We start from the raw sequence: 72089 nt of genomic DNA, 5'->3' as shown, positions 1-72089 counted from the left end.
TCCAAACGTGGTGCAGCAGCACTACAGCAAAGCCACTAATAGGCATCCAGCCGAGCCATCATTGCATCCGTCTATAGGAATGGCACAGATAAATGACTCGGCTTATTAAGAAACTCACACCGCAGATAAAAATGGAGCAGCTACAGTTGAATATGGTGCAAAAGGCAAATCCTACGGAGCGTGAATTCAATTCTAATGGTCAAATTGTGCAGGCTGTAATCTACTAAAGGTGACTGTGCCTTTGACAAAGGTTTTTGTTTCACATTTCTCGTTTTAAAAGTCCAATTCCAGATTTCATTACTCAGAAGAGCGGCTGTCCAACCAGCCAGGGAATTTCAGAAGGAAGCCAGCGAGGAAACCTTCTCCGCTTCAGTGCCAAAGGTGCAAATAAACAAAAGCGCAGCGCGCCGTGAAATCAATCAGAAGAGCCAACAGGTGGTGGCAGCCCAATCCTGCATTTGCATTCAAAAGCACAATGAGGAACACAACCTCAGCCTTGCTACTAAAGACTCCATTAGCATCTGAGAGAAAGCAGTCATGGGACGAAAAGTGCAGCATTTCCCTGTGTGTTTTACCTCACGTGGCCCCAATAATTCAAGCTAAAACACTTTCATGCTGGGAGAATCATGCTAGGATTTAGGTGGTAACCTACTGTACTGTATGCGAACATGCATCATATTATCTGTGCTTTACTTCTGAAGAAATGAGTGTGAGGTTGATAAACCGGTTTAAAATGATCAAAACTGAGATAATTCGAGCAAATCCACATGGCAAAATGACATTTGGCTGACTACACTGTAAAAAATGCTGGGCGCCACACAATCGATTGGTCTTTAGATAACATGAAGGACTTGATTTTACTTAGTCATTACAAATGTAAGTGGATTGAACATTAAACAATCAAGTTGTCCCAAAAAAAAAAACTTATGTTGTTTCAGCTTATTTTATATTAGCTGAAACAAACAGCAAACAATTTTTTTTTAGTGTAGAGAATCTAAACATGCATCGGTTCGAATGTAAACGATACAATTTTAAACAATTTTAATGATCTGATTTTTTTTTTTTTTGGTAACACTTGGTTTAATTACCAATTCTCACTGTTAACAAGTGGATTATTACCTGTCTATTATTAAGATATTGACCATTTATTACTAAAGTATATATTCTGCATTATCTTATAATCTTATTATACACTCTCTTAATCCTTCACTGTAAAAACAATCCTGTTTGAAATAAAATACCATATTTTTAACTTTTATAATGTTTATAACACAACTCGAATTAGATCCACTTATTTGGTAAACAAAGCAAGTCTCTCGTATAATAGATCAACTAAAAGACAGAAAATATTACTTTACAAACTGCATTGTACATAAATCATATGAACATTTTAATACAATTATTATTATTGATATTAGTGAAATTAATTTAAAAACTGAATATATTCTGAAAATTCACACATTAAACAAGTAAATACATAGACTCAATGATGGGTTAAAAATCTGCGGATTTATGCATGCGCAGATTCTGTGTGGGCCTACTTATGAGAAATGTATTAAGGGCCAGACAACTTTAAATAAACATTCTACTGTAAAAAATACTGCATCGATTTGTGTTGGGACAACAAATTCAAGTGGATTGAACAAAACAATTCAGTTGTCGTAAGAAATCCCTCAAGGATCGTGTCATTTCAGCTTAATTTAAATAAGTAGTTTGAACAAACAGCAAACATCATTCACTGTATAAATAATTAAATAAAACAAAAAAAGCTAGGTTCCACATTTACTTCATGTTGTCCCAACACAAATCAATTAAGTAAACTAATTGTATTTTACAAATTTGGGTGGATTGAACATAAAAACAGTGTGGCATGGTGGCTCAGTGGTTAGCACTGTCGCCTCAGAGCAAGAAGGTCACTGGTTCGAGTCCCAGCTGGGCCAGTTGGCATTTCTGTGTGGAGTTTGCATGTTCTCCCCGTGTTTGGCACGAGTTTCCTCCGGGTGCTCCGGTTTCCCCCACAAGTTCAAACACATGTGGTATAGGTGAATTGGGTAAACAATATTGGCTATAGTTTGTGTGTGTGTGGGAGAATGCAAGAGTGTATGGATGTTTCCCAGTAATGGGTTGCAGCTGAAAGAGCATCCACTGCCTAAAACATATGCTGGAATAGTTGGTGGTTCATTCTGCTGTGACGACTCCTAATATATAAGGGACTAAGCTGAAGGAAAATTAATTAATGAACAAAACAAGTTGTGCTAAAAAAAACAAGAATTGTGTTGTTTCAACTCATTTAAAGTAAATAGGTTTTTTGAGTGTATTAAAAGCTACTACAAGATCGTTACTTCAACACTTTCACCCCCACAGAACACTTTTTTTATTTTAAGAAACATTTAAAATATCTTGGTGCAGTAAAGATGTCAGGCTAAATAATTAAAAATAAATAAATGCTGCCTTCTGTCTTCATTAGTTTCAAAAATACAGATTTTTCATAACTTGAAACGGCATCTTTGGATATCTTTCCTTTCTTTGGATATACAGTGAAGTAAAGCCAGTTTAGCTCTACAGCATGCTGAATGTTGGTTTATAAGAGATTTGTTTTTCAGATGTTTGTGCAAAATGAAGACTTAGGAGTGGCCTAGTCAAAGTCCTGACCTGAATCCAATTGAGATGCTGTGGCATAACCTTAAAAATGCAGGTTATGCTCAAAAACCCTCCAGTCTGGCTGCAATATAACAATTCTGCAGAGATGAGAGGGCCAAAATTCCTCCACAGTGCTGAAACAGAATCATTGCAATAGTATAACAGAAAATGTTTGCAGTTTTTCCAACTCACCAAACTGGTAATCATCCCATGCCTACTTGTTAGCATTCTTCAAAACAGCTTTCAAAATAACTTGAGTAAGTAAATGAAGACAGAATGCGTTGGCTAAAACACTGTTACATTACTAATATTTAAACACCTGACCCTTAAATGAATGTGATGAAACCAAAGAAGACTCTGGAAAAGTGATGCCGTGACCCATGCATCACAGGTTTATCTGCGATATACTGAAGATGATTTATTTTCTCCAGAACTCCATATGGCATCACATATGTGGAAAAATTCTCACATTAAGCCGCTAAAGCAGAAATAAGCAGAACAAGAAGCTCTGCGAGTCATTACTTTTCATGGCAGTCGCAGTTTCACCAAAAGTATGATGCTGCAAGAGATAGTCTCCTACGCGCCATTGCCACAAACATGAGGAAAAAAACTGCTAAAGTAATTCTACTGTTATCAAGACAAATATATTTCAGTGATATTATAAAATGTGGTGGCCAGTAATGTTATTTAAAGATGGAGCATTTTCACTTTCAATTGGTGTCAGCAGAAATCTCATAAATATAAAAGTAATATTAACTATATTTGAATATATTTATAATATTAATCATTTTTATATTTGAATACAATTTTTTTTTACATTTTAATATCAATTAGATTGAAATATATCAATTAGATTTTAATACTATTAATTATATTTTTATAATATACATACAATTTTATTGATTATATGTTAATATTTTAGTACTATTAATAGAGAGTGAGATATAAAGGGTGAGAGACAGAATGTGTGTGTGTGTGTGTGTGTGTGTGTGTGTGTGTGTGTGTGTGTGTGTGTGTGTGTGTGTGTGTGTGTGTGCATGTGTGTGCGTGTGTGTGCGTGCATGTGTGTGCGTGTGTGTGTGTGTGAGATAAAATACATACAAATTACAGAAATGTTGAAGATTTCTTTAATGTACTACATAAAATATGAATCGTCTTAAAATAATTGCATATTGAACAGCATGTAGAATATTTCCAGAAACGATATTTAGTTATTAACTTATCTAACTAATTAACTATGTATTTAATCAATTAAATAACATTACATGAAACTTTTTTAATGATCATTTCTGGAAAATTCTTCATGTTGTTTAACATTTTAAAGCTTTTAATGATATTTTAATACTTCTTATTATATATATATATATATATATATATATATATATATATATATATATATATATATATATATATATATATATATATATATATATATATATATATATATATATATATATATATATATATATATATATAAAAATAAAATTATAAAAATTTATATAAAACATATAAAAATGAACAAAAGGATGAATTAATGAAGTTTGTGTGTGATCAAAAAAATAAATACAAACAAATAAAAAAAAATAAAAATAAAAAAAAATAAAAAATAAAATAATAAAAAAAATGCCCATTTTGAAGTTTTTCCATCATCATCCTCCTTTTGACATCATATATGATAACCTAAACCATACTTAAATAACATGGAGGGAGACAAAAACAAAAGGACTAGAACAAAAGTATTGAAACCTAAAAAAAAATGAGAAATCAACAGATGAAAAATCATAGACGGACGGGATAGCTGATAGCCTGTCAACATTGCAGAAATACATACAGACATCAGGGATTTCCAGATGGATATTTAAACCGATTTACATTTACATTTTTACATTTACATTTAGTCATTTAGCAGACGCTTTATCCAAAGCGACTTACAAATGAGGACAAGGAAGCAATTTACACAACTATAAGAGCAGCAGTGAACAAGCGCTATAGACAAGTTTCAGGCGTGTAAAAGTCTAAGAAGCAAAACATTAGTAGAAATTATTTTATTTATTTTTTTTTTTTAATAGAGAGAGAGAGAGAGAGAAAGAGGGCTCAGTTAGTGGTATAGCCAGAGAGGCAATTGCAGATTAGGAGGAAAAGTGGAGACTAAACAGTTGCGTTTTTAGTCGTTTCTTGAAGACAGCAAGTGACTCGGCTGTTCTGATGTAGTTAGGGAGTTCATTCCACCAACTGGGCAGATTGAATGTGAGAGTTCGGGAAAGTGATTTCTTCCCTCTTTGGGATGGAACAACGAGGCGACGTTCATTCACAGAACGCAAGTTTCTGGAGGGCACATATATCTGCAGAAGTGAGAGCAGATACGAAGGAGCACAGCTAGAGGTCACTTTGTAAGCAAACATCAGAGCTTTGAATTTGATGCGGGCAGCAACTGGAAGCCAGTGCAAACGGGTGAGTAGCGGAGTGACATGTGCTCTTTTGGGTTCATCAAAGACCACTCGTGCTGCTGCGTTCTGAAGCAGCTGAAGAGGTTTGATAGAACTAGCTGGTAGCCCGGCTAGCAGAGAGTTGCAATAGTCCAGTTTGGAGAGGACAAGAGCTTGAACAATGAGTTGAGCTGTATGTTCAGATAGGAAGGGTCGGACCTTTCTGATGTTGTAGAGTGCGAATCTGCAAGATCGGGCAGTTCTAGAAATGTGGTCAGAGAAGTTCAGTTGGTCATCAATCGTAACTCCAAGGCTTTTTACCATTTTGGATGCAGTGATGGTTGCTCCATCCATCTGGATTGAAAAGTTATGGTGAAGGGTCGGGTTGGCAGAGACTTCAAGCATTTCCGTTTTCATGAGGTTAAGCTGGAGATGATGATCATGCATCCAGAGTGAAATGTCTGACAGGCAGGCTGAAATGCGAGCTGGAACCGAGGGATCATCAGGGTGGAAAGAGACGTATAGCTGGGTGTCATCAGCATAGCAGTGGTAGGAAAAACCATGTTTCTGGATGACTGTTCCTAAAGATGCCGTGTAGATAGAGAAGAGAAGTGGTCCAAGCACAGAGCCCTGAGGTACCCCAGTGTATAGATGCTGTAGGTTGGACACCTCTCCCCTCCACGACACCCTGAATGACCTGTCCGAGAGGTAGGAACTGAACCATTGAATAACAGTGCCTGTGACGCCCAGTGACTCAAGCGTAGATAGCAGGATCTGGTGGTTTACAGTGTCAAAAGCAGCTGATAAATCCAGCAAGATGAGGACAGATGATTTAGAGTCTGCTTTAGCCAGTCTGAGGTCCTCCACGACCGAGAGCAGGGCAGTCTCAGTTGAGTGGCCTTTCTTAAAGCCAGATTGCTTGTTGTCCATGAGGTTGTTTTGAGTAAGAAAGTCTAGGACTTGATTGAACACTACTTTCTCCAAAATCTTGGCCATGAATGGAAGCAGGGATACCGGTCGGTAGTTTTCAAGTAGCGTTTGATCCAGGTTGGGTTTCTTTAGCAGAGGGGTTACCCTAGCCTGCTTAAATGAAGTAGGGAATAGACCAGAGTCAAGAGATGTGTTAATTATGTGAGTCAGTGTTGGTATGACTGCAGGAGAAATGGCTTGCAGGAGATGAGAGGGAATGGGATCTAGCGGACAGGTGGTTGCATGGCTTGATAGCACGAGATTGGACACCTCAGACTCAGAGAGCTGGGAGAAAGAGGTGAGCGTGTGTGGTGTTGGTGGTGTATCTTGCGTGTTTGTTGTAGGTGCAGCAAATTGAGCACTGATTTTTGCAGTTTTGGTATAAAAGAATGTAGCAAAGTCATCAGTAGTGAGTGTGGAGGATGCGGGTGGAGGAGGAGGGTGAAGGAGGGATGAAAATGTTTTAAAAAGCAAGCGAGGATTGGTGGCACTGTTGACTTTCTGACGGAAGTATGTCTGCTTTGCAGAAGTAACCTCAGTCGAGAAAGAAGACAGAAGAGTTTGGTATGTTATGAGCTGTTCAGGATTTTTTGTTTTTCGCCAGCTTCTCTCAGCAGCCCGAAGTTTTGAGCGATGCTCACGGAGAACATCAGAGAGCCAGGGTGCAGGAGGACTGGCTCGGGTTGGTCTGGATGTCAGAGGGCATAGTCTGTCTAGACATGATGTTAGCGTGGAGCAGAGTGTATCAGTTGCACTGTTCGTATCAAGTGCAGAGAGTTTGCAAGATGGAGGAAGAGAGTTAGAAACAATGGTGGATAGTCTGTTGGGTGAGAGAGAGCGTAGGTTTCTGCGAAAGGCAACTAGAGTAGGAGTGTGTGGCGGCTCAGGAGTAATGTGGATGTTGAGAGAGAGAAGGAAATGATCCGATGTTTGTAGTGGAGTTACTAGTGTTTGGTCAGCGAGGCAATGTCGAGTGTAAATAAGGTCTAGTTGATTACCTGATTTGTGAGTAGCAGAAGTAGGTGCTCTTTTGAGGTCGAAAGATGCAAGCACAGTCTGGAAGTCAGCAGCTTGAGGTCTTTCTATGTGGATGTTGAAGTCACCTAGCACCAACAAGGGAGTGTCATAATCAGAAAAAGATGAGAGAAGAACATCCAGTTCATCCAAGAAGTGACCTAATGTACCCGGTGGGCGGTAGATGACAACCACATTTATGCGAAAGGGGTGGATAATGGTGACTGCATGGAATTCAAAAGAGCTGATTTTTGGCAGGGACGGTCTCTGAGTGAATTTCCATTCTTTGGAAATCAGTAGTCCAGTCCCACCCCCTCTCCCTGTCTGACGAGGGGTGTGGGAAAGAGAGAAATTAGTAGAAAGAGCTGCATGTGTAGCAGTGTCCTCCGGTCTCAGCCAGGTTTCAGTTAGAGCCATGAGACTAAAGTCAGAATGAGTGGCTATGGAGGTAATAAAATCTGCTTTGTTAACAGCAGATTGACAATTCCAGAGGCCCACAGAGAGAGAGAGTTGTGAAATAGAGGATACATGAATTGATCGAAGGTTGTGAGGGTTGCGCCTGCAGCGTACCTCCCGTGCTCTGCAAGTATTAGTAACAACAGGAATTAGTAAACACATAATAAAGTGCAAGGAAAACAATAATGAGTGCAGAGAAAAGGAAAAAAATAAAGTAAGAAGTACTCAAGTGCTTTGACGGTGTCTTTGCTCGGTGGAGTCGCACAGGTAGAGTCGATGGTCTTTACCCTCGTCGGTCTTCACACGAGGCGGCCTTCACACGAGGCTGCCGCGACCGCTGCCGCGGTGAGACTAGTCGCTTATATACACCCCCGAGCGCTTTGCTGATTGAGCTCAGGTGGACACGCCTCGAGAGTAAAAACACCCGAAACTGCGGCCGCGGGGGCGCGCAAAAAAACCTCCGGCTCGGCACGCAACCTCTTACAGTAAACAAAAGGAAACAGTGGCTAAAACTTGCTAGTACTAAACACAGATAGCTGAAAAACAATTTTAAATGTCCAACAACCAATACACAACCAGCTGAAACAAGTCTAACTGTTCTCTAACCAAACACTAAACACAGATAGCTGAAAACAATTTTAAATGTCCAACAACCAATACACAACCAGCTGAAACAAGTCTAAGCGTTCTCTAACCAAACACAGCAACTGAAAACAGGTCTAAATGTACTTACTCGGTGTTGCTCTCGATGCTACAGTGCTTCTCCTGCTAGCTAGACCAAATGTGTTCACATATATAGTCTTTACCTGGCGTTTGGACACGCCTCCAAAGTTACAAAACACCCGAAACTGCGGCCGCGGGGGCGCGCGAAAAAACCTCCGGCTCGGCACGCAAGCTCTTACAGTAAACAAAAGGAAACAGTGGCTAAAACTTGCTAGTACTAAACACAGATAGCTGAAAAACAATTTTAAATGTCCAACAACCAATACACAACCAGCTGAAACAAGTCTAACTGTTCTCTAACCAAACACTAAACACAGATAGCTGAAAACAATTTTAAATGTCCAACAACCAATACACAACCAGCTGAAACAAGTCTAAGCGTTCTCTAACCAAACACAGCAACTGAAAACAGGTCTAAATGTACTTACTCGGTGTTGCTCTCGATGCTACAGTGCTTCTCCTGCTAGCTAGACCAAATGTGTTCACATATATAGTCTTTACCTGGCGTTTGGACACGCCTCCAAAGTTACAAAACACCCGAAACTGCGGCCGCGGGGGCGCGCGAAAAAACCTCCGGCTCGGCACGCAAGCTCTTACAGTAAACAAAAGGAAACAGTGGCTAAAACTTGCTAGTACTAAACACAGATAGCTGAAAAACAATTTTAAATGTCCAACAACCAATACACAACCAGCTGAAACAAGTCTAACTGTTCTCTAACCAAACACTAAACACAGATAGCTGAAAACAATTTTAAATGTCCAACAACCAATACACAACCAGCTGAAACAAGTCTAAGCGTTCTCTAACCAAACACAGCAACTGAAAACAGGTCTAAATGTACTTACTCGGTGTTGCTCTCGATGCTACAGTGCTTCTCCTGCTAGCTAGACCAAATGTGTTCACATATATAGTCTTTACCTGGCGTTTGGACACGCCTCCAAAGTTACAAAACACCCGAAACTGCGGCCGCGGGGGCGCGCGAAAAAACCTCCGGCTCGGCACGCAAGCTCTTACAGTAAACAAAAGGAAACAGTGGCTAAAACTTGCTAGTACTAAACACAGATAGCTGAAAAACAATTTTAAATGTCCAACAACCAATACACAACCAGCTGAAACAAGTCTAACTGTTCTCTAACCAAACACTAAACACAGATAGCTGAAAACAATTGTAAATGTCCAACAACCAATACACAACCAGCTGAAACAAGTCTAAGCGTTCTCTAACCAAACACAGCAACTGAAAACAGGTCTAAATGTACTTACTCGGTGTTGCTCTCGATGCTACAGTGCTTCTTTAACTGTCTTCCAAGATTATCTCGCAAAAGATGTGAAAATGGAACCAAGCAACTTTAAACAAGAAGTCAATCAAAATCTGGATGGCCTTATCACAGACCTAAACGCAACGTTAGAAAAAGTCAAGCGGAGCAGAGAGTTGGAGGATTGGAGGAGAACGTTGCTGAGTTGAAAGAAATGCTCGATCAAACCATCTAAATTCAAGAAAAATTACAAGAGAAACTGTTAGAGCTAAACACGCTCCCGTAGAAATAATATTCAGATTTTTGGAATCACGGAAGGAAGCGAAGCAAAGGCATAGATTCGCTCTTGACATCGGTGGGGACACGCATCCCTAGAGTGAATAAATTGAACAGCACAAATTCTGCTGTGCGCTCTTAAAAACATGATTAAAGTACTTAATAATATAAAGTAAACAATCAATATTACAAATAACAATCCCGTCTCATGCTGCAAAAGTCCATTTACATGATTTTACTGCAGTCGAGCTTTGAGGAGGTATGAATGTAGAGAAATTTAGAGAGGTGTGGGACGCAAGTTAACTTCATCCCGATTACTGTTTTTCATAATCATGGAGGCCAAAATCAAAACTGAATTTTAATTAATTCCACTGCCTTGGTTATTAGTATTATGGTGAACTAGTAGCAAATAGGCATGGGCATTTCTGACCATTCTTCATTTCGATTAATCCACAGGTTTAACAAATGAGTACTCGATTAATCGGGGGTGGAGATTAAGCAAGAGGCTGGGGCGTGTGTGCGTCATAGCGACAATTAAATAGCATTCAATTTAAAATATATATATTTTATTTAAAGTCCTGTTAAAATGTTGTTGATAAAACTATGACAGGATTCAGAAAACAATTAAATCAATGCTGTTGGGTTATTAAAAATCACCATCAATATTGGTTAACACAGTAAATATTTAAAGTGTGAGCAGTGGCATATTTAGGCATGGGTAATATGGTCGATGTCCAGGCCGGCATCTTGCTGGTTGGTGGCACGGGGAGACAGTGGGGAAAAAAAACCGAGCCCCAGTAAAAGCTTTGAGATAAGATTTACTTTATGCAAGTGTATTAATTTAAAGTAGCAATCCCAGAATAAAGACATTACAGGCCATTCACATTTAGCGTATTTTGTATGCGCAAGTTTGTTATTCTTGTGCAATCGAAACAACGGTGGTGAAAGCAAACTGACACATGCATGCGCGCAGAAAACCATTGCCGCGTGCTTCACGCGCAGCTCTGTTCCCGGAGTGAATACCCAACACAATCTCACGGCAATTCGTAACTTTTTGATTTAGTGGCTAATTCATATGATCTAATTCGTACAATTTAGTAAGTTTTGCTCATCCCCCAATACCGGTTGTTTACATGCACGCTGATAAAATACACGCCGCTTATGTACTGTGAAACCAGAGTAACTTTTATGCAGATGTGTCAACAAAACTATAGTTATAATATGATGATGATCTTATTTTGACTACATGGCTATGAAGCAGAAAGGAGAGATGATGAATCAGGGAGGTGAGACCCTAATAACATTAATTCTCAGCCATGAGTCGGGTTTAAGACAACAGATAATTACATAAAAGATTTATTTTTGTATTCTATAGAATTGTCTTTAACATTCAAGCAAAAGATTTCTTAAGAGATCTTGGCATATCACTCCAGTTGTGTCTACATTTTTTCCAGTTACATTTAGGATTGATTTCTGTTATTTATTTAGAATAATAATTGTATAATAATAATAATAATAATAATAATAATAATAATTTATTTATTTCTAAGTACATTTCTAAAAGCAGATGGTTCGCCCAGGGTGCCATTTAAACTAGAAATGCCACTGAGGTGAGGCATGTAGGTTTTCTATATGATGCATTGTAAATAAAATTACTCATAAAACCTAGAGACACAACATGAAAATGTTATTACATAATTGTCTTCAAATAATTGCATATTAAGTTATTTAATGAATTGGATAAATAACATCACATTACTTTTTTTTAATTATCGTTTCTGGAAATATTCTCCAAGTTTTTATAAACTGTTTTGATGAATTAATGAATGAAGAAGGTAAGAAATAAAATGAAAATAAACAAGTAAATAACAGGATGAGAACGTGGTAAAATCTAAAAGCATGGTAAAAATCAGGGGGATTTCTTTTTCTGGATTTTTTGTGGGGGGGGGGGGGGGGGGGGGGGGGGGGCTCAAATCACACGTCAAAAGGACACGGGTGCTCCTGTCAAATTTCAACTACTTATCCATCCATTTCTTGGATCCAAATAGACTGAAAAGAAGCTTTTTTTAACTCCCCCAAACTCCCGTTGGCCTGCAGATACCCATACTAGTGGATGCTGCTCTCTCATTGACTGTAGGTAATCGCCAATGTTATTTTTCAATCAGAACACATTTCACACGGCATGATTTGAATCGCAGACAGCTCCAGATATTTAGCATGACAAATATCTCACGAGTGTCTTCATTTGACCCATCAGCGATTCTCTCAGATCCAGTCTTTGATAGTTCACACTGTGATTGTTATCCATGAAAAACAAGCACCGATTAGCCTGTAATCCCAGGCATTTGTCTAAAATTTCCCAAGACCTGTCAGCGAGTCAAAATCAGGGCTAAAAACATGCAGTCTGAAACTAACATCTAAAAAAAATATATGTATTTTAAATTAGTGGGACCTTTAACAATAAAGAAAACACTGGCATTATTTATTAGTGTCTGCTTGACATATGTTTGTTCACTAAAGTGAGATCAAGAAACCACATTATATTTATAGCATTACACCATATACAAAACCGTTAGGCATGGTCATGTTTCTGAACTCTTTTCATCAATGCTTTCTCTCTAATAATGAATGAGGTTTACTGGCTGAACTGCTTCACTGAAGAAGAAACACAACGAGCTGCTTTATTTGTACTTGCTAGGGATTGATAAGAATTCTTAAAGCTCATATCTCAAGGTCTTTGGGGAAAATACTTTGAGTGGTCTTTATTTTCTAATCACCACCAATTATCAGCAGCCTCTATCTCAATGATTAGCTGTGTAGAGGCTGTCGGCCTTAAAGCAAAGGGGGTAAAAAATCTCCAAGATTGCCATGAGAGAGAAAAAGGAGGAGAAAGTTGTCTGTGTTTGAAGTAAACTGAAACGGAGCCTCAGAGGTGCACACTACTGAACCGGTTTATCTCTAATGGACATGTCTGAATCACACTAGAAGAGCTCACACCATTCATAAGTTTTAATAAAAATGTCTTTTAAAATCCAATTCTGGCGCAGCTCATTTTTTAATTAAATCAAAGCTGCAGAAAAGGATGCTGACATCCAATTTTAATCTGAAAACGAAGAGAAATGGAACATGAAGACATCCAGGTAATTGCTGCACGTGTAGTTCAGGTAATTTCATTTTCATCATGAATCTGCTAACATGATTTTAATCATACAAAAGTACAGTGTAAGTGTTTTACGCAAGTGTAAGATTTACAGTGTAAGATTTACACTACCTGACAAAAAGTCTTGTTGATTCCAGTTGTAAGAGCAACAAATAATAACTTGTCTTTAGTTAATCAGTTGGAAAAGGGGCAGAAGGTAGATTTTTCTGATGAATCATCTGTTAAGCTGCAACCCAATCATCACAAATACAGCTGAAGACCTATTGGAACCTGCATGGACCCAAGATTCTCACAGAAATTAGTCAAGTTTGGTGAAGGAAAATCATGGTTTGGGGTTACATTCAGTATGGGGGCGGCGGGAGATCTGCAGAGTGGATGGCAACATCAACAGCCTGAGGTATGAAGACATTTGTGCTGCCCATTACATTACAAACCACAGGAGAGGGCAAATTCTTCAGCAGGATAGCGCTCCTCATACTTCAGCCTCCACATCAAAGTTCCTGAAAGCAAAGAAGGTCAAGGTGCTCCAGGATTGGCCAGCCCAGTCAAAAGACATGAACATTATTGAGCATGTCTGGGGTAAGATGGAGGAGGAGGCATTGAAGATGAATCCAAAGAATCTTGACTCTGGGAGTCCCGCAAGAACGCTTTCTTTGCCATTCCAGATGACTTTAAGTGATTTGAGTCATTGCAGAGATGTATGGATGCAGTCCTCCAAGCTCATGGGAGTCATACACAATATTCTGTCTTTCCACTGCACCATGACTTTATATTCTATACTGGACATTATTTCTGTTAAGTGACGAGACTTTTGTCTCAGCGAAGTCAGACCTTACTGTCCTAATTAAATAATGTGTAATCTAGAGGCCTTTGTCTTTCATTTTAGCCACTTCTGATACTAATTGATCAACTAGAAGTCAAGTTATTGTTTTCCTAAAACTTGGATAGGCGACAAAACGTAGTGTAGTGAATGTAGTCAAATTGTTATATGCATGGGTGATTCTAGAATTGCGGGTACACTTTTCCAAGATAAACTATAATTCAAATCAATAGTTGCTTTATTGGCACGACAAATGTATTGCCAAAGCATTTATAGAGTTTACATAAAGTAACATACATGTATAATAATATAAAAAATAAATTAAAAAAAAAAAAAAAAAAAAAAAAAAAAAAAACAGTACACACAATAGATAGTAGTTGTAGTAAAAAAAAAATTAAAAAAACATAGACTTCCATTGTATTAAAAAAAAGCTGCCATTGACTTTACTTTGGACATACTAACCACATACTAATCGATACTAGAAACATTCTAACATACTAATTATATTATAAACTTACTAACGACATACTAATCATACTTGCAAACATGCTAATTCATACTAAATGCATGCTAATGGCATGCTAGTTTAAACTAGAAACATACTAGTGACATTTCAATTCATACTAAAACAACGCTAACAACATAATTTATGCTAGAAACATGGTAATGTTAGCAACTGCCTAGCAACCACTCAAAAAACCTTACTAACCGCCTAGCAACACCCGTGCAAGCAACCACGCAGAACATCTTAGCAATGGTTTAGCAATGACTTAGAACACCCTAGCAACTGATAATTTATGTTAGCAACTGCCTAGCAACCACTCAAAAAAACCTTACCAACCGCCTAGCAAAACCTGTGCAAGCAACCACGCAGAACATCTTAGCAATGGTCTAGCAACACCTTAGCAATGACTTCGAACACCCTAGCAACACCATAGCAATCATATATATATATATATATATATATATATATATATATATATATATATATATATATATATATATATATATATATATATATATAGCATGAAATTAAATATAATAGAGCAACTATGGTGCTTGGCTGTGGGGTTCAGGACTAAACCATACTTGCATGCTATTTCAGACGAATATTTAAAGTAGCATGGTAAACAATATAGGGAAAGCATCACAGGTCGTACTTGTTCAAAAATGAACCAATGTGAATATAAAACCAACTGATGTTTTGTTGTTAAAATAAATAAAAATTGACATTATCGATGCTGTAAAAGGTCCTTATGAAACTGAAAATAGTCACATCCAGCTTTCGTCGGAAGATTTCAGTGGCTGAACAACACTTCTGTGCATATAACCCATTCGTAAAACAACAATCTAAATCAGCTTTGCGTGACAAATACTTTTAAAACAGAACATTACCTGTCTAAAATAAAAACGTCAGCCATGGTGTCGTCCTTCCTCCAGCGTGCAAAAGTAACTCCAATATTGATTCAGGATTTTAAAAAGTTGATTCAGCATTTGTTTTTACCGCTGTCACTCTCTTGTGTGCATGTGAATGCAGCGAGGGTGCACGTGCAAACAGTGGATCAGTGTGCCTGAACGGGGTGTGCAGATGTACAAATCTACATTTGATAGACTATTTGGGCTGCTAATCAGAATTATGGGTATTATCGGCCTGACAAATTTTAATTGGACGAACTTCTTTTAGTCTTATGTCCTTATCCAGAATATAAAAATACATATAAATACATTTAGATCATTTACTTTAATCATTGCTATTGGAATGTTTAGATACTTTCAACCAGCACAACAAAACATGTTTCTGAAAACAATCACCTACTGCACCTTTAATAAACTACCAACCAGTCCTTGCTGAACTGCACGTTCTGCAAGTTGTATGACTATGTTAAATTTGTATGCTGTGAGGGGTAAAATCTGCACAGACGCAAAACTCAGTGGGATATAGGATTTTGCTTGTCAAAACAGAGACAAAAATCTGTGAGGGACACAATAACAAAAATCCTACAGGAGGAAAAAAATCTTGTGGGAAAAAAAAAAAAATCCAATTTAAATTCACACTCATGAATGAAGCTTGATTCTTGAATTCTGAGCTCCTCACAGAAACTCACACTCGCCTCGCGTTTCGATGTGATGTTGCCGGGGTGATCATATCAGCGTTTCCACGGCTCTGTGTGTCGCTGTGGGAGTTTGAGGAGGCGTCGATGATCAAAAGAGCTCTTGACTGACAGAAGACTTCATCTGACGCCGTGTACACACATCCATAGCCTACAGTGACAGCACAGATTGATGCTGCCTGTATTGTACATGTTTTATAGTGATAATTAGTGTCTGAGCAGTGCAAAGCAAACAATCCGATTCCCCTGTGAAATAACACTGCGGTATTTACATTTTTTACATTTGCCTGAAGTTGCATCTGTTCATTTCCCAAATAAACAGCACTCAGCTGGAATAGATCGGTCTGATATTTGAGCCCAATATGAAATAAATGTGTAAACTAAATTAAAAAAACTATTTAGTCATCTAATATGAAATGCAAGGGACACTTCTCATTTCAGATTTACATTTTGCAGAGCTAAAATTGATTATTAAAAGCAAAATCATACATAAAATTTGATAAAACTATCCAGAACAGTAAAGCATTTACCTCTTTGTAACGGCGAAACACTTCCTTTTCACTTAAAAGGTGTTTAGGGACTAGAGACACCATATGACGAAGTGTTTCAGGTGTAATTTTGTCCCATTCTTCCTGCAAACAAGTCTTAAGGTGTGCAACAGTACAGGGTCTTCGTTGCTGCATGTTTTTAAAATGGGCCACAGATACTCTATTGGGGACCGGTTGGGACTGCAGTCAGTCCAGACAAGTATATCAAAAAGTAGGAGATAGCATTAATAACATTGCAACTAACAGTACAGTATTTTAATCACTTTGCACTTTGTTGTGTATTTGACAGGATGTCGAGAGACCTGCTTAAAGACAGTTCTGTAGTACTGGGCAGTACTACAGGGGAGGAAGATGCCAACATAGATAACCCCTTTATTCTCTCTGAAAGGACTTTAAATTTGTTTATTGAGAAGTTTAATTGAAATAAAAGAACTCAATGGAAATGTCTGTCAGTGTTTTTAATTAAGAAACAGTTGCGATGCATCCCCATATTTATTTAACATTTTGAAGTAAAGTTTACTCAGGATAACTAAAAAAAGATAACTAGGAATCTTGGATAAAAAAATAAATCTAAAAATAGTAATATATTTAAACGTACAACTTAAGTAAATTTTACAAACAAAAAGTCAATAGAATTTACATTTACATTTAGTCATTTAGCAGACGCTTTTATCCAAAGCGACTTACAAATGAGGACAAGGAAGCAATTTGCACAACTATAAGAGCAGCAGTGAACAAGTGCTATAGACAAGTTTCAGGTGTGTAAAGTCTAAGCGGAGCATTAGTAATGTTTTTTTTTTTTTTTTTTTTGTGAGAGAAAGTACAGTTAGTGGTATAGCCAGAGAGGCAGTTTAGATTAGGAAGGAAAGTGGAGACTAAACAGTTGAGTTTAGTCGTTTCTTGAAGACAGCAAGTGACTCTGCTGTTCTGATGTAGTTAGGGAGTTCATTCCACCAACTGGGCAGATTGAATGTGAGAGTTCAGGAAAGTGATTTCCTCCCTCTTAGGGATGGAACAACGAGGCGACGTTCATTCACAGAACGCAAGTTTCTGAAGGGTACATACATCTGCAGAAGTGAGAGCAGATACGAAGGAGCAAAGCCAGAGGTCGCTTTGTAAGCAAACATCAGAGCTTTGAATTTGATGCGAGCAGCAACTGGCAGCCAGTGCAAACGGGTGAGTAGCGGAGTGACATGTGCTCTTTTGGGTTCATCAAAGACCACTCGTGCTGCTGCGTAATTTACTTAGAATTCCCCAAGTAAACTTAACATTTCTAATTAAGTGTACTAATAATTTTGATTAATATTTTTACTTGGCAAAGCTTTGAAGATTTAATAACCTTTTGAGTAAAAAAACATTTCCAAGCTTTTTTTTCCAAGTAAACCCTACTTATTTTTTACAGTGTACCACTTATAATTTACCAGTTGTAATATACTTATAATAATAATAATAATAATAATAATAATAATAATAATAATAATAATAATAATAATAATAATAATAATAATAATAGTAACCTTAAACCATTTTGAATAATAGCACGAATTATATCAAGTTATTGTCTGTTTGTATGTGTATTTAGGGACATTTTGTCATTTTGACTGTCTCCGCTTCCTGAATCATACATTCAGCTTCAATTCAGCTTCTAAGTCTAATTTTGTTTTTTGGTGTGTTTAACAAGTTAAAGAAATGTTTGCATGAAACATCTACAGTGTGTAAAAGTGTTTACCCCTTACTGATTTTTTTATTTGGTTGCATGTTTGTCACACATTTTTACATTAGTTTGATCTGAAACATTAGTCAAAGATAACAAGTAATCACATCATGCAGTTATTAGATGAAGGTTTTTATTAAATAAATGTGTAAACTACATCAAAAAATGATTTAGTCAGCCAATATGAAATGCAAGGCACACTTCTCATTTTAGTTTTGCATTTTGCAGCACCAAAATTAATCAAAACCAAACTCATACATAAAATGTGGTAAAACTACCCTGAATGATACAGGCTGAACAAACAGCAAAGTGACTCACATGGCAAAGGCTTACATGAGTAAGAAATCCCACAGTTTTGTAAATCCATAAACAACACGTGGGAGTTTTACCCTAACACACAAGAACAAACACTAATATTGAATTGGTGTTAGTCATGAAGCCGAACAACAGGTTTATCAGCACCAAAATAGCACGTTCAATTGAACGCAGAGCTTTTTATGTCAATGCCAACAATAAAAAAATAATAACAGTATTGTTTTAGCATCCATTCAGATGAGAAGCACTGTGAACATGCCGTTTAGTCCTCTTAATCTTTTCATGAAATCGACTTATGGTGTTTTGAATTGTACAGGCCAAATAAACCGCAAAAACACTCAACATACTTTATATTTTCCACAAACAGATATGACTTTCCAATCTGACACCAAAAAACAAGCTCTAATATTGACTTTTTAAACAGCAGGTGTGTTTACATCACATTATTACACAGCTTTCTGTAATACTGGATTCTGATTGGTCAATAACAATATTGAATTAGCTGGATTAACCTGCAGTATTAGATATAGAGGTTATCATCTGAGAATAACAACCTCTATATCTAATACTGCAGGTTAATCCAGGTACTTTGAATTGACAATTTATGAATACATTCATATCCGTATTTATTTGCTTATCTTTTACGCCTCTGTTTGGTGCCATGTTGTGACAATAATACAGTGTAGGCTGCATTCAGTTTTTCTTTCTGAAAGTTTTACGTTTAATGAAATGGTGAATTAGTACAGCTCTAATCAATGTTTTGGGTCTAAATGTTTACTTCTGAGGTGAGTAGCAGTGTAATTAATGTAAAAGTAAAACTCTGTGGTTGTGTTGGAAAATTATTGGTTTGAGACTTCCGGTCTAAGCCATAAATAAACAGCTTGTTATGCTGCTTGATGTTGCAAATGTGTATTTTCCTTTTAATTATTTTTATTGTCAAACTATCATTCATTTTCCTTCGGCTTAGGGTGCTTTCACACCTGTCTTTAGTTTGGTTGAATTGCACTAGAGTTCGTTTTTCCTCGTGGTGCGGTTCGTTTGGGCAGGTGTGAATGCAGCAATCGTACTCTAGTGCGCACCAAAAGCAGACCAAAAAAAAGTGTACCGAGACCTGCTTGTAGAAGTGGTCTCGGTACGCTTTCAAACGAACCCTGGAGCGGTTCAATTGTGGTGAAAATATGATCCTAAATAAAACAGAGCCAACCGCAAAAGGTGTGTCTTTTGGACTAATCCAGCTGCCGTAGGTTGATGTGCTGTGCATTATGGGATGTGGAGGAAAAATATTTGTTGACCACGCTTTACCAACAGAGAGAGAGAGAGAAAGGGGGAAAAACATTACCTGATGGATTGTTGGTAATATTTCCGCAAGATGACCATATCACAGTTTAGGTAAATGAATTCACGCCTCCTCCTGAAGTGACGTGTGATGCATTAAAACATTGATTTCCAGCTGCAGCCACGCTTCTTGAAATGTATAGTTTGTCTAAAGTTATGTATACAAACTATATAGTGTAGTATGAGCAGGGATACAATCAGGCAGCGCAGTCATAGCTCTATGATAAAAAGCGACATTTTCTATCTGCTGGTTTGTTTACTTGAGAAGTTCCATTGGCATTTTCCCGCTCATTAATTTTGACCAATCGATAAGCAGTTTAGGAACTATGTTCAACAGCATCTGGCCAATGAGAGATGTGGATTTTGTCAGATGACTGCATTTTGGGTCTTTTTAACTGGTTCGGGCCAAAGCCAGCAGCGTGGTGTGAAAACGACCAAAGACGGCAGAAAATGCTACAATGTATCATTTATTGCTCTTGGTTCGGACCAAATGAAGCGAACTACAGATGTGAAAGCACCCTTAGTCCCTGGACTACTAATACTAGTCTACTAATACTCAAATGTATATATAATATATATATATATATATATATATATATATATATATATATATATATATATAATCCGCTGCTTAAAACATAGGTAACTTTATTTTGATGGTATATATATATATATATATATATATATATATATATATATATATATATATATATATATATATAATATATATATATATATATATATATATATATATATATATATATATATATATATATATATATATATATATATATATATATATATATGTTGATGTTAAAATTATTAGCAGTATTAATAAAAACACTATTTTATCCCATCACTACTGATAAATCTGGCCTGTTATACCATAGTATGTGTATTTACCATTGTTTGTAAGCATTTAAATGAGAAGGTTTTCTGCTTTACTGTGAACATGAGATGATTAAATCCTCTCAGTCTACCAAAATGGATGATTTAACCCACTTAGTTACTGTGAACACATTTCACATTAGATGATCCTGAGGGAACATTTCACTTGCACTGAAAGCTGCCTCCACAGAGCCTATGAATCACCGATCAAACATGTCAGATGTAAATAGGCTGGTCAGCAGCAAGTTTCGCTCAGTCTGGGAATCTCAGCCTGTGATTGGTGGAATGCAGTGAGGGGGCGGAGCCTGAGGAAACACCTGTTTACCTGCTTTAGGTGAGAGTTGAGTAGAGGAAACCGCAAAGAAAGCACCTGTCATTTTTAGGATTAACTCGGTTGCTGTTTAAAAAAATAAAAAATAAAAGGTAATTAATTTTTTTTTTCTCTTACAGAAATCTTTCTTTTTTTTTTAGTTTACTTAAGCTTTAAATCAACAAAAGAACTGGAGCTTGTTGCGATAGGAAGAAATGTACTGCAGTTTGGACTTTGCTCTTTCAAAGAGCTAATAGAAATGAAATCCTTGCCCGTTTTGACCTTCATTAATTAGTTTTTTCTGGCTTATTTAATTTCTTATGAGACTGAAATGATTATTACAGGCCGTCAGTATAAGCAAGTGCTCAGAGAAGGCTTATTAAATCAAAAGCTGTCTGATTTGATTGTGAAAGTGTGTATGTGTGCACGTATGTGTGTGTCAGCTGTATTCAGTTGTCACAGGACTCCTCAAAGTTTAATTACAGTGAGTTTTTACTGGCAGCAGCACTGCCGCACGATTTGCTCCTTAAATGATTCATAGAAACTCTGATAAGGACCCGTTTCAGTGCTTTGACATTCAAACAAGTAAATCCACTCCTGCTTTATGATGTTTTCTTTCTCTTTCACAACTCGTCTTCATGTTTCAGACTTGATATATAGAGGGTTTAAACCTATGTCAAGATTTCATCAGCTACCCTGTGTGGCTATACTGGCTATACCCAGATTCAAACGACCGTATTGATTTCATGGTTAATGTATTACTGAATATTCTCGGGTTGTTTACGTATGCAGTCTAAATTATGGAGGGGAGAAAAATGTGTGAAAGCTGCTAAATCCTACAGAGGACTTTATAGGCAGGTAAGGGTGTAATATTTTGACAATATGCATGTATGTAGATGTGTACAAGCAGTATTAATTATGATTAATATTATCATTTATGCTCGAGAGGAAATAATAAAAAATAGGTGTCAAGATTCTTATCCTGGATAAAACAAATCAATCAGAACTGGACAGAATGCTAACCTGATTTGACCAAGACAGACATGTTCCTGGATTAACATCTATGTTGATCCTGGAACAACATTTCAATCAGCCAATCAGAATGAAGGGATTCGTTTACTGTTTTTTAAGTCTAGGCTTACGGTAGGGTTTATGCACTTCTATATGATTGTTATCCAACAACTATTCCCCTCTGATTTTGGGAATAATTTAGAGTTATGGTTGGGTTTAGAGTTGAGGAACAGGTCTGAATTAGATTTTCTAACAAAAATGATGTTCCAGGATTAACATAGATGTTAAGCCAGAATTGAATCTAACTTGGTAAAATCATGAAGTGCCAGACAGAATCTGCTTTTTTATTTCTGTGTTTTGTAAAAAAAAAAAAAAAAAAAAAAATCTGTTTTTGAGAGTAAAGGAGCTGAAAACCTAATTCATAAAATAAAAAACATGATATTATTTTAAGGTTTACATTCAAAATCCAATTGGAAGCATCTGTTTGATAAACAAAGCTACAGCTTAAAATACAGAAAATATTACTTTAAAAACAGTATTATGTGTAAATTATCCATCTAAACATTTGCATATTCAATATTACTTAATTAAAAAACATCTACATTGTAAAAAAAAAAACGCTGTAAAATTTACAGTATTACAGGCAATTTTGGTTGCCAGTAATACTGTAAAATTTACAAGTGCACTGTAAATGAAATTACAATTGTGCGGTAAAGCTACAGCACAATTGTAACCTAATTCACACACTGTAAAACCCTAAAAATTAGGGTAACTCAAACCGTTTGAGGAAATCGATTGAAACAAACCATTTAAGTTCAAAAACTAATCCTAATGAGTACTGGGAACTTACTCCATTTTAGTAAATGAAGCAATCTGAGCACAGTAAAACCCCAAAAATGAATAAAACTCAAACCAACTGAGCACTGTAAAACCCAATGAATTAAGTTAACTCAAACCATTTGAGGAAACCGATTGCTACAAACCATTTGAGTTACAAAACTAATCTACATGAGTACTGTGAACTTACTCCATTTGAGTTGATGTAATGAGGTATTTAACTCATTACCTTCAACACTGAGTTCAAAGCTCATTTCATACGAGTAGAATTAACTTTCAGTCAATTGAGTTAACTACACTCATTTCATTTGATAAAGTTTACTGTTGGGTTTTACAGTGCAGTGCACTTGTACATTTTGGCAGTAATACTGTAAAACTTTCAAGTGCACTGTAAATTAATTATTACAGTTGTGCGGTAAAACTACAGCATAATTGTATTAGATTTACAGTGCGATTGTAAATTTTACAGTATTACTGGCAACCAAAATTGGCAGTAATACTGTACATTTTACAGCAATTATTTACAGTGTGTGTGTGTGTGTGTGTGTGTGTGCGCGTGTGTGTGTGCGTGTGTGTGTGTGTGTAAAAAAAAAAAAAAAAAAAAAAAAAAGTACTAAAAATGCAATAAAATTAGGACTCCAAGATGCATTTCAGTGTTAACATGGCCATATTAATGTAGTTTGGAAAAGCAGCATAAAAAGAAAGATTTCCCCCCATGAATATCGCAAAATAAAAAATTAAATCTAAAAAAAGGCATTTATCCAAGCTTGTTTTCTTTTAAATACAGTTGAAGACAAAATTATTAGCCCTCAAAAAATTGTGTTTTTATATTAAATTCACAGGAAGGGTAGGCCTGGGCCAATTAAAGATATATCGAATTGTGATAAAATGTATGTCAATAACAATGATAAGCTCTGGACGCCTTTATTTTGATCTAAGAGCCAATCACACAGCAGAAATGTAAAGCAATGGGAATCTAAAAATGTGTTAATATTTCGGCCACCGAAAATTTATCGTCCAAAAATGTTATGCCATTTAATGGGGCCTCTAATTTTTGTGGCTTTAGTTTATATCGAAATACATATCGTTATCATACAATGTGGAAAACAATTATTGACTGTGTGCAGTTTTGCCACATCGCCCAGTCCTACAGCAGGGTTTATAATTTTGCCTTGTAATAATAATAATAATAATAATAATAATAATAATAATAATAATAATACCTTACAAAGAAGATTTCTATCAACTATTTTAAACATAATAGTTTTTATAACTAATAACTAATTGATTTTATCTTTGCCATGATGACAGTACATAATATTTTACTAGTTATTTTGCAAATAACATATTTTTGCATACTAGTAATCAACTTGGTGTGATCTTAACTAGGGTAATTGTCCATATTTCTGGACAACAGTGGTTTGTTCTGTACCCAATTGAAGAGATATATTTCTTAAGGGGCCAATAATAATTTTAAAATTAGTTTAACAAAAGATTAAACTGCTTTTATTCCAGCCAAACTAAAAGAAATAATACACAAGGAAAAACATTAGGAAATACTAAGAATATGTTCTTGGTCCATTAAACACCCCTTGGCAATAAAAATAAAAAATATATATAAAAAATAATAATAAATAATTAAAAATAAATAGATAAATATTTTGAGAGAACTTTTAGCAGTCTGCAGTACTCTAAAAAAGTTATTTTATTTTATTTTTATTTTTTGAGGTCGGACCAAAAAATGATAAATGATAACCGGTCTTTTTAGCAGCAATAATCAGCAGAATAGGTTATTTTTATTGGCGCAGTAGCATTGTTTATGCTCTGTGCCTTGGCCACTTGATCCCACATTATGAAAACACTTCATATGCCTTAGCCAAAATATCAAAACAATGTCAACAGACCTGCCATTTGATAGTGAACATTAGATGGGTAACAAATACTTTGATTTAGATGGAGTGAGTTTCGAATTTACTGCCATATCAGCTTCTCTGGCTATTTCATGGCAAAATCAGATCAAATTTACAACATTTAATAAATATCACTAATAATATAATACACACAGTTGAAGTCAGAATTATTAGCCCCCTTTTTCTTTTTAAAATATTTCCCGAATGATGTTTAACAGAGCAAGGACATTTTCACAGTATGTCTGATAATATGTTTTCTTCTGGAGAAAGACTTTTGTTTCATTTCAGCTAGAATAAAAGCAGTTTTTATTTTTTAAGAACCATTTTAAGGCTGAAATTATTAGCCCCTATAGGCTAGATTTTTTTTCGATAGGCAAGTTATTGTATAACGATGGTTTGTTCTGTAGACTAATTACCCTACCCTGCCTAGTTAACCTGATTAACCTAGTTAAGCCTTTAAAATGTCACGAAGCTGTATAGAAGTGTCTTGAAAAACATCTAGTAAAATTATATACCGTCATCATGGCAAAGATCAAATAAATCAGTTATTAGAAAGGAGTTATAAAAACTATTATGCTTAGAAATGTGTTGAAGAAATCTCTGCGTCAAACAGAAATTGTGGAAAAAATAAACAGTGGGCTTAATAATTCTGACTTCAACTGTATGTCAATAAAAAGACATCAACAGCAATAATGTAAAGAGCAAAAATATTTAAGATAATCTAATCCAACAGTTTAAAAAAATATTATTTAATACAAGTTATTATTTTAATATAATACAAGTAATAAAAATTAATACAAGTTAATAAAGTTTGATAAAATGTTACAATTTTGAAAAGATTCACAATTAAAAATATTCCATTTAAAAGTCAGCTTTCATTTAGATATTAAATTTGAATCAAACTTTGACTGAAAGTGTCTAAAATGTTTTATTTTTACACCTTTGAATCGAAACCCAAGACTTTCTTTGAGCGAAATGACATTTGAATTTGCCATACGCGAGACCCTTATCAGATTCTGATGATTCACACTTGCAAATGAGGTGTCCAGTCAGCCAGGGACAATGACAGTCTGTGCTCTTTTTCCTCTAGGTTTTCTGTATTTAAAAAAAAAGCTGATATCCGACTATGAGCAAGCTCTGGATCCACTTCCCCTACATCATTGCAGTATGTCTAAACCATGCAGGTGCGTAAAAAACACATCTTCAATTTATTTACAGTATCCAACATTCTCTTTTGAGGCTTTTCCAGTGTTAAAGGTCATTTTTCTCTTCACTTTGTGTGGGCTGTATCGAGTTTCTACGACTGTCAAAGTGTGACCGTGTTATGCATAAATTAACCCTGCATATTAAGAAGTTGCGCTGGCCTCCCACTCCACTTTATGCAAATAGTATAGCTCTGAATATCACCGCTTCTGAGATTCACTTCAATGCACTTGCATGTGCATTTCAGAAGCGCAGCAGCAGATGTAGCGTGCACTAAACAATAGGGTCATTCATTATGTGCGAGTGCGATTTGCATCATATTAAGTGCACTTAAATTATAGAGCATAAAACGAATGCATGCTTTCTGACCATCAGCCCGGCGGTGTTGCTCAACACGTTCACGCCTGGACTGATTTTTACTCCAGCTGAGAGAGATGCCATCCGTAAATCACAGACACTCCCTGCGATCTGTGTCAATGTGCAATATAACAGGAATGACACAGTCGTCCGGTATGTTGTGTTGTTTTGGAGGAGCAAAGAACAAGACAAACCTGATAATCCATAGCAGTATTCAACAAACAAGATAGAAAAAAAAAAGATAGCCTACGCCCCAAGCAGAGACTGTTCGTTTTGTTCTTAAAGCTGTGATTTTGAAACGCAAAGATGATGACGGGAGTGTCTGAAGAGATTGTTTTATGTTGCAGAGATCATCTAATTGTGTGTCTGTTCATTCAGTCGGTCAGTTTGTGATGACAGCAAACAGCTGCTGTGGGGAAATGTTTTTTTTTTTTTTCCTTTGCATGACCCTGACAGCTGTGGCCTTTGTCAGAATTTGAATAAATAACGTTTTCTTTAATTTGCCTAATGTGCTGTCAAAGCTAGGAACAAACGTTTATCCAGTAATGCTAATGGAATGCTTGTTTAAATAAGTCTGGTCTATAATAATGATCTTAAAATGTTCCCACAACGTCAGTTTCTTTTCAACCAAAAAATAAACTACTATTAATAATAATTTTATTAGGTCGCCTCACAGCAAGAAAGTCGCCTGTTCGAGTCCCAGCTGGGCCAGTTGGCATTTCTGTGCAGAGTTTGCATGTTCTCCCCCTACTGGCGTGGATTTACTCTGGGTGCTCCAGTTTCCCCCACAGTACAAAGACATGCGCTATAGGTGAATTGGATTAACTAAATTGGCCATAGTGTATGAGTGTGTGTGTGTGTGTGTGTGTGAGAGAATGAGAATGTATGGGTGTTCGCCAGTACTGGATGGTGGCTAGAAAGCTATTCGCTGTGTAAAAAGCATATGCTGGAATAGTTGGCAGTTCCTTCCACTGTGGCAACCCCTGAAGTAGAGACTAAGTCGAAATACAAATGAATGAATGGAGTTAAACATTTACATCTGTGGAGCAGTATCGTACTTCGTAAAAGAAAATCGTAAATGGTTAAAATGAGGATAGAGCCCCAAGAAGAAAATAATTGGGGTCTAAGAATTGCTCATGGGTTCACATATTTGATTAAAATAAGTATCTACTAAAATCTTAAACAATATCATATCCATCAAGAACAGAAAGCTAAGTTAAGAAATCATTTAAAAGTTGTCTTCCAATCAACAAATTGGATTTTTAGTTTTTTTAATTTGATGTTTTGCTTAACAGAACTAAATAAAACCATAAATCAGACTATTATTGATGTATAGTTTTTAAAAATATACTTTAATAAAACTTGTATAGCTTTAGCTTATTTTAATAAGTTGATCAGGTTCCAACTATTTTTTTAGGTTATACAAAGTTTAACTTGATGTTTCAAAGTTATTTTGTTTGACGCAATTTGAAATAACCTGAAAAATTAACTGGGTTCAACTAATTTATGACAGAAATATAGTTATTTCAGTGTAAACAAAGCCAACTTTCTTGTATTACACTGTTTGGATGATTTTCTAACTTTAATCAAACAACCCTCTTGTAATGTTAACAGAAGGTTTAGTTGTCTAATCTTTAACAACATTCTGAAGATTAAGTGTACAAAAATATCAATATAATTAGTTTTTAAAAAAACTTAATGTTAGTTAAATGTTTTTGAAACATTTTTGTTAACGGGTTTGTTAGCTTGGAACATTTGTCAGGACAAATGTGTGGTAAACAACTTTTATTCAAAAACAAGCTTCAGTAAGCACTGAATGCAATAAAAATAGAACTGCAACATGAGTTTGAGCATTAACAAGCTTTTTTAATGCAGATTAGAAAAGCACAGTGGCTGAGAGAGCTTAACATGCTACAACTTAAGAAAACATGCAATTACAAAAAATGCCATCAAATCAAGAAAAGATCTGCATCCATTTGACAGCACACATGCTGCAAATCCTCAATGCATACAAAATTTTAAATAAACGTGCTGCATTTTCTCACAACACAAACAATTTACAAAAACGTGCCGCATTTTCAAACAACACTTTGAAATAGCACAGAAGTGAACAGAAATATTTTAAGAGGACCCTAATACATGACGTACCAGGCTATTTGAGTTATGGTTATTTAGTCTAATAAAATACATTTTTAAAAAAAACAAGGGAATCAGGATTTAAAAAAAATAAATAAATAAAATCATCTTTCAAAGATCACCTACACCTTCACTGAGCAATAGTCACGGTAAAGCAGTGTCCATTGCCAGTGTTGTAAGAAAATGTAGGATTTTTCATGAATTGCTGCATCTCGCAGCGCATTTTATTAATGAGTTAGCCTTGTGTGAAAATGAAGCACATTTTTTAACATGTATGTGTTGAGGATTTGCAGCACGTGTGCTGTCAAACTGCTGAAGAGCTTTTCTTAATTTGCTGCCGTTTTTGTAATTGCATGAACTGCAGCACATTAAGCTCTCTCGTTCACCATAGTTTCAGAATCAGAATCAGAAATAGCTTTATTGCCAGGTATGTTCACACATACGAGGAATTTGTTTTCGTGACAGAGCTTCTACAGTGCAACAGGATAACAGAGACGGGACAAAAAAAACAGATAATAAATATATTTAAAAAAAATAGAAGTAGTGAATGCAATATACAAATTGACAAGTGTATGTACGTGTTTATTACTATATACAACGTTATATGTGCAGCTGTTATGTACAAAAAGGCATGCAAGTGTGTGGTTAAATAAGTGTATATGTGTATAAAAGTGTATGGGAAGTAGTGATGTTGGTTCCACAATTATTATCATCAAGTGTTCATGAGATGGATTGCCTGAGGGAAGAAATTGTTTCTGTGTCGGGCTGTTCTGGTGCGCAGTGCTCTGTAGCATTGACCAGAAGGTAAAAGTTCAAAGAGGCAGTATGCTGGGTGTGAGGGGTCCACAATGATTTTGGCAGCCCTTCTGCTCGCTCTGGATAAGTACAGTTTTTGGGGAGTAGGAAGGGTTGTACCAGTGATTCGCTCAGCAGTCCGAACTATTCGACGTTTCCCCATGAATATTGCAAATAAAACTAAATAAAATAAAAAACTAAAAGCATTTATCTAAGCTCTTTTTAAAATAGTTGTCAAAATTAGACCTGAGAAAATTTAAGGTTTATTTAAACAGTGCTGTTTTTTTTCAACATATTTTAAACATAATAGATTTATGGCTAATTTCTAACGGACTTTTGTTTTGCCATGATGACAGTACAAAATATTTTACAAGTTATTTTGCAAGATACTAGTATTCAGCTTAAAGTGTGATCTTGGCTAGGGTAACCATGCAAGTTTTTGAACAATGGTGGTTTGTTCTTTAGCCAATTGAAAAAAAAAAATTCTTAAGAGGCCAATAATAACCTTAAATTTTATTTTTATTTTTTTTTAAGCTTTTATTCTAGCCAAACTAAAGGAAATAATATGAGGAAATAATACAAGGAAAAATATTTGCAAATACTAAGAAATGTCCTTGGTTCATTAAACACACCTTGGGAACTCTGAAAAAAAATAATTCACAGGAGGGTTAAAACTGTAATTTTGCCTTCAACTATAGGTTGAAAAGTGACATTACCCAGGTAAAAAATTATCATTCTTAATGTCACATCAAATGACACAATTTTGTTTTTATGGCACAAGCAAATAGCAGAGTTTTGGTAATTTTTTTCTTCAGTGAACTAAAGTTTTCTGCTAACGGTTAACATTCATACAAGCCTCAGCAGAAAAGGTTTTACAATAATGCCGACGAGAGTTATGAGCAGCCATATATTCAGATGCAGCGTTTATTCAAGTGCACTTTCAGCATTTGAAAGAGTTGATGGATGGTGTCTGGATGGCTGTGGTGAAGTGATACTGTCATATTTTGGTCTGTACAGTATCATCATCCTCCACAATCCAGCAATGTAGGATTGAAGTATGGAAATTGCAAATTTTCCATCACAGACAGAACAGAATGTGCAAATAAATGCCAGTATTAGAACCCATCACTCATTAAAGCCAACTCCTACCAAGAGCTGTTCTTAAAAGTGCATGTCGTGGGAAATCAGACTTTTTGTGCACATCTGAAATGCAAAAATGTATTGAAATGAAGCTGCAGAAATGAATTCTTCAGAATTACACGAAAAATCAACACATGGGTGTATATCAAAAGGCTAATCAGTATTCAGAAATGTGGAGATCTCACAGATACATGTCTCACGCAAAGAGGTTAGCCGATCATAACAGGGCTAATTTACATAGTACATTTAATATGTTAAAAATAGCCTGTTTAACTGGCATTAAACTCAGTATCGACTGTTTTACAGGAATCCTTAGAGCTGTAGAATATTTTTAATCAGTATGCAAAGAAAAATGGTGAATAAAAATGTTATTTCATCATGATTGAAAATCATTATTTTAGCATTGAGATGCGGTTTTAGTTAGTAGCTCAAATGTAACTTAGTAAATTTAGTAAAAGTAACTCAAATTAGTACAAGTAACTTAAAGCAAACAACTTAAAGTAACTGTAACTGTCTGCCTCGACCCAACTTCCACTCTAAATGGCGTGATGCTCATTTCCCAAAAGGGCTGAATTAAGATAGAAAAGATAAGTCAAGAGTTTGTTGTCTCTGCATTGTTTGAGGTGACTACATCTTGAGCAAATGGTAGCAATAGAATGGGGATGAGGCACCAAAACCTTCATCAATGGTGTGGAAACTGCATTAACAGAGAGAACAGCTGTATCTAGCTCTGCTCGATTATGGGAAAAATCATAATCACGATTATTTTGGTCATAATTGTAATCACGATTATTCAAAACGATTACAGTTGAAGTCAAAACTATTACCCCTCCTGTGAATTTTTTCTTTTTCTTTTTTTTTTATAAATGTTTCCCAAATGATGTTTAACAGAGCAAGGAATTTTTCCACAGTATTTCCTACTATATTTTTTTCTTCTAGAGAAAGGTTTATTTGTTTTATTTTGGCTAGAATAAAAGCAGGTTTAAATTTTTTGAAACCTATTTTAAGGTCAATATTATTAGCCCCCTTAAGCAATATATATTTTTGATTGTCTGCAGAAGAAACCACTGCTATGCAAATCACTTGCCTAATTACCCAAATTAAGCCTTTGAATCACACTTTAATCTGGATACTAGTATGCTAAATAACATCTAGTAAAGTATTATGTACTGTCAACATAGCAAAGACAAAATAAATCAGTTATTAGAAATGAGTTATTAAATCTATTATGTTTAGAAATGTGTTGAAAAAAAATCTTTAAATTAAACAGAAATTGGGGAAAAGGGTCGCTAATAATTCAGGAGGGCTAATAATTCTGACTTCAACTGTATTAAGCTTGGGTGGTAATACGGTAATATGGTATACCGCGGGATCTAAAAAATAGTAACAGTGTCAGTTTCAATACCGTACACAGTCATATAAAAAAAAAAAAACACCGCGTGCATGCACAGTGTTATTTCAGCATGAAAAATAATAATACACAGTGCTTTCGGCAGGTTTGAAATATATTTGCAATGATAGCCGGATTGAAACACACCATTTACTCACATCACATAAATAGTCAACTACACGCGACAAACAAAACAATTTAAATTTACAAAAAATTTATGACACTGTTATACACTGTTTCTTTTCAATAGGTTAAAGTAAAAAAAAAAAAAAAAAAAAAAAAAAAAGTTGAAATAAAAAACAATAAAAAAAAAAAAAACTCTTATACCATTCAGGAGCCATGTCCACCAAATCTGCTTCTCTTTCAAGTTCAGAGCAAACGTGAATGCCAAAGCATTTTAGATATGGATATAAAATAGCCTATGTAATATATTAACATCAAATGAATAACAATCAGCAAATGAGAAATAAATGACAGAAAAGGGAACAAAAAACAGGCAATCTCTCTAAACATTATACTACAAGATTAAAACAGGTTATTTAAATAAGACAAATACATTAAGCATAATAATGGTGTACATAAATTTTGCAGCCAGTTCAGACCAGTCGTTTCGTCCCCTCAAAGTGTAAAGTTTTTCCTGAGTCGTTTAGATTAGAGAATTGATTATTTAATGTTTCTCTCTACCTTACAACTGTGCGTGCATGCGCAGTCAGCTGTGAAGTCAAGCAAAAGTGGACTTAAAAAAAAAGGTAATGCAAAAACTAATGTAGAAACGCCGGCTGGACAAAGTTTTTAAGTCCCAAAAAGCACGTCTCTCTGGGTCTGCAGGGCACATGAGACTGTCTGTTGAAGTGGTGACAGTTCATGTGCACACAGAATGAAACAGGCAAACGAGAGAAGATTTTAAACTACTTAATCGATCACGGATGTTTGACTACTGTATTTTGGGCAGATACAAAAGTGTAAATGTACAAAACTTTTAATACAAAAGTAGGATGATATTAATTTTTTTTTTAAAAAGTCATTAAATATACTTGTGCAAACATTAACATACCTATACATGCATATCAAACACTGTAAATAGACCAAAGTAGGTAATAAACTTTATTAAATAACAGTACAAGTCTGTCAAGCATTTTCTTTTTTTTAAATTGAAAGTTTTAGGGCATGTTTAAATGCAATGCTGTAAACTGTACAATTTATTTTAGTTTTTGCATGTGTAGATTGAAAAAGAATCCACACATTATATAAACATCCTCTTGTTCACCTTGGGAGTGCAAATATTAAAATGCAACCAACCATATAACCACAAGTAGTAAAGATAAACTCAATAAAAACACACATCAGCTTAAGCAAACTACCCAAGAACCACTGGTTTAGTATTGTTTAAAGGGGAGCTATTATGGGGAGAAAAAAACTTGAGTTTAAACAGTTGTGTGGCAAGAGTGTGTGAATATGTCCAGCTTCTAATGATAAAAATGTAAACATTCTTATTTGTATAATCACACTTGATAAATAGTCTGCAGAAACACTTTGATTGACATGGTCCCTTTGTACATGTTATCAAAGGGGGGAAGCTCTGCCCATTAGTGATGATCTCTCTCTCATTAACATACAGTCCTGAGTGAGAAGCAGCCATCAGCCATTAGAGTTTTCTTATCATGCCTGCTTAAGATAGTATTAATGTCTAAGCATTATAAATGTCAGGTTTGACTGATGACCTTATTCTGAACAACTTCTTTTGACTATTAGTTTTTCCCAGATAACGTTAGTCCCGTTTTGAATCTGCTGCCACTATGCTGATGTATGGGCATTTGTAGCTCCGCCCTCTTTTGAAATGATCATAATCTCATTTGAATTTAAAGCGACAGTCACCAAAGTGTCACAATTTGGATCAATGCCTAAAAGGGGTCAGTTTCAAAGAGTTATAAAACATTATCGGTGTTGTATTTTGAGCTGAAACTTCACATACACACTCAAGGGCATGGCTTCTCAAAGTCCATACTCCGGTTTGGATCCAGAGTATAATCAATCCGAACTTGACCCCATTTCGTATTGCAAGACCATGCATAAAGGATTCAAATTGTGGATTTCCTTCATTGATAAATGCTTAAACCTTGTACATCAACTGTTTAGTTGTTTGTATTTTTGTGAAAAACAAATTTTTAAAAAATACGGGACAAAATAAAATCGAAGGCAAAATATTCAAAGTTTTCCTGCGTGACTCTTTTGTCATGATATCCAGTGATCATACGAGGCTTCACGTGATCGAGCGGACAAATCGCACACACGCCTGCTTTAACCGCAGCAAAGCGATCATTTGAATGGATAAAGATGTCGGTCTGAAGAGAATAGACAGTTCATAGTTGAATGGACAGAGAAGCATGCATTTATTTTGCCACAATCCAGCACAAAGCCATTCTGCTTGATTTGTAATGAGACAATTGGAGTTGTAAAAAGTATAAACGTGAAACACCACTATGAAGAAAAACACTGACATTTTAAAATGGCAGTATCCACAACATACAGATATAAAAACCGCAAAAATACAACACCTAAAGTTTATTACACACCTTATATGTATTTTTCATCTTTTTTGAGAGAGGTCTGGATGCAAACCTGCACGCAATGCTTTTTAATGCCCACACCTACCTCTCAAATTGACGGCACTAGCTCCATTTGGTGCATTGGGTATGACATTGCATCTCTGAGATATTCATTCTCAGCTTGCATCATCATGGCTGCATCCAGATACAATTGTTTTTTGGCCTACGTTTGTTGTGTTTTGTACAAAAATGCACTTACAGACAATTTTGATGTAAACAATAACAATGGTCCCAGTGTTCCCAATTCCCAATTTTAATTTCTACAGCTTCCGAGAATCCAAAAAGAGCCACATATTGATAAATAATATTTTATAGCTGTTTTAACATGAAATTATGATTGAATTGCCTCCCGTTACAGTTATGAAATAGTTTTAAAACAAGCAGATGTTCCTGGGCCAATGACATGACCACATTGAAATGGTCTATATTAGTGGTTGTCACATTTGCATTGTATTTAATGTGTTATGAATGCAAATGCCACTTTTTTAAAAGAAAAATAAATAGTGTTGTCTTGTGACGCATGTTATGGATGTTTATTAAAACAAGTTATGTAATATCAATTGTTCCAGCCCTTTGAATTTAATAAAAATTCTAATTTAGGCCTTTTAATGAAGACATTGCGAACCCCTGCTCTAGGGATATCAGAGACTTATTTTACATATTGTAAAACGTGGCTTAATAGATCTACTTTAAAGATAAAACTTTAATTCAGTAGGACAGATTTCATTGTTGGACGTGCCAAATGAATGAGCATGAATGGATTCTTGTGTGTCTGTGTGCAGCTCTTACTTCAGCAGTGCAGGTGACTTCAACAGGACCTCAGACCATAAAGAAAGCCCAGGGGGAGACTCTGACTTTGGGCTGCACATACACCCTCGCTGCCACAGATGTAGGAGACCTGGACATTGAGTGGACAATCGTCAGCCAAGACATGACCCAGAAAGATCAGCTGGTGAGAATATTAACAGCACATTCTTATCTTGATTATTAAGATACTAAAAAAAAAATAAATAAATAAATAAATAAAAAAAAATTCATGTCTCATTTCGAAAGCATCTGTGCATACTTCAAATACAACTCCTAAGATGTTTCACAAACAAGTGAAGCAACATCTGAAATGTAAAACTTTTTTTTTTTTTTTTTACTTGGAGTGCCCGTTTAATAGATAGTGTTCCTAGTTCCACAAATTCGTATTAGGATTATTTTCATCAGTAAAACAATAAATACAAAGTTGACTAAAATATTGGTCAACATTACATGGTTAAAATTAAATGTTCTTTTTTCAATTAAATTAATTATAAGAAATAGCAAAGTATAAAGTAAATAAAAACATATTTTCGAAAAAAAAAAACATTCAGACACTGTCTTTCTGACAGAGACAGACAAAACAACAGATAGATGACAAAACGACAGATGGACAGATAGAACGACAAAAAGAATGACAGACAACAAAGAACAATAAGCAATATAACCTTGAATGATATATATAATATGACAGAGAACGATAGATAGACAATGACAGCTAGAATGAACAATAGAATGACAGATAAATAAATAGAACAACAGAACATGATAGATAGACAGAGTGACAAATAGAATGATAGACAGTAACATTAGACAGACAGACAGACAGATAAAACGTTTGAATGATGGAACGACAGAAAGAATGACAGATAGAAAGAGAACGAAACAGAACGGTAGATAAACAGTATTACATAATGACAGCTAAATAGAATGACAGCACAATAGATAGACAGATAGATAAATAGAACAGAAAACGATAGATGGATAGAATGATAAATAGAATGATAGATATAGTATAACTGATAGAATGATAGATAGAATGACAGATTAAACTGCAGATAGACAGTACAATAGATAGAATGATAGACAAACAGCATAACAGAACGACAGATTGAACTGCAAATAGATAAATAGAATGACAGATAGAACGATAGACAGTACAACAGATAGATCGATAGATAGACAGTATAACAGTTAGAACAACAGATTGAACTGCAGATGGATAAATAGAATGACAGATAGAACAAAGAGTGACAGAAAATGATAGACGGAAAGGACGACAAATAAAGTGATAGACAGTATAACAGATAGAACGATAGAGAGAACAACAGATAGAATGAGACAGACAGTATAACAGTTAGAATGAGTTACATTGAACTGCAGATAGATAAATAGAATGACTGGTAGCTCGATAGATAGATGTAGTACAACATATAACAGATAAAACAATAGACAGATCGATAGATAGACAGCATAACAGTTAAAACAACAAATAAAACAATAGATAGATCAATAGATAGACAGCATAACAGTTAGAACGACAGACTGAACTGCAGATGAATAAATAGAATGACAGATAGAATAATAGACAGTACAACAGACAGAACGATAGACAGATCGATAAATACAGTACAACAGAGAGTATGATAGATAAAATGACAATGATAGACAGACAGATAGAAGTTACATGGTTTTATTTATTATTATTTGCATGTTGTTTAAACATTAATATATTTAAGTTTCCATCTCAACTGACCTCCAAACAGATTTCTACTAAATGTCCACTCGTATTTAAACTGAGAGACTCTCTGGAATGTCTGTCACGCAGCATTGGCCTATCATTTAAAATAAAAGCCAATAAAGGTGATCAAAAGATGCAAAGAATCGTGCGGTGCAGCTCTTCTTTACCACACATCTGCAGTCTTTGATAAGACAAGAGCGTAAGAGAATATTTCCAGAGATCACGGTCCACACCTGATCAATCGCATCTTCAGCAATTTCCCCTCATTCAAACTCTTTCACCTCGAGCTTTCCAGGGACACGTGTGGAGATTCAGAGAAATCCGCGCACATGATGGCGGGTGGTTAGACCTGTTCTATTAGATAAGAGTCGTGTTTTTTCTCACTCTCTCTTTCTCTGCCTGTCTGACAGATCTTATCCTACACTGGAGGGAAACAGTACCAGCTGGGAAGCCCCGACCTGATGAGTCGCTTTAAGTTTGTTGCTGATCCAAGTCGCGGCGACGCCACTGTCAACATGACCAACCTCAAGGCGCCGGACACGGCCACGTACCAGTGCAAAGTGAAGAAAACCCCCGGCATCGACACGAGGAAAATCACATTAGTTGTGCTGGGTGAGGAACAAGTTTATTTTAGTAAATGAAAACGAAGACTAAAACTCTTCAATAGGGCTATATGCACACAGACTTTTAATTTTCAGTCAGCCAGCCAGACCTAGCGCTTCCAGTGAACTTTCACGCCATTACAAAAATCACGAAATTGCCACTGAAATTAAATAAATGAATTGTATATAAATTTATAAAATCTAAATAGGTGTTCACAAAAAACATTAAACTGAAATGAACAGATTTAAAAAACTAGTTTTGTAATAAAAATGAATTTAAAAATCCTAAACTACTTAAATGACTTATGAATTGCATATAAAGACCTATACATTTATATAATTTATATAACAGTTCATCATTTTATGTTGAGGATCTAACAGATAAAATGTATTATATCCATAATTTCATATTTTATTTAAGAAGAGTGAGGGTTCTGAGAAAAAAACAAGCAAAATGAATGAACAAATGAGTGAAACTAATTAATAAACAAACAAATGAACTAATGAATGAACAACGAACGAAGGAATGAAAAAAAAATGAACAAAATAAAATGAACAAACAAACAAACAAACAAACAAACTAATGAACAAATGAATGCACAAACGAATGAACACAAACAAGCAAATTAAGAACGAACAAAGGAATGAAAAAAAAAATGAACAAAATAAATAAATGAACAAACAAACAAACAAACAAACAAACAAACAAACAAACAAACAAAACTAATGAATGCACAACCGAACGAACACAAACAAGCAAATGAAGAACGAATGAACAAACAAACCTTACAAATGAGTGAATGAATAAACAAATAAACAAAAACAAAGAATGAATGAATGAATAAAACATAAATAAATAATTCAATTAAAAATACAAAGGATGCATATTAGGATCATTTGGCCTCATGGCTAGAATTATTTATAGCCCCCAAATCACAAATCTCTCCCTGATAATGAACATTGAATGACTCAATGAATAAATTAATAAACAAACGACTGAACGAAATGAACAAACAAGCAAATGAACCAATGAAAGACAAACAAAAACAAAACAAACAAATGAACAAGTTAATGAAAAAAAATGGTCAAACCAGTGAATGAATGAATGAACGAACGAACGAACAGATGAATGAATGAAACGAACAAACTATGAATGAAAAAAATGAATAAAGAAATGAATTTATCAACAAACGAACGAACAAACAAACGACTAAATCATTTTAAAAAAATGAACAAAAACAAATTAATAAAAAATAAAAATAGCCTAATTAATTAAAATAAAAATACAAAGGGTGCATTTTAGGACCGTAGGGCCTCATGGCTAGAATTACTTATAGCCCCCAAAAAAACTAAATCTACCCGATAATAACCTTGGTGAGGACACTAAATGAATAAGCAAATGAATGAACAAAAAAATTAAATTTTTAAATTTAAACAAGCAAATTAACAAACAAATTAACTAAATGTATGAATGAACGAACAAAACTAAAAAACAAACAAAAACAAAATAAATGGAAAAAAATTACTCAAACCAGTGAAAGAATGAATGAATAAACAAACAAATGAGCAGACTAATGAATGACTGAATGAAAAAAATGAACCAACTATGATTGAAAAAACTAATGAATAAATCAATGAACAAACGAATTAACATATGAACAACTAAATGAAGCAAGTGAGCGAACGAACAAACAAATGAATAACCAAACAAATGAACGAATGAATGAACAAATGAATGAATAAAACGAACAAACTAATTTAAAAAAAATTTTTAAATGAACAAACAAACAGATTAATGAATGAAAAATTAAAACAGCCTAAATAATTAAGATAAAAATACAGAGGGTGCATATTAGGACTGGCCTCATGGCTAGAATTACTTATGGACCCCAAATCACAAAATCTGCCCCTGATAACCTTGGTGAGGACATGAGCAATCGAATGAATGAATAAACGGATGAACCGATGTAGGAAAGAATGAACAAACAAATTTTTTTAAAAGCGAACCTGTAAACAAATGCAAAAACAAAGAATTTAACAAACAGAATTAAAAAAATAAATGACTCAAATTAAATTTAAATAGTGCATATTAGGACCATTTGGCCCCATGGCTAGAATTACTTTTGGCTCCCAAATCACTAAATCCACCCCTGATAATAACCTTGATGAAAACATAAACATTGTCAGTTTCCGCTGACCGATTCTGACCCTCTTATCGAGCCGAAAGTTTCTGTTTTACCGGTTTTATCCACCCTCGCACAGCCCTTTCATCCAGTCATTCACCATGACTGGACTGGAATGGTAGGTTTGTCTGGGTGGATGATCTCTGTTCACGCCTGTCTTGTGTTTTCCTCTGTTAACCTGAGCTCAAGCTTGTCACCCCGTCTGTCCACACGATCGATAATTTCCACCCCCTTGCGAAACTTACAGGCTCAGTGCTGAGAGACTATAATTACAGTGTAGGATTTGTTTAGATGAGCATTTTCTGCATTTGTCCTTTCAGTTTTGGGTTTTTTTTTTTTTCCAGACTTTATATCGTAGTGTTAAAGAAATAGATCACCCATAAATGAAAATGCTCACTGTTTACTAATCCTTAAGTGGTTCAAAACCTTTATACATTTCTTTATGCTAATAAACACTAAAGATGTTGTTTTGAAGAAAGCAGAAAATCCTGTAACTATTGACTTCAGTAGGGGGGAAATACTATGGAAGTCAATAGTTACAGGTTTCTAGCTTTCGTCAAAATATTAAATTTTAGTGAAAAAAAAAAACTCAAACAGGTTGAACAGGGTAAGTAAATGAAGAACTATCCATGTTTTTATTACTATTATTATTATTATTATTATTATTATTATTATTATTATTATTATTATTATTATAATTATTATTATTATTATTATATAAATAAATAAAAACAAAAATCACATTTACAAAACAACATTACAAAATAATATTGAAAAACTTTAAATGCACAGCAAGACCACTGCTCAAATATTTCCATTTACAATAAGTATATAGTTGAAGATTTATTAGCCGCCCTTTGAATTTTTAAAATCTTGTTTTTTTTAAATATTTCACAGCATGTCAAATAATATTTTTTCTTCTGAAGTCTTGTTTTATTTAGGCTAGAATAAAAGAGGTTTAATTTTTTTAAAGCTATTTTAATTTCAAAACTATTAGCCCCTATAAGCAATATTTTTTCAATAGTCTACAGAACAAACCATCATTATACAAGGACTTGCCTAATTACCCTTACCTGCCTAGTTAACCTAATTAACCTAGTTAAGCCTTTAAATGTCACTTTAAGCTGCATAGAAATGTCTTAAAAATATCTAGTAAAATATTTTTTACTGTCATCATGGCAAAGATAAAATAAATCAGTTATTAGAAATGGAGTTATTAAAACTATTATGTTTAGAAATGTGTTGAAAAAAATCTTCTCTCCATTAAAAAAAAAAAAAAAAATTGCGGAAAAAAAATAAACGGGGCTAATAATTCTGACAACTGTATATTATATTATCCATGAAAACAATAGCAACGCTGAAAAAACAAAGGAAAACAAACATAAAAGCACCTCCGTGAAGTTGGCACCCCTTAAAAAACAAATAATCCCCAAAACTATGGCATTCGTTTGTGCTGATTTGTGGCGCAGAAACAAACGTTTGTGCAGGTTTGGGATCTGAGATATTAAGCATTATTTTTTTGACCGTTACACGTCACTTTTCACCCCATGTTGCTCAAATGACTTCAAAATCAGCACAGGTCATTTGTGCTCGATTTGTGCCGTTAAAACAAACACTGTATCCGTTTTCCTCGTTTAGATACAAGCTAAATATTTCGGGAGCCGTGATGTCACTCTCTCCACCCCATTTCCTCTAAATCGCGCCAAACTAGTGTCATTTGTTTGTGCCCAGTTTGTGCTATTAAAATAAACACTGTTTATTAAGTTTAGATATTGCCTAATCAAAACACTTCAGGGACATCACCCTCTGCCCCATTATTTCCTCTAAATCGCTCAAAACAGGTGTCATTCCTTTATGCTGGTTTGTGCCGTTAAAATAAACACTATCTGTTTTTATAGTTTAGATATTGCCTAATCAAAACACTTCGGGAGCCGCAACGTCACTCTGCGCCCTTATTTCCTCTAAATAAACATTTCCTCTAAATAAACACATTCTTTTTTCAGTGTTTAGATATAACCAAAATATTTGGTAAGATTTGTGCCGTGGAAATGAACATCAGATATTTATATTCATGCATGAATATGTTATTTATGTTTGCATGCTCACAATTTGTGCTTTTTTGTGCAACAAGTATTTGTAGGCATAATATAAATAAAAAATTTGTAGGCAGAAAAAAATATTAGATCATTTCGAGGTCTCTCGACCCCAGATGCTACATTTACTAAAATAGTTTCGTTTGTGTGCGTTTCATTTGTGCTGGATTTGTAGCTGAAAGTTTCGTTAGTGCTGCTTCTATTATTAAAATATTGAATTAAAGATAATGACATCACCAGCCACCCCACATGTATGATATTCTAAAATATTTTAAATTTGTTTGTGCTGATAGAATTTTCTTTTGAGATGCCTTATTTTTTAAATATTAAAATAGCCTAGGCCAGTATAGGTTATTTTGAGATCTTTTTTTAATCAATAAAAGCATAAAACCTGCGCCCATAATTTTGACAGATTTAATTTAAGCAAAAGGGCTTGGCCAATATATAGATGATTTGCTACAACCATGCTTTACTTATCTACTTCGTTTTTATCTCATGAGTAGTCAGCATGTCTTTGAGGCTTAATGTTGGGGCAAAGAAACAAGAAAAAAAACAATTATATATATATATATATATATATATATATATATATATATATATATATATATATATATATATATATATATATATATATATAAATAATTTCGAAATTAATCTAGATTAAAATGGCTCATTTGAATTCTGCCGAAGGCATTCAGAATATGTGTGCTACCCAAATAATAAATCTTTGTGAACGGGTTTCTCGAGCCAGGTGGCGCATTAGACCAGGGGCTCATCTCCTATTTCCAAAACGCATCACAAACTGCTTGAGAAACTGTTCTACTATGATAATTGATGATGAAAATAAATGATGTTCAATAAGATGTACTTGTGTTTACTAACTGTTTATTCAGTTAACCATGAATGTTGAACTGTGGGCCTACATAAGCTCCAAACAGCGATTTCATACTTCCTGAACTTATTTAATCAATATTTATTTTATGGGAAAAAAAAAAAAAAAAAAAAAAAAAAATTAGATTACAGGCCTATATAACATACGCACACACATATGCCTTTTCTACAGATAAGTTTTGGTTTTCGGGATTGTGTATTTTGTCATACTGTAAAAAGAACAAGGTTCAAATTGCAATAAAATAAAAATAAATTGATTAATTACAATTAATAATAATCATCATCATCATAAAATATTTGCATTCACTTAATTGTTAAACACTGTAGGTTTTTAGCACAGGATGTAGGATGTTATTTTGACCATTCTGATTTGGTTTAATAGAAGACAAACGTAATATTGTCAAATTTTAGTTATCTTATCATTATTATCATCATTATTTATACCATAAGGTTATTCCACATATAATTTTCCTGGAGTTAAAAAAAAATTTAAAATTACAAGCTTACATGGCGGGCAAATTTATGTCATTATGAATAAAACTTATTTGAATGCTTTTCTTCACGAATGTAACACTATTTTATTGTATTCTTTTCGCTAGATTTTCACAGAGAGGCTACCACAGTTGCAAAATGCCTCTGTTGTTTAATATGCCTATAACCCTTACTCAGATGTTGTTTAAATAAAGCATCTCAAACGAAAATTCTATCAGCACAAACAAATTAAAATATTTTAGAATATCATACATGTGGGGTGGATGGTGATGTCATTATCTTTAATTCAATATTTTAATAATAGAAGCAGCACTAACGAAACTTTCAGCTACAATCCAGCTCAAATGAAACGCACACAAACGAGACTGTTTTAGTAATGTAGCAACTGGGGTCGAGAGACTTCTAATATTATTTTTAGGCCTACAAATATTTTTTGCAGCATAAACGAGTGAAAATTGTGAGCAAACAAAAATAACATTTGTGCACGAATATAAATATCTGACCAGCACATATCTAACCAAATACTTTGGTCGTATCTAAACAATGAAAACAGATATAGTGTTTATTTAACGGCACAACCCAGTACAAATGAAGGACAACAGTTTTGTGGAGAGTGACGTCACTGTTCCCGAAATATTTTGATAAGGCAACATCTAAACAATAAAAATAGATAGTGTTTATTTTAATAGCACAAACTGGGCACAAACAAATGACACTAGTTTGGCACGATTTAGAGGAAATGGGGTGGAGAGTGACATCACGGCTCCCGAAATATTTAGCTTATATCTAATCGAGGAAAACGGATACAGTGTTTGTTTTAACGGCACAAATCGAGCTCAAACGACCTGTGCTGATTTGAAGTCATTTGAGCAACATGGGGTGACAAGTGACGTCACACGGTCAAAAAAATAATGCTTAATATCTCAGACCCTAAACCAGCAGAAACGTTTGTTTTTGGGGCACATATCAGCACAAACAAATGGCATAATTTTGGGGATTATTTGTTTTTATAGGGTGGAGGTCATAAATGCAGCATGTTTATTATGAGAAAAAAAAAAAAACGTAAAATATATATATATATAAAATAAAAAAAAATAAAAAATAAATAAAAAACAATTAGGAAAGTGTGAGAATTATGAACAGCATCCAGTATTTTAAAAAAGTAGTTTACTGCAATCTGATTCCAAAACTTGCTATTTATTCAGATTACATATCATCTGTTTCTACCCAGATCTGTTTGTAGCCTTTTAGGGCTTTTTAGGTACTTGTTAATGAACATGCCAAGCGCTTGACAATATATTGAATATTGACAATGTAATTGATGATTACAAATTGAGGATTAGGCAGCCCTTGCATTTTGTGAATTCGATGTGATGTCAGAATAAAATTACATTCACATAATGCGTATTTATATAGTGCATTTATTGTGTATAGCCATACATCCAAATCACACTCATATGTTTTGGTCTTATCCAAGATTGACAGTTTTGGTCTAAAATACTTGATACTTTTGAAAAAACCTTTACCACTAGCCACTCCAAACCCCCAAACGCACTGTTCAGAATTCCTTTAAGGTCAAATTTGCCTTCAGCAACACATGATGTTGTTGCTTTCACCACATTGTTGGCTAGAAGGCTTGTTCTCCTTAAGTGGAAACAAACATCTCCACCTTCATATCATAGATGTATAAAATATGTGTGCATTTTTTTAAAAGCTGGAAACAAAATTTGGTTTTCATTAAAAAGATCTTTTAAATCTTTTTACAAATCATGGAAACCTTTGTTGAATTACATTGATACTATTGATCTTGAAGCAGAAGTGGAATAAAGCCTTTTTATTAGTAGTTTATTATTGTTATTATTATTATTATATTGTTTTATTATTTATTTTAATAATGTTGTTTAGGGCAGCATGGTGGCAGCTGGAAGGACATCTGCTCTGTAATACATATGCTGGATAAGCCAGTCATTCATGAATGTCATGGTTATGAAAATGTAGAACAATGCGTTTTTGTTTGTATATGATATTGTATCTGCACAAAATGGTAACAAATATATTTAGCAAAATATAAATAAATAAAAATTAAAAAAAATTAAAAAAAATAAGGGTATGCATTTCAGATTCACAAACAAATGTAAACAGCACCCTCTAGTGGATTTGTCATATGAAACGTACAAGAAAACGCACACATATTTTGCATAAATGTAGGCAGAAGCATGCATTTCATGACATCGGACTCTTTCTTTTTGTTCATTTCAGTACGACCATCACGTCCTAAGTGCTGGGTGGACGGTAGCGAGGAGAAAGGCGGAAGTGTTTCGCTCCGCTGCGCATCCTCCCAGGGTTCATCACCTCTAAAATACACATGGACCAAAGAAACTGGACAATTGCCACCAACCTCAACACCGAGTGAGTCTCCACCAGTCTAGCAAATACTTCAAGTGTAATATTTGGTACCGCTTGAATACCCTGCACCTTCAGGCATGTTTGTGGTAAAGTCACATAATGTACAGCTGCTGTAGATGGGGGAAGGAGGGGGGAGGGGATTTCTGAGCCTTAAAGCAACCAAACAAGTTTTTCTGCTGTGCAATCTGCTGTAAACGATGCTGCCGGGGCTTTGGCAATGGCTGCACATTCTGAATGGCTCTTTTGTTTGAAGATTCTCAGACCGGCGAGCTGCTAATCAGAAACCACAGTGAGAGCTACACAGGGAACTACTTCTGTGAGGTCAGCAATGAAGTCGGCAGAGAGCGATGCACATACGCCCTTCGAGCATATAACCGTAAGTATGGGTGGATCCAGAAAGTGTTGGCACACCTAATGTCTTGGATAACAACATGCAAAATTAAATCTCATTTAGCTGACAGATTGAACAGACAGATGAACTGTCAAAGAAATAAATGGAGATAAACTCGTAATTACACAATGCTGTATTAAAGTGAAGAATAATACAGTAAAACGGAAATAATCTGAAATATTATAATGATCTAATATAATTGTTTTTTTTATGGATTTTATATATGTATTAATTAAATAGTTTATTGTGCAAAAGTTAATACAGTTTTCAGCATCATTACATACACATTAAGCATCTTTGGTTGTCTAATGATCCTATAGAAATTATTATGATATACTGATTTACAGTTCGGGAAAACTGTTGAAAATGTTGTGAATTCTGAATGTGATTTCTCTTAATTCAATATGTGATTAATATAGGATCACAGGGCGCAAATGACTGAGATAAACTGAAAATAAATTAAATGATTCTTTGGATTTACTAAATATTTTTAAGCTGAGTGGTTGTAATTTTATTTGGGCTTATTTTAAACAAATTATGTTGAACTAAATTAACTAAATTTATTATGTTTAAATTCAACGTAGATAAATTGTTTGTTGTTATGACCGTTGAATGCATCATAACAGTCTTGTGAAACTGGTCCGTAAGAAATGTCATCATATTAGTTTTTTTTTTTTAACACTATTTCTGCTCAATCCAATGCATCCTTAGGGAGCAAGAGACATAATATCAAGTGTCATCCACTAAAACTGCCTTTAATAGTAGTTAGCAGAAAGTCCTTGTTAGAGCCATGAAGAGATTTGTAACATTTTTCTATAATATAAAATTGAGGTGTAGTTATTTTTATTTGATACAGCATTTGATTAGTATATTGTGATATTGTATTATGTACATGACTTTTCATATGTTAACTAATCTCATACGTCAATGTCATACGGGAAAAAAGGTACGAAAGTAGTAAGGGGCTTGATGGTAGACAGTCTTTTGACCGTTCTTCGAAACCATATTTAAATTGAAGCTTGGAAACGTGTAAATAGTTCTTGTGGTTGTTTTTGGATTTTTGTTGTATCCTGACAAACGAGAAGTAAATTATTACATTGCAAGTTTGTGGTTTTGTGCGTCAAATCATTCATGCCATGTCCAAATGGCAGAGAACTGGAAGCAATAGATCACCATTACAATCCTGAAGCTTTTGAAACACGCTGATGCTGCTTCTCGGCTTTTTTGAATCTATTGCTTTAAGTGGAATAAGTATTAAAATACTTGAATTGTCATTTGAAAAAGTCTAAACTTTATGCCGTGTGCTTCATGAAATAGTGGTAAAAATTGGTGCTTATCCACAAAAGAAAGGCAGTCATTCTCTTTTGTGTTTAGCAGTTTTCATTCACCATAGTCAGAATAACTGCAGTTGCATGCTCGTTTAGAAAAAAAAAAAAAAAAAAAAACTTCGCAGTATGTGTCCTTGAACAAAATATTCAGACTCACTCAATAGGATGCTGTGGCAACATATTGTTTTCATAAACCTGTTGATTCTCCGGATGATTTTGTAGGACAATAGAGAGCAGATGAACTGTTTCTGAGGATAAAAGCAAGCTCATTCTGTACATAATACATGGTCTTTTATCTCCATTTCTTGTCTCTAGCGGTCAATAAAGCGGGGGTGATTGCTGGAGCTGTGATTGGTTCGTTGCTCTTGTTGCTCCTCCTAATTTTGCTGATCTTGCTCCTGATTTGCTGCTGCTGCAAGCGACGAAAAGAAAAAGAGGCTGCCAATGAGATCAGGTGAGATGTTGCTAGTTTATATGCAGTTGAAGTCAGTTATTATCCCTGCTGTGAATTCCGATTTCTTTTTAAAAAATATTTCTTAAATGATGTTAATTGTTAATGATGTATGTCTGATAATATTTTTTCTTCTAGAAAAAGTCTGGTTTTATTTTTGCTAGAATAAAAGCAGTCTTTAGTTTTTTAAACCATTTAAGGTCAATATTATTAGCCCCCTCAGGTAATATTTTTTTCGATTGTCCACAGAACAAACTATCAATATACAATGACTTACCTATTTACCCAAACTTGCCTAATTAACCTAGTTAAGCCTTTAAAAATGTCATTTTAGGCTGAATACTAGTGTCTTGAAAAATATCTAGTACTGTCATCATGGCAAAGATAAAAGAAATTAGTTATTAGATATTACTAAATAAAAAAAAAAAAAAAAAAAAAAACTGGAAAAATACAGGGCGGCTAATATTTCAGCATGGCTAATAATTTTATTTTTATATGAAGTGTAAAATGTTTCCCTTTATTTTATATTTTTACAACAGAATGATCGGTTCATAGCTAATGCAACCTGTATATAATGTAATAGTACATCCGTCTGTAAATATTAACAATAGTTTTTTCTATAAGTGGCACTTTATAACTTGTATACCTGTATCCTGCACTTGCTGCTATTGCACTCCTGGCTAGACCTTAACAGCATTTCGTTGTCTTGTACATGTATGTGTAATGACAATAAAGTTTAATCTAATCGAGATGTGGATTGTGCACTCAAATAAGGAGATAAATATGTGTTTAAGTTAATTAATTGTAACCTTATTGAGTTTTTTTTGTTGTTGTTGTTCCAACAATAATAGTGAAACGTGTATATACACACACACACACACAACATACACACAGTTGACGTCAGAATTACTACTAGCAAGTGATTGTATAATGATGGTTTGTTCTGTAGACTATCAAAAAAATATATTAAGGGGGTTGATAATTTTGACCTTAAAATGTTTTTTAAAAATTTAAAAACTGTTTTTATTCTAGAGGAAATAACAAATAAGACTCTCCAAAAGAAAAAAAAATATCCGAAATACTGTGAAAAATCCTATATCCCTGCTTTGTTAAACATAACTTGTGAAATATTTCAAAAAGAAAAAAAATTGAGGGCGAATAATTTTTACTTCAACTGTACATTAACTTTAAAAATCTGTCTTTTGCTCAAAAATAAAACTTTAAACGGAAATGATGACGCATGACTTCTGATACTGGCAAACTGTTTCCCTGAAATGCCAGACGTTTACCAACAGATGTACATAATTGTAGTGCATGACTTAACAATGGCTAACAACAAATTTCTTAAATACCTGACTGACTAGTCAACAATACATTTGCCAAATCATCCAAAACCACACCCAATCTCATTAATATCAAATGGATTACTGTTAAATATGTGTGCAAATTTCTTTTTAAAAAGGTTTCTCTATTTTATTTTGGATGTCACTTGCAATAAAATGTTGATTTACATCCAAAGTCAAAAACACATTGCAGCATTTACCCTTTCAGCCGCAACCCAGTACTGGGAAACATCCATACACACTTGCAATCACACACTCATACACTATGATCAAATTTGTTTACCCAATTCACCTATAGCGCATCTCTTTGGACTGTGGGGGAATCAGGAACATCTGGAGGAAACCCATGCCAACATGGGGAGAACATGCAAACTCCACACAGAAATGTCAACTGGCCCAGCCGGGAGTTGAACCAGTGACCTTCTTGCTGTGAGGCGACAGTGCTAACTACTGAGCCACCATGCCACTGCTAAACAGTAATATAAAGAGTAATTATGGTATCGTTTAAACATGTCAATTCAAATGTGAGTCCTCATCCTTAAATACAGTGTTTGACTAAAGTCAAAGTAAACATTGTTTAGAAGCGGTCATTGAAAACCATTTAGTCTAGCATTATGCAAATAATCAAATATATTTGCTGTAGTTTTGTAAAGGAAGGAGGAAGTTCAAAATGGCTTACTTTTTTGGTATTTTTAGACCTCTTCCAGGAAATTTGTTTGGCCAGACGGATGGACCAATAATTTTGCATAGCATTTTAAATGTTCAAACAATTTCTCACAAGTACAGTATGGGGCTTGACATCAAAACTTTTACATTCACAAACCACAACATTATACATTCAAACATAACTCAGTAAACAATACGCAAAAAAAAAGTGTAATGGCTCACTCGAACATGTGGAATTTCCTCGAATTCATTTATTGGGGTAAATATTTGGACTTTATCCTTAATATTATTAATTTCAGAAAAGTATTCAAAGTAGTCATATTAGCAGCCAATGACTATAAAAGTGCATACAACTTACGAGAACGTTATTTTTTTTTTCGTATTCTGATGACCAGCATAGCGAAGTGACGGCAACATCAAATTATGAGACAAAAAAAAAAAAAATGTTTCTAACGCCTTGGAGGCAGACATTTACTGTACATGGGTATAACACAACGAAATAAAATACTGCAATAAAACAGCTGCATATTTTCCATACTGCTCTTTTTGTTTGCATAACACTTTGAATTTAGCTCATTATACATTTATTAACAGTTTCAAAATATGTTAATTCTAGATTCACAGTCATTATTTGACGCATTATTTAACACGTGGCTAAGAAATAGCCAATAACTTTTTTTTTTTTTTGGTGGGGCCAGTGAACATTTTGGCAGGGAAAGTAAAAATCTGAACCACAGAATCAAATTGGCAAGTAGAAAAAAAATTCATTAGCATTGAACCCTGCCCTTAATATTATACTTTCATTCTTCAGATATCTACAGGTAAGAAGCCTAGTGGAAAGGTATTTTAGCACACTTTCAACTCCTCCCATAAGCAGCTGGATTGAGGAGACCTTTGACTTAAGTGCATCTGAGGGTGGTCTGATATCAAAAGTGTACAGTCTGTATAAAAAAAAGGCGGCCGCATCACCTTTAGATGTTTTAAAGAAACAGACTTATGAAAAATAGTCCCAGAGGCAGTCTGGCAATCCAAAATTAAGCAAATTCACTCAACATGCATCTGTGTCAAATGCGGTTTATTACAATTTAAGATAATTCATAGGCTGCATTTTTCTTAAAGCAAATTGTCAAGAATATTCCCAGAAATTGATCCAACATGTTTTAGGTGCAACAGAGATGAGGCCACATGTTCTGGACGTGTCCATCCCTAGGACCATTTAGTCTGTGGTGTTTGAGGCTCTCTTATATATGTGAAAAGGAGATACAACCAGATTCAGTAATAGCAATATTTAGTGTGACACCTGAAAACATTGCACTACCAGCAGGTCAAATTAACGCAGTAACTTTCTCTTCTTTGTTGACCCAAAGACTTATACTTCTGCAGTGGAAGTCAACTAAATCACCAACATATGTAAACAGATAGAAAAAGTCATGCCATAGCTAAAGCTAGAAAAACTCAGATATTTCAGCCAAGGCTCAAATAATAGATTCTTCAAAGTTTGGAGACCATTCCTGTCATATTTTAGGACATTTATTCCAAATACTTGAATTATAAGCTAATCCCACCCCCCACCCCCCACCCCCCACCCAAATTTATTTATTTATTCATTCATTCATTCATTCATTCATTTGTTTTATTATTATTATTATTATTATTATTATTATTATTATTATTATTATTATTATTATTATTATTATTTCACAGTGTTTTTTTTCCATGTGCATTCTTCTTGTATGAGTTGCTGTGTTAAGATCTTCAGTTTGTCATGAGGTTTATTTTTTGATAACTTCAGTAAAAAGACTTGTCTATTATATTTTCAGAAAATAATTATTTGCTAATAAATAGGGAAGTTGTATTAGCAGCCAAAGACTATCAAAGTACAACGTTGCTCATAAATAGTGCCATGTTGTTTTGAAGTCATACCTGCATGCTATTTCTGACCAAATATTCAAAGTTGCAAGGCAAACAATATAGGGACTGTGAACGAATGTGTGTAAATAAACCAACTTTACCTTAATCTGTATCTTTAGGGAGGACGCCGCCGCTCCAGACAGTCGTCCAGGAAGCCGATACTCCAGCTTCCGCTCTGTAACGAAGTACAACGTCCATCCGGGGATCAATTACAGCGCTGTGGGCCCGGCGGGCAACATGTCGCGGGTGGGATCGGGACATAGCAGCACTCACACCGAGCCAAGCAGAGTCCAGAGAGAAGCCAGCATGATGGCCTCTGATCACAGGCCGGCTCTCGCATACGACAGCAAATATGGATACCCCGTATAATCTCTGATGTCCTGCCAGGGGACACACACATGGAAATACTGCAATACTGTGCAACACCAGCACAAGATTTGAGGAATGTTCACTTTACAGATAGAGATCTGCAAATATATGTACTATACGCTGGAAAAAACATATTCATTGCACTGAAATTTTTTATTTTTTTTTTCAAAGTCAAGTGGTTGCAAACAATTTACATTTTAAGTTCTATTGAAGAATTATCAGCCCTCTTGTGATTATTTTTTTCCTTTTTAAAAAATTTCCGAAATGATGTTTAACAGAGCAAGAAATTTTTCACAGTATTTTCTATATTTTTTTTCTTCTGGAAAAAAAGTATTTTGTTTTATTTCGGCTAGAATAAAAGCAGGTTTTTTTTGCAGTGGTTCCCAACCTTTTTTTTTCTGAGACCCCCTTTTCCACCGGAAACTATTGTAAGGCCCCCCTCAACATTTAATGATCTTATCGCTCATAAGTTTGCAGTAAGGATGACAAAAAAAATGTTGTTTTAAAACAAACAGTATGTTTATTACTATATATAGAAATGTTTATGCACAAATAATAGCCTAATGTAAAATATTAAAGCAAAACCTCAGCATGGCATTTGTAACTGAAAAACTTAAGCATTTGGCCTTTAAATTAGCCCTATATTAGTTGCTAATTAGTTGCCAATTTTTTTTTAAGTTTTGTCAGTAGCTGTGATGTCCCTCATCTCATTTTGGGTGTCTCAATTCTTTTTCCTTGCACTCAAAAAAATGTGGGCTTGTCGTGTTATTGGGGACTAGTCGTCTGCAAATGTCTTATTAATTTGGACAGCTTCATTCATTCTTAGCAAAAAATTTTGGTGCAGATAATGCACTGTGGCTGGGTCAGGAACTCTTTGCTTCGAGAAAATGGAATAAAACCATCATTCAGGTAACTATCTTGGTATTTCCTGCATTTCGTGTTTCCAGTATTGCTAGCGCTGCAACCCGAAATGTTTGGAACTTCCTCACCTGGGTCCAGTATGCTTGGGTCATTAGTATTAGCGGCTGAAGGTGAATCAGTGAGACAGTCATTTTTTGTGGAGGACATAATCCAAATTTGCTAATTTTTGGTCAGCCAGGGGATAAAAAAACGAAAGCAACATGATCATGGTCCTAACTGTCCACTGCTATTAAGTTTACAAATATGAAGCAACCCCCCCCATAGAGATCGCTGAGGCCCCCTTGTGGGCCGGGACCACCCTGTTAGAAACCGCTGGTCTACAGCAGTGGTTCCCAAAGTGGGCCACAGGACATGGGGTCGCTTGGTGATTTCCAAAAGTCAAATAAACTTATTTAACCTCCTAAACTCTGCGTACCCAGCCAGGTCTGTGACATCACGTGCCATCACCACAGTCCAAAGACATGTGGTACAAGTGAATCGGGTAATTAATAAATGGTTATAAAATGTCAACATGCTCATGTTTATATAGGCCTATTGTTGTGTGTGCAATGTTTGTATATTTATAATCACCTCCGAGGAATTTGGGGGTCGCGAGTCACTGGCATTGTTATTTTAGGGGTCCCGGGCTGAAATGTTTGGAAATCCTGGCCTGCAGAAGCACCATCGTTAAATAGTGACTTGCCTAATTACCTGAATTTTCAGCCCATATAAATCGTTTGCAACCACTTACCTTAAAGTGTAGTAAATGCAATGAATCTTTTTTTGTTTTTTGATAGTTTTGTATGAGTGTTTTATACACATTTGCAGGTGGAATATGGTGCGTTTTATGAGATTATGGTCATGTGAATATATTAACTAACCTTTTAATTCCTTTAAAACAAGAAACTCATTCTGTTTAAGATTGAAAGTAAAGATTTAAGGGGTATCCAGATAGTTGTTTACTATATAGGGCTGCTTGGCAAGGATTATTTTAAATGAATTATTAATTAGCCTACACAAGTGTTTTAAATAGTAAAATTGTTCTTAAAATGTAAATATACTGTGAAAATTGAATATTCTGATATTGTAGCCTATAAAATATTAGAAATCTGAAATAGTAGAAAATATATAAAGATAATATTTTACATTTTATCATGAAGATTTTTTTTATATACTAGAAACCGTTTCTACACCATTTTGTCAGGGTCTTTATGTAGGGTGTATGATTAATTGTGTTTTCAAATGTTTATTTATGTGTTCATATGTTTATATTAGCAATTATTTTCCAATCATTAGTTTAATGAACCTGACTGCACATGAAGTGTTTATTTTATTTTATTTTTATATTTTTTCTGAGTATGAAGAGCAGTCTGAGCAATTGGGCTAGAAAGTTGTTTTTGATATGTGAAAATGATATGACACATCCTGTTCCTGTTTTCGCCTCAAGTAAATTTTATTCATAAAGCACTTTTCACAAAGGATACTGTTTCCAAGTGTGTTTACATTGCATTAATAATGCCTCAGATTCTGTCCTCACTCAACAATTCAATGCTTAAATCTATTTAAACACCCAGTGAGACAAAAAGGTTATGAATTTCTAAATAATGTCTTTGATTTGTTAAATATTTAAGAAATTTGATTAAATCATATGAAAAAACATTTTTTTCATTTTATTATATTCATTTAAAGTTCCACACATTCCTAAAAATATTTTTTAAAACATATACCAGAATGCTTATAGTTAACTAAATTATTATGGGACCTTAATTATTATTATTAATAGTTTTTTTTTTCTTGTGAAAACAGCATAATATTGTTGTGAAAACTGTACATTTGATTTGATTCATTTTAAAAGTAAATAATAATTGTTTTCCATATTGATAATAAAAAATTACATTCATTCATTTTCCTTCGGATTAGTCTCTATTTCAGAGGTTGCCACAGCACAAAGAACCACCAACTATTCCAGCATACGTTTTACGCAGCGGATGGCCTATCAGCCACAAGCCACTGGAAAACACCCATACACTCTCGCATTCACACACAAACTCATACACTAAGGCCAATTTAGTTTACTCAATTCACCTAAAGCGCATGTGTTCAGACTGTGGGGAAAACTGGAGCAGCCAAAGAAAACCCACTCCAACTCAGGGAGAACAAGCAAACTCCACACAGAAATGCCAACTTCTTGCTGTGAGGCGACGGTGCTAACCACTGAGCAACTGTGCTGCCCCAAAATAATTATATTTTCTTTTTTTTTTTTATTAATAATAATAATAATAATAATAATAATAATAATAATAATGATAATAATAATAATAATTTTATATTTAATATAAAAATTAATAATAATTGTTTCATATATTGATAATAAAAATTGCATTCATTCATTTTCCTTCAGATTAGTCTCTATTTCAGAGGTTGCCACAGTGCAAAGAACCGCCAACTATTCCAGCATAAGTTTTTTGCAGGGGATGCCCTTTCAGCCACAAGCCACTGGAAAACACCCATACACTCTCGCATTCACACACACACTCATACACTAAGGCCAATTTAGTATACCCAATTTACCTATAGCGCATGTGTTCAGACTGTGTGGGAAACTGGAGCAGCCGAAGAAAACCCACTCCAACTCAAGGAGAACATGCAAACTCCACACAGAAATGCCAACTGGCCCATCCGGGTCTCGAAGCAGTGACCAGCTTGACCAGCCTGGTTTAAGCTGGACATAGCTGGTTTTGGCTGGGCTCCCAGCCTGGCTGGGCTAGTCAAGCTGGTTTTAGCTGTTCATTTTCCAGCCTGACCAGCTAAGACCAGGCTGGAAACTAGCCTGGAAATGGCCAAAACCCCTCTAAAACCAGGCTGGTCGACCAGCTAAAACCAGCCAACCAGCCTAGGCTGGTTTAAGCAGTTTTTTTTTCCCGTTGGGATTTTCAGTAGAGTGATCGATTTATTAGCCTGATATTTTTATTTGACAGAGGGAAAAAAAACATGATTGGAAAAAACAGCCTATGCTGGTTCCTAAAAAGGATTCAGTCAGTGTTTTCATTTTGTAATCGAAATTTGTCATTTAAGTGAAAAAAAAAAATCTAGGGCAGGCCTGTTTATTTATTTTTATTGAGTTTATTCTTTATTTCTGTGCTGTCGGAAACACTACAGGTGCGTCAAGATGCTCTGTTATGTTCAGTATGCTGCTGTTAAAAAATAAATCAGGATTAAATATTTAATGTGTCACAAAATAGACACGTCAAATAAATAAATAAATATATATATATATATATATATATATATATATATATATATATATATATATATATATATATATATATATATATTTATTTATTTATTTATTTATTTTTTTTTATTATTTATTTTTTTTTTTTATTATTTATTTTTTTTTTTTATTAAATAATATTTGAATATTCATCTGTTAACGGTTAATATTCGGTTAACGAGCTGCGGTTGTCGGTTGGTAAAATAAACCGAAATGAGCATCCCTATTTTTCGCACTTATCTGTGACATGATTTGTGTTGATCACGCCGTTTTGTTTTTTTGTGTGTTGATCACACTGTTGCCAAATTTTCCCTTGCAAAGATTTCGTACAACGCAGCCGCTACAGAAGCAGCGATCATGACAGTGCTGATGAAACACTCTTTAACAGGATAAATGCTGTCTTTTCAGTTTCTTGTGAAAATAATATCCAACAATATCACAGCTACATACATATAAAATAATCAGCCTTTGTAATGGATTTAAAATGTATTTTCCTGCCAGGTAAACGAAATCGTGGGCAATTACTCTCGCCCGAACTCGAGTGAGATGAAAGCCAAGAGAAAAAGAAAAGCACATCCGCACAGAGGAAAAAAAAATTATAATAATATATATAAAAAAAAAATAATAATAATAATAATAATAAATAATAAATAAATAAATAAATAAATAAATAAATTTAAATTTTTTTTTTTTTTTTAAATCACGATCAAGACATAATTTTTTAAATATAAATGTAGCAAAAATTACATATTTGTAATAGAGCAATTTCAGTGAAGCATTAATTAAATCCTTACTTTACATGGAACGGAACAAATCATCCGCTGCACAGTTGTGTAAGACGGGGACGAACAAAAATATACATTAAAAATATATATTCTTGGAATTAATTTTGTTTGGTATAAATTGTATCTTAATTATTTGATGTATTATTTGATGATCAGTTATCTACAAAATAAACAAGAAGTGCTTCAACACAAGGTGCTGCATCACCAACACACCAAGATTATGCGCCGAGATTATGGTAATATGTAAATCTTTATGTTCTCTTTATTAAACATTTATTTCTGAAAAGTTACTAAAGTGGTTTAACTAAAATGTTCAGTTCTTGATATAACGGATATTAATGTATATAATGGATATAATGGATATTATGTAATGAAAGTCAGTAATTTTAATGCAGCACCATAATGAACAAATATGCGCTAGTCATTGCTTATATTAATAGGAAGTTTAAAATGATCTCGTCTGTAACGCAAAATTATGGTTGTTTAGAGCAAAGACACTGAGATCAGTTGTCAATCTTAATTAGAATGGAGATATTTTGGCTTTGTATATAAAGTTTCATTTTATTTGTAATATTACACAATATAATTTTTTTTTCATTAAATCGTTACGGACATGACACGTGATCGAAGCTGCATGATGTCTTAAATATGTAGCTCATAAATTAGAAAGGCAATGATGTTATGAAAAAGTGAGGGTAATTATTTATACTGCTGATCCCAATCCTTCTGCAGAATGCTTACTGTTAGAATGAAACAAGAAAAGGTGAGTCTTTAACCTCTATTTTGAAAGCATGAAATGTGGTTGGATGAAAATGAAATTTACCATTGGCACAATCCTCATATTTCATGGATAAAGCAATTTCCCTAAAAAAATTTCGACAAGAGCACATAATAAAATAAAGACCTCAACGAGCAAATTTAAATTGGTTTTGCTCCTTTTGGTCAAAAGTTAATTTTTTTTATGATAAGGTTGACATTTTCATGGAATTGCTCATATACACACGCACACACACAAATATATATACAGTATTAAGACCAGTGGTGGAAAGAGCACTAAAAAAATCAGTCAAGTAAAAGTACCATTACTTACCCAAAATGTAGAGCGAGTAAAAGTATCTGTTGTAAATATTACTCAAAGCAGGAGTAAAAAGTAGCCCTTTTAAAAGTACTTAAGAGTAGTGAATAGAGAGTATTATGCTGAGAAAAGCTAATGCATTTACATGTAATTTGTGCGCATGTACGTGTAAATGTAATATTCTGTAGTGCATTTAGTTATTGTTTAAGACTATTAGGTATTTTAGTCATACAGTAGGTGTCCATCTTCTCATCAGACAGACTCTGGGTCATTGTGTGGAAATTTTGGACATCACCTTGGACATTTTTAATGCTTCCAAACGGTTTGCTGCACTTATAAAGCACCCAGGACTGATTTTTCTACTCAGCTAATACCCATAAACAAGAAAAAAATAAATAGTGGAAAATAGTGGAGTAAAAGTACAGTTACAGCACTAAAAATAAACAAGCGATAGTAAAATACATATTTTTAAAACTACTTAGCAAATTACAACTCCTGAGAAAAACTACTCAATCACAGTAATTTGAGTATTTGTAATTTGTTACTTTACACCACTGATAGACAAGTTTCCTGATCATCATAAATTTCTCATAATATATGATGATTACAGAATTCTTCTGATTGATCATGTGACACTGATAATGATAATGATGATGCTTTGGATCAAATTAAAATGCAACATTTAACATTTGAGAATATACTAACATACAACACTTATTTTAATTGTTTTAAAATTTTCTACCTACTGTATCTTATCATCGAATAAATGAGGCCTAAAGGGAGCATAACAGAGGTAAAGACAATAAAATAATTGTATGTAATTACATTTAAATCTAAATGATTCAAAACTTTTAACCACTAGTGAATACGCAATAATTGTAATTCAGTTATGGTGTTTTTTATGTAATCGATTGACAGCACTAATGTTTCAGCCTACATCACTGGCACAGCATTGAGTGACTGAAATTAAATCAGGGTAAAACAGGCCATTTTTCATTCTCCAGTTTGCATGCTGGTGGCTGCATTTGCACAAGCCTTCGTTTAATACCTTGTGGTCTGTTTTTTATTTATTTTCTTTTTTCAGTCTCCGGCTAACTGTTCTTCCCCTGAGATGCACCTGCTCTGACAAGCGTTCAGCTCAAATCAGCTCTGTGATTCAGAGATGATGGGAAGGAAATTGTTTACGGTGTTTGATTTGCATTTGCAGGTCAATCAATGCATGGCAGTAACAGAGCTGTGCAACAGCGCCCCCTCCTGCTGCAGTATCACTCCCGCCCTCACCTCCTAATGGCCCTTTCTTCTTTTCAATTACTTTTTTCTATTTAGTTAGTTAATATAATCATGAACGACATATACAGAACTATGCCAGAGATATAGATAAAAAAAAAAACAAGAACATAGACAAAGTAACAAAAACAAACTAAAAATACTACAAATCATGCTAGGCCTTGCTAACTTTCAATAACCGAAATGTGCCAAACAAATACACCGTTTTTACAGCAGTTTTGATTGTACTCGTCTTAACCCTCTATGGCATGAATTTTTTTAGGAGGAAAAAAATACTTCACAAATTTTGGGGTGCTTGGGGGTCCCTTTTAATAAATCAATCATAAAATGTGTTCCCCCTAGCGGACCGGTGTCCTGCAGAGTATAGCTCTTACCCCAATTAGATACATCAGAACCAGCTACTCAAGCTGTAAATAGCATCGAAACGTTTTGGCAGGTTGGCAACTAAACTCTGCAGATAAACTCCATTTCTGTGTTCCATAACAAGTGGGTTGAATCCAGATGTACAGCAGAAGTCAGAGTTATTAGCCCCCCTGTTTATTTTTTTCCCCAATTTCTGTTTAACGGAGAGAAGATTTTTCTCAACACATTTCTAAACATAATAGTTTTAATAACTTATTTCTAATAACTATTTTATTTTATCTTTGCCATGAGGACAGTAAATAATATTTGACTAGATATTTTTCAAGTAGACACTTCTATACAGCTTAAAGTGACATGCATAGGCTTAATTAGGTTAATAAGGTTAACTAGGCAATAAGGCTGCACGATTAACCGAAAAAAAGATCACGATATTGATTTGACCCTACACACAATCTTAATTCAGCTTTTCATCGATTCAGCCAATTATATTTTCAAGGTCAGGAGAGAAGCGTAAAGGCGGCCGCACAAGTCTTCACAGCAACACTGACACCTTCAAATGGTGTTGAAAGTGTCACATACTGTATTTATAAGGTATAATTCACCCAAAAATGTCATTTCTGTCTAAATGTAATGATGTATTCGCGGCCGCAAAATCACACATGAGCTGACCGCCAGCTGTTTGACTTCCGAAAACACACGCGTGCACGCTAATGGCGCCTTCTTTATAGTGAACAGAACCTGCATAGGCTGTGAATAAAAGGTAATAAAGTTGTAAATAACATTCAGTTTGTTGCACAGAGCAATCGTTTGAGAGCCAACCCGAAAGAATGATTTGCGTGTGTGTTTTTTCTCATAGTGATGGCAGCCATGAGCCGCACTCGGAAATGAAAATGAAGCCGGCGCGCAAATTATATGATCATAACGCATTTTATCATTAAGATTACGACAAACATTTCATTTGTTTTCTCTTTCATAGTAAACAAAGTGTTGTGCATGAAAATAAATGTTTACTGTGTCAGTATAACTAGTCTAGCCTATATAATGTTGAACATAACACAAGAGGGAATCTGATAATGACAAATGTCTCAGTTTACCAGTGAAAAGAAATGGTCTAATAATGTTGTCAAATGACAAATGACAAGCAAATGTCTCAAACATAATTCAACTTTATAATTATGAGTTGTATTCTGATGTAATTATTTTACTGTGAATTAACAACTAGGACATATTGAAAGTCTGTTCAAGTCCACCATATCGACTGTACAAAATTTTGCATTTTAAACCACAGTAGAATTACACATAGGCTTAATATTATTAGTGTTGTATTACCATATGTTTGAGAATTAACAACAATAATAGCTTACTAATATTAACCTTTATTTTACATCTATAGAATCCTGATTCGTGATTCATATTTTAGCCAGAATCATGCAGCCCTACTAGGCAGGTTAGGGTAATTAGGCAAGTTATTGTTTAACGATGGTTTGTTCTGTAGAGTATCAAAAAAATTAAATATATATATATATATATATATATATATATATATATATATATATATATATATATATATATATATATATATATATATAGCTTAAAGGGGCTAACAGTTTTGTACTTTAAATTTTATTCTAGCCGAAATAAACAAACAAGAGTTTCTCCAGAAAAAAAATTATTATCAGACATACTTTGAAAATTTCCTTGCTCTGTTGAACATCGTTTAAAAAATATTTAAAAAGAAAAAAAAAAAAAAAAAAAAAGAGGGGGGCTAATAATTCTGACTTAAACTCAGTTCCTCAGTACTATTAAACTTGCAAAAAGCCACAGTTCTGCAGTTTATCGTTAACCCTTATAAAAATAAACTGTGCAGAACTGTGGCTTTTTGCAAGTTTAATTTGCATCTTTGAATAGAAACAGAGCTCTTCAAGCTCGCTGTCAGAAGGAATTCTGCTAACAGTGTGCTCAAGCAGGCTATTGCCCCCAGAAGACAGGTCAAATCCACACCCATCTCAAATTTCATTGGTCTTCCACTTATTGATATTTAAAAATTTTTTTTAGATTAACTGGGGTTTTGAGACAAAAAATAGTTTGTTGCCTGAGGGCAACACCATGCTATAGAGGGTTAATGGTATATAAATATTAAGTGTCTGCTGTGGATCCATGTCTGAAACTGGATAATCTGTTAAGTTTGTTTCTTTCTCTGACTGCTTTCTCCGTATACCAACAACTACGCCTGGTCTTTGGCTGCACGTGCTCCCCTGTCTGCTGTTCACCAGTCTAGCTTCGATGCCCAGTGTCTGCATTTTAATTTGCTTTCTTGTTTTTTTACTTTACCTTCTCAATTGACCTTTTAATTTAGCCTTCCCTTTTAGTTTAATTATAAATAGGCTGGTTAATTATTTAATATAATATAAACTTTATTTTATACTGTTGGCTTATAATTAGATATGTACGGTGCATTAAATGTGAAATATTTATTAAAGTTTGACTATATTCATTTGTGTGGCATTTTTACACTTCAAAGTTTACACGAGCAGTTGTTAAATTAGAAAGGAAGTTAATAAACAATATTTAATATTAAGCAATGCTGAAAAAGTACTAATTCCGTATTCTAGGCAGTACTGATAAACTGCCTTTAATACATGTAGTAAGAACGTTGTCTTACGGTTGCTGAACATCACACAACAATGTTGCTACGGCCCTCTCACATCTTACATTTCAACATTGTAAATGTAGCGAGCACGTAAGTGGCAATGTTTTACAGACATGACTAAAACGTAGATGTGTTTGTGGCTACACAAGCTAGGCTACCACTAAAAAAAAAAAATAAATAAATAAAAAATAAAAAAAGAGAGAGATTTCTGACTGCTGAATTTACAACAATGGATCTAATGGCCCGTTCTGCTCCACTCACTTCACTTTTTTGCACTTTTCTCACACTATTGTTTGAATAATGGCCTCAAATTAAAGGAGAATTGGGTTTAAAGGAATGGAAAATAAGAGGTACGCAAGGGAAAGACATGAAAAGACATTTGAAAAATCAAATGATGTGCATTTCCACTGTGTTTTTGGAGTGTCTTGTTGTCTTTACTACAAACAATGCAGATCAATTTAGATTTAACGGCACAAAACGAACCTAATGTAATGCTAAGGTTCATTACATGTAAAAAAAAAACAAAACAAAAAAAAAACAACAGGTTGGTGCAACAATTATATTAACATATATATTTTAATGCATTAAATAAGAATCTTTGACAAACATTTAAGTGCAAAATGAAGTCTGTTCTGAATGATTACCATTGTGGCTATTCAGTTGCAGTGTTTTATTTAGTTAAACTGCTCAAAACTCTTACATTTTCTTACTGGGTATTTCTGTGTTACTGTAAATTCCAGCATAAGGAACATTATGAGAAACTTGCACCATCTATCCATGAAATAAAAACAAATACAGTGCATAAAAAGTATTTCATCCGAAGAATTTACGAAATGGACTGATGGTTGATTCTGTAAAGGAATGTCATTCATTTAGTTCTCAGATGTTTGTTCTTTATTAAAAACACTTTACAAATGAACAAACCCTGTCATTGTCCTTGTCCTCAGCCCAATTGAACATACAGCATTAATAGTTTTGTTATGCTAAAAATATTAAAATGTTAGTTATTTAGAAAAAAAAATACTTCAGAAAAGTTTAAGTCGTTATAATTCACATCAATTGATTGAAAACTTGATTGATTGAAAACTAAATTTACAATTGTCCCCATGTTTTGGTTAGTTTGCATTAAATTTAACATGAAATGCACACAATACACCTTTAAGGCTGACTCAAAGAAAGTGAAATCATTTGATGAAGAAGCTGACAGTGGTTAAGTATGTGTTCTATCATTGAATTGTACACTGTAGAAACCAATAAGTTCAAGTAACTCAACCGTTTGAGGAAACCGATTGCAACAAACCATTTAAGTTCAAAAACTAATCCTAATGAGTACTGTGAACTTACTCCATTTTAGTAAATGAAGCAATCTGAGCACAGTAAAATCCAATAAATGAAAAAAAACTCAATCCAACTGAGTACTGTAAAACCCAAGTTAAGGCAACTCAAACCATCTGAGGAAACTGTTTGCTACAAACCAGGAGTTAAAAAACTAATCTAAATGAGTACTGTGAACTTACTCCATTGAAGTTGAAGTAATGAGGTATTTAACTCATTACCTTCAACGCTGAGTTCAAAACTCTTTTCCAATGAGTAGTTTTAACTTTGTCAATTTTGAGCTAGCTACACTCATTTAATTTGATAAAGTTGTCTGTTGGGTTTTACACTGTGTGATTTTATGCTTGTGTGTATGAAGACAAGCATAAACGTGAGGCCGCGTCACATTTTTGTAAGTGAAATTGTAACCTTATTAAAAAATAAAAGGTTATAATAAGAGTTTTTTGCAGCAATGTTATATAGAGGAACTAATTTAGGTTCCCCAAAAAACGTTTTTCGCCGGTTCTTCAAAGAACCACCATACATCTAAAATACCTTTCCATTCCTCAAAAGCTTCTTTGAAATTGCTCTTTAAATTCACTTTACACAAAAGGGAAAAAGTGGTCATTTGATAATGTTGAATCAAAAATGATTCTGCCATCACTGGACAAAAGTACCAAATATATGAAAATCATATTCTAGTCTCTAGAATTGGCTAATGGCTCTTCAGTGCTCATCTAGCAGATTTTTTGCATGTTCAAATCACCCATTAAAATCATAAATGAATGCATGCATGTATGCATGTACTTATTTAGCATGATATTTTACTTTAGGTTATTGTTTACTATAGGCTATTTGACTTATAGCCTTATATTATTTTACTATAGCCCATTTCACTGTATTTCGAGACTGTGACTTATCCAAACTCATTTTATTCAAATACAATCATTTACGCACATTTAGTAAAGCATCGCTATACAATGACTAATGGAAAAACTAATGGTTTACTACAGAAATGATTATTCTACACCATGAGCTCATTCCACTCTGATAGATCAGTTTTTTTTTTGTTTGGTTTTTTTTTTCTCATTTGTAGTTTTGTAACTCACTCCTGATAACATTAAAAAGCCATGTTTTAAATACTATAGATGATATATTAATATAAATGTCTGCACCTTGATGCGGTTTTAGTCTGAATTAGGATGAATTATATGGAAGAAAATGTTTACCTGTTGATTTTAATATCATTACATACATAAATTGTTTTAATTCAGAGCTAATAAAAACAGATTTATTCCAAATGTTATATCGTAAGCAATATCGTTACTCAACAAAATATACCCTATTGTGTGGTAATTTAAGAAAGAGTTAGCTTGATTAGTTCGATAGCAGCAAGAAAAAGAACATTAAAAAAGAGCCAATAGTGAGGGCTGACGAATGTTGACGTTGAAAGTTTTTGATATAATCATAATGATGCCTGTCACTTTATCTTGTTCAGAAGTGACACAACACAACAAACGCAACAAAAAAAAAATACAAAATAGACTGATTAAAACTTACTGATGTTGGTCTTGTTGCTTTATCTCTCTAAAACATGTCTCAAACACGATCCCTGGTGGGCCGCCGCTCTGCTCTAACCCTAATTAAAGACACCTGATCCAGCTAATCAAGGTGTTCAAGACTACTAGAAACTATTAAGCAGGTGTGTGTTTGAGCTAATGGCTGTTTCTAAATTCCAAGAACGCTAAGCACGTACTTGCTTTCTAGTGGAAACTGTTCTTGCCAGGTCACCTCAGCAGAACGAACTTTTTTTCTCTCTCTCTCTCCTCAGCAGAACGAACTCAGGAGACCGCGATAACACAAAACGCGTCGTACGAGAAATGAGATGCTGCGTTTTTTCTGATGATCACGTGACCTTCACGCATTTTTAAGGGAAAATAATATAAGCATTACACCATTCAAACAACGATTTATTGTTTTTCAAAAATTGTTTTTTAATATATATATATATATATATATATATATAGCATGCACAACACCCTTACAAATATAAATTGTACAATACAAATAAAACTGTAAATAAACTGTAAACTGTTAAAAAAAAATTAAACGAATTTCAGTAAATAAACACCTTTAATGTGTTTATGACCGTAAATTTGCATGTTAATATGTACCATAGATATTTACTTGTTGTATATACCCTGTTGTTGTCTATAGGGTATATGCCGAGCTAGTGTGTTTCCCATTCTGATACACTTCTTGTGACCTGTTATTGTGAGTTTTTTCCATTTTATACGGTTCCTTTTACAGCATCGATATTGTAATGTAATTCAAATACAATCAGTTAAACCGATATTAGCATTCATTCAGTTGCTCAAGCGTAAAACGAGACAAAAAGCCATTTGCTCGCACTTGCCCGTCAGAATGGCTGGCTAGCGCAGAAGCTCTATTGAATATACTGGGGTAAAATAAATGCTCATATTATAAAAACATGGCGGGGAAAATGTTATATAATGCAGTGCTTCTTGTACAATCTGAGACCCACCTTATATCGGATATCACTTAGCCAGTGGAGATCGCAGATTTTTTAAGAAAACAGACCTTAAACACGCAAATTTTGCATTGGCATACAATTACCGGAAACTATTAACCCAGGTTACTGGCAAATTAAAAGTCCTATTAGCATGCTTTGGCATATTGGAAGGAATGCGTCAATAGAGCCGCCATTTTAGTACAGGGTAGCACTCCTTTGAAATTAGGGACAAAGCTGCAGTGGAGGACTGTGGCCAACCAGAGCCAGAGATATACACATCTGTGATCAGGAGTTTTCCCGGTGGTCATTATGCAAATATTTTTCTACATTGATAAGGGATCACACTTATCCTGACAAAGAGCATGTGTTTGTGTTTATGGAAATGTATTTTCCACCCTCCCTGTTAAATTTGATCTAATCCGTGTCCTGAAGCACCCACTTCTCCCCACTTATGAACGACTCGTTCTCTTAGCCGACAATAATACAAGTTTCTTGCACTGCAGCATCTTGTTGTCATATTTATTTTGCATTGTTTGCTTATTTTATTCAACAAAACTAGCATAAGCCTAGTATTTAGTGCAAGTTGGTGCTACTTTACCTTATGGTCAGTGCAGTAAGAGACTGTTATCATCAATAACGTTACTTGTTTAGCACAAAAGTTCATAACATACAAAAACGTAAAAAATTAAATCTTACCTATGAAATGTTCTGCCTTTGAGCTTTGTTTTCTTTGTTTGCTCATTACTGACATTTGTGCTGAGAGCACTGTACAAATGTGGCGGCGCTATTGACGCATGCTCAGGGTCCGTATGCAATATCTAGAGTATATATCTATGAATGTTTACTTTCACCGTCTCATTTAGGGAAACTCCTGAGATAAATAAGTTATATCTCTAAACTTTACTAATAAACAGGTATGAGATGCTGCGCTTTCCACCTCCTTTATTCAGTTACTGCAGAGCGAGTTTGGTGCTTGATCTAAAACGATGTCACTTATAATAGCTTTAGTTAGTTAAAGGGATATTAACCTAGACTAATCAAGATAAAATACATTTAAAATAATTAGCACAAACAAAAGTGAAATATTTCCTAATAAATAGCTTGTTTTACATGTCAAAAGTGAACATCCACACAAATTATTCATTCATTCATTTTCTTTTCGGCTTAGTCCCTTTATTCATCAGGGGTCGCCACAGCGGAATGAACCACCAACTTATCCAGCGTATGTTTCACGCAGCGGATGCCCTTCCAGTCGCAACCCAACACTGGAAAACACCCACACACTTCTGCATTCACACTCCTACACTACGGCCCATTTAGCTTATTCAATTCCCCTGTACCGCATGTCTTTGGACTGTGGGAGGAAACCGGAGCACACGGAGGAAACCGACGCGAACACGGGGAGAACATGCAAACTCCACACAGAAATGCCAACTGATCCAGCCGGGGCTCGAACCAACAACCTGCTTGCCACTTCTTGCCTTCTTGACCCACTGCGCCACCTTGACGCCCTCCACACAAATCAATTAAGTGAAATTACTGGTGGAAAAAAAGCTTAGATAAAAGTGATTTTCAAAAAAAGATTTAAGCAATCTAATTCATGTGACTCTTTAAAAATTGTAAATTTCATATTTCATCCAATATACAGTATCAGGACATACAAGATATGAACTGGCCATTTTATTAGGTACACCTTACCAGTACCGGGTTGGACCCCCTTTTGCCTTCATTCTCTCATTTTTTTGTCAGCTTAGTCCCTTTATTAATCCGGGGAATGAACACAGCGGAATGAACCGCCAACTCATCCAGCATTTGTTTTACGCAGCGGATGCCCTTCCAGCCGCAACCCATCACTGGGAAACATGCAAACTCCACACAGAAACGCCAACTGAGCCAAGGCTCGAACCAGCGACCTTCTTGCTGTGAGGCGACAGCACTACCTACTGCGCCACTGCTTCGCCCCTCCCTTTTGCCTTCAGAACTGCCTTAATCCTTCATGGCATAGATTCAACAAGGTACTGTAAATATTCCTCAGAGATTTTGGTCTATATTGACATGATAGCATCACGCAGTTGCTGCAGATTTGTCGGCTGCACATCCATGATGCGAATCTCCCGTTCCACCACATCCCAAATGTGCTCTATTGGATTGAGTTCTGGTGACTGTGGAGGCCATTTGAATACAGTAAACTCATTGTCATGTTCAAGAAATTAATCTGAGATGATTCACGCTTTTTGACATGGTGCGTTATCCTGCTGGAAGTAGCCATCAGAAGATGGTTACACTGTGGTCATAGAGGTATGGACATGGTCAGCAACAATACTCTGGTAGACTGTGGCGTTGACACGACGCTCAAATGGTACTAATTGTTATTAGGTGTACATCATAAAGTGGCCGGTAAGTGTATTTAATGTGTTTGTCCTACACTGTAACAAATTATTAGTTGACTACACCTTTTAAAATAAAGTAGGCTAAACCTGTTGTTTTTAAAGCGATTAATTGACTTTACTAAAAAAAACGTGTGTTAACGTGTTGGCTTAAAATTATTAAGTAAATGAACTGTGTATAATTATGAAAACTTAATTGAGTCAACTTAAATGTTCCAAGTTGCAATGGGTTTACTCACTTTTTTAACGTGAATTCAACATGTTGCTTTAAAGTCAACAGGTTTACTCGCTATTTTAAAGTAACTAATTGCTTTTTACAGTGCTTTTTGAATAATTTTACATCATATGTGTGAACAGATCATGTTCATTTAGGTTTCTAGGTTAGGTTAGATTAGGTTAGGTTACTTTATTTATACCCTAAGGTAAATTTGGTTTGCAGTCAAGTTCTCGTTTCATAACAGTGCCACACTTAAAACTCCCATACAGTGACAACAACTGGACAAAGACATAAAGCATAAACATACAACACACTCTCTTCCAAAAAATAAAATAAATAAATAATCTCTTTAATAATAATCAGTTTCTTCTGCTTTAGTCTATGCCTTATTTAAATGTCCAATGGCTGCTGGTATTAAACTATTTTGTCTTGTTTATTTTACAGCTTGATACAGCTTTTTGCATTATCATTTGTAATTTTGTTTGTCTTAAAAAGTGATATGAATCAACTAATGTCACAGAATTCATTAAACAGATTAATGAAATAGATTAATAAAACTACATATTCCTCATCCATTTATCTTTGTCAGCTGGATGAATTATTAAATGTACTATTTTTAAATGTGACGACTTTGTTTTCCTTTAATCATAACATATAAAGTTGAAGTCAAAATTAATAACCCTCCTGTGATTTTTTTCTTCATCAAATATTTCTGAAATGATGCTTAACAGATCAAGGAACTTTTCACAGTATTTCCTATAATTGTTTTTCTTCTGGAGAAAGTCTTATTTGATTTATTTCGGCTAAAATAAAAGTAGTTTTAAATTTTTTAAAACCATTTTAAGGTCGATATTATTAGCCCACCTCAATTGTCTACAGAGCAAACCCTTGTTATCTAATGATTTGCCTAATTACCATAACTTGCCTAATTATCCTAGTTAAGCCTTTAATTCAGCAGTGATGGTTCTGTAAGTAATTGTTCTGAGTGGGATTTAAAAATGCTTAACCAAAAAAAGCCAACCAGTTATGAGTAGAAGCTAAGCATTGCAAGCTTTGAAATTTTCATAAAATATTCCTAAAATCAGACAGAAAGTCAAACCTTGATCCGTGATCTTAATGTTTTTTAATGAGGAAAATCCCATTTGGCTTCGTGAAGTTAAAATATAAAACAATTTATGCAAAGTTTTTGGTTGTAACTATGGAGGAAATATATGATCCGCAAATATTGAGGTATTTTAAAAACACTTCACCCACTATTCACGCTTCATAGTGGAGGGCAAAGCTAACAATCTTTTTTTAGTGTATGCACTTGTTAAGTCGTGGCGTATCGGTGATGTATGGAATACTGTTTCGGGGTCCAGGCCGCTACTCATTTGAATTGGGAAAATATATGTTTATGGTCACTTTTTAGTCCTATCATACAAGTCAATTAAATATTAAAACATAGTGTACTCATCATCCTTTGGGCTTGCTGCACCACAAATACCAAAATTTTAACAATTTATTAAAATCTAATCACTTTCTGGCCATCTAATTAGTTATGGATATAGATATTGTGATTGTGATTTTCGGAAGAATTACAGAGCATTGAAAACGTTTATTATTACCATTTAATGAGTCTCCCCATACAGTTTGATGTAGCACTTGGACCCAGAAGCCGCTTCGTCCAACTTAACAAGCAGATTTTGCTCACTGCCCCTTTCTGATCGGTGGTATTTTCTGCACAGCATCATGGGCAATGCAGTTTTCTGCAGGAATTGTGTTATTAAACATGATTATAACTTGAATCAATGTCGAAAAATGCAAACAACAGATTAACAACCTCGAAGCTCACAGCAGCTCGGTCTCTCCAGGTTTACCAGTTATTGTTAAAAAGAAATTTCCCTATAGAGAAAATGAATAAAGTCTTTGCTTCTGGAACCTGACTCTGTAGGGCACGAAACATTATTGCAGTGTCCGTTTCATGCTGACTTTAACAAATGAGACCTTACTCTAAAGTCCACCCTGAAAAGCACAGGAAATACAACAAGAAGCTAAACAACTATCGTTTCCATCAAGCTGAGCTCCAGATCAATGCCCGTGGCTGTGCTTGTGTGGTTCATTTTTGACCTCCTTGATCTTCATTCTGCTCAAACAAGAGTACTCGTCTAAGAAGAGGTCAGAAGAGCCGAACAGCTCCTTCCAGTAGCATTTCTTCCCATAAATCATCACAAATTCACTGACTGTGGTGTAAATGCTAGCAAACTGCATAGTCAAAGCACACTCAAAAAATGATGCTTGCTGTTTGTCCAAACTACTTATTGTAAATGGGCTGAATCAACACAATTCTTGAGCTTTTTTGGGACAATGTAGCATTCAAGTGATCAGTTTAACATTTGGATATATTTATTTATTATTTATATATATATATATATATATATATATATATATATATATATATATATATATATATATATATATATATATATATATATATATTTATTTTTATCAGTTAACATTACTTTAAAACCATTGCTTTTAAAGCAATTAGTTGACATTACTTAGAAAAAGGGAGTAAAAATTTAAAGCTGAGCTCCAGGTTAGTCAAGTCATTGATTTCTATAGCAATTTAAACAATGTAGACTGTGTCAAAGATGCTTAAAAAGGATGAACAGGCAAATTATAAAAGCCAGACAAGAAAATCCCATCATTGTCCAGCATATTCAATATATCAGATAAGTAGCAGAATGCTATTGTGTCTCTATGATTAAGTTCACTTCAATATAAGTATCACTTTTGTCAGACATGATAAAGCCTAAGAAGTTGTAGACAAGCCCAGGCATATCCCTTGCAGTGGTGCAGTTGTAATAAGTCAAAACGTTCAACAGGGGAAGTATGTGTAGCGATCATGGCCAGCACAATATGGACAAATGTCTATGGGAAACCAATTGGAAATGAGATGGTAATCTAAAGTTTAACCCTTAAAAGAATAGGAAAAAAACAACAACGACTAAAACAACTCGGTTATTTCTATCAAGCTGAGCTCCAGGTTGGTTAGTTCACATTGATTTCCATTATACAATGTTAGACCGTCAAAGATGCTTTATAAGGATGAACGGGCAAATTATAAAAGCCAGACAAGAAAATCCCATCATTGTCCAGCATATTTAATATATCAGTTAAGTAGCAGAATGTCTACTTCTAGTTTGTTCAAAAATGATTGAATTCAAAGTTGAATTCAATACGAGTGTCACTTTTGAAGGAATATCCACACTGGTAAAGACAATCTTGCTGTTTTACATTTTTG

At 34.5% G+C, this 72089-nt stretch overlaps 1 protein-coding gene across 1 annotated transcript; it reads left to right on the top strand.

Annotated features, from left to right (window-relative positions):
• The first annotated feature begins 20992 nt into the window (after window positions 1-20992).
• vsig8b (V-set and immunoglobulin domain containing 8b) lies at window positions 20993-54399 on the top strand. The gene is made up of 8 exons (XM_056464110.1): window positions 20993-21075; window positions 25811-25904; window positions 35130-35299; window positions 37303-37504; window positions 45413-45562; window positions 45813-45935; window positions 47594-47732; window positions 51769-54399. The coding sequence occupies exons 2-8, from the start codon at window positions 25847-25849 to the stop codon at window positions 52016-52018; spliced, it is 1092 nt and encodes a 363-aa protein (XP_056320085.1). The 5' UTR covers window positions 20993-21075; window positions 25811-25846; the 3' UTR covers window positions 52019-54399.
• The last annotated feature ends 17690 nt before the right edge of the window (window positions 54400-72089 follow it).

The sequence above is a fragment of the Danio aesculapii genome, chromosome 8 (assembly GCF_903798145.1).
Source record: "Danio aesculapii chromosome 8, fDanAes4.1, whole genome shotgun sequence".
Taxonomy (NCBI): domain Eukaryota; kingdom Metazoa; phylum Chordata; class Actinopteri; order Cypriniformes; family Danionidae; genus Danio; species Danio aesculapii.
The sequence above is the reverse complement of the archived record's forward strand: the minus strand, read 5'-3'. Positions and strand labels throughout refer to the sequence as shown.

Coding starts and splice junctions, on each gene's coding strand:
- vsig8b (XM_056464110.1), top strand. CDS start 25,847: ATGAGCAAGCTCTGGATCCACTTCCCCTACATCATTGCAGTATGTCTA. Junction 25,905..35,129: donor AGTATGTCTAAACCATGCAG/GTGCGTAAAAAA, acceptor GTCTGTGTGCAG/CTCTTACTTCAGCAGTGCAG. Junction 47,733..51,768: donor GAGGCTGCCAATGAGATCAG/GTGAGATGTTGC, acceptor CTGTATCTTTAG/GGAGGACGCCGCCGCTCCAG.